At 37.3% G+C, this 72089-nt stretch overlaps 3 protein-coding genes across 8 annotated transcripts; 1 reads left to right on the forward strand and 2 right to left on the reverse strand.

Annotated features, from left to right (window-relative positions):
- The first annotated feature begins 17727 nt into the window (after nt 1–17727).
- On the forward strand, nt 17728–19328 carry LOC121973488 (myb-related protein Zm38-like). Its single transcript, XM_042524905.1, has 3 exons — nt 17728–17973; nt 18093–18222; nt 18294–19328. The coding sequence occupies exons 1-3, from the start codon at nt 17838–17840 to the stop codon at nt 18961–18963; spliced, it is 936 nt and encodes a 311-aa protein (XP_042380839.1). The 5' UTR covers nt 17728–17837; the 3' UTR covers nt 18964–19328.
- Nucleotides 19329–23229: 3901 nt separating this feature from the next.
- LOC121970328 lies at nt 23230–56928 on the reverse strand. Of its 6 annotated transcripts, none has more exons than XM_042520960.1 (21): nt 56381–56928; nt 56208–56310; nt 56052–56128; nt 54970–55080; nt 45263–45367; nt 43522–43600; nt 34906–34994; nt 33429–33588; nt 33217–33352; nt 30539–30650; nt 29233–29370; nt 29026–29126; nt 28166–28279; nt 27298–27518; nt 25965–26023; nt 25708–25893; nt 25499–25622; nt 25293–25348; nt 24764–24909; nt 24531–24695; nt 23230–23999 (listed from the first exon to the last, which is right to left on the reverse strand). In XM_042520960.1, the coding sequence occupies exons 3-21, from the start codon at nt 56077–56079 to the stop codon at nt 23703–23705; spliced, it is 2427 nt and encodes an 808-aa protein (XP_042376894.1). In that variant the 5' UTR covers nt 56080–56128; nt 56208–56310; nt 56381–56928; the 3' UTR covers nt 23230–23702. The 6 variants fall into 6 exon arrangements, with proteins under 6 accessions (XP_042376894.1, XP_042376896.1, XP_042376893.1 ...); XM_042520962.1 differs by having other exon boundaries at nt 30539–30632; nt 54970–55083; XM_042520959.1 differs by having other exon boundaries at nt 54970–55083.
- A 5064-nt stretch (nt 56929–61992) lies between these two features.
- Nucleotides 61993–62544, reverse strand: LOC121972547 (leucine-rich repeat extensin-like protein 3). Its single transcript, XM_042524203.1, has one exon. It carries the CDS (start codon nt 62542–62544, stop codon nt 61993–61995), a length of 552 nt encoding a protein of 183 aa, XP_042380137.1.
- Between the last annotated feature and the right edge of the window lie 9545 nt (nt 62545–72089).

Consider the following 72089-nt stretch of genomic DNA (forward strand, 5'->3'; position numbering starts at 1 on the left):
CTCGAGATAGGTTTTCTAGGAGCTATATAAAGGCCCCTAGAGCTAGGAAATTAATGAATCAACTTTGTATTAAGTTCCTAACAACTTCTGACCATTCTTAGTGTGTAAAAAAAGGCTTCTCCACCTACAGTGAATGAGACATTCTAGTGGAGCTGTTTGACTACCTTGGCTTAACAACCCCCTGGGTTGTAACCAAGTTAAATTTCCTGTCTCTCTTTTGTTACTGCTATTTTATATTTTATTGTTGCTATTATTTTTTGAGTTGAAAAGTCTTGAGGAAGGTATTCTTTATTTACAGGCAATTCACCCCTCCCCTCTTGCCGGCCCTATTGCACCAACAAACACAAATGCTAACACAAATCAATTTACTTGGTTTGGAGCCTTCGTCGACTTCTACTCCAAGGCCTGCACTCGTCGAGTGCTTTCGTTGGGCAATCACCAATAGTTCGTAAAATCATATTACAAATGTAAGTACACCTTTTAGAGAGAAAATACCGACAACAATATAAAAAAAAACTTGAGTCGTTGGTTATCAGAGAAGATTCGCAGATCGCAGAAGCACAATGCAGTAGAGCAGTCATTGGAAGATGTTGTTGTATTTTGCTCCAGGGTGAGACCTTCTTATATAGAATGCTCCGGGCACTCGGATCCCTTCTAGGCGCCCGGACAGTGATGTAGGTCGGCCAATCATCGCGCTCCTCATTGCGACAAGATAAGTCTTTTGCCTTCCGGGCGCCCGGACCACCTTTCTCCAGAAAGTCCTTCTCCTGCAAGAAAGAGTTAGTCTGAGGTAAAATAACATCTAAACTACCCCATAAAATAGAAGTTAGCACAATTATAGTAAAAGAGTAGTAATTATATTCCATCTCACCAAAACCAGAATCTAGTCATGATCTCAACTTAGATTCCCGAAATGGTTCTAAGTTGAATCAACACCTACTATTCCCTCTAACGGGGAACACGTCCTCACCAAGTCACTCCCCTCTAGTGACTTACCTTAATTTACCTGCCAGACGTCCGGTCAGCCTGTTGATCCGTCTGAACTTCGTGTTAGCTATCAGGTCAGCCCGTCAACTTAGCTGGACTTCATGCCAGACATCCGGTCAACCCGTCGACCAGTTTGGATTTCATGTCAGCTAGCAGGTTAGCCTGTCGACCTAGTTTGACTTCGTGTCAGCTATCTGGTCATCCCGTCGACCTAGCTAGGCTTCGTGCCAACTATCCGGTCGGCCCGTCGACCTAGCTAGGCTTCTCCTGCACACTTCATGAAAGTGTTAGATCACATTGAAACTAACTTAACCTTATTTTGTCATTTATCAAAACCTGAGTTAAACCGTCAATGCTAAATGCACCAACAAGTTAAAGCTTAGTTGTCCAAAATATTTTCTATAAAATACATGGGAGAAATAACTTACATCCTCGAGATGAAAATCTATAGAGATAGATCGAAAAGGTTGCTGAGTCTTTTACATTCAACATATATAGACAGGGTGCTAAAACGGTTTAGCATGTCTGAATCCAAGAAAGGTTTCATACCTATGAGGCATGTAATTCATCTTTTGAAGTATATGTGCCCACGCACAGAAGATGAGAGGATTTGCATTAATAAGATATCTTATGCGTCTGCAATAGGATCTATCATGTATGCTATGTTATGTACTAGGCCCGATGTATTGTATGCTCTGAGTGTTATGAGCAGATACCAATCAGATCCAAGACTGGATCATTAGGCGGCTGTCAAGATGATCCTTAAGTATTTAAGAAGAACTAAGGATATGTTCTTAGTTTATGGAGATGGTGATATGATCATACGCGAATATAGGGATGTCAATTTCCAAACGAACAAGGATGATTCCAAGTCCCAATTTGAATTTGTATTCATATTAAAGGGAGATCATTAATAGAAAATAAATACAACTCGAGAAAATTCCCACTGAAAGGAACCTAGTGGATCCTTTGTCAAAGACTCTACCACAAAGCAGGTTTGAGAGTCACGTTCATGCTTACAGTTTAGGACAGTGTGGCGATTGACATTAGGTCAAGTGGGAGTGCTAGATTTTGAGAGATATCCTAAGGCAATCACCTTATGATTTTTAATAAATATAGATTCACTATTTGAGCACATATTATATGTTTAATTGTCTTAAACTCATTTACTGAATATCCGCAATACAATTCTTAGTATGAGAGAAATTGTGATTGGATCACAACTAATAATTATCTCTACATGTGCAATTATGAACGTATTAGAATTTTCCTAGTCATCAAATTGATACATTTGGACATCATCAATTCTGTAAGACTAGTACAGGTTATACTCCTTAGTTCATCAAGCAGTTATTTTCTTTTTGGATAGAGACATTAGGATGTCGAGAATTAAACATGGATATTAGTTATGGTAACTAGTTCATTGGAGTGACTCGCTGTAAGAATTTATATGGTTATCTATATATATGGATATATTTGTGAACCTCTTTTCTGCAGCTCAAGTGCAAGTTTCCTTCAACTTGAGGTATACAAGTTATCTTGGTCATGGAGACTTATACTTTGGCATCTTAAGCAAGCACCTCATTGAGGTGTAGACTTGAGATGATTGGGTATAAATCAAAATACCTGAAGATGTTTGAATAGCCCATAGAGTATTAACCACTCCTTACAAGGAGACATATACCCTATGGCCACTCGTTCGAATTATTACTTAAAGTGGCCAAAGCATCACATGTTAAGAGTGCGAGACTCTTAGACACATGTACGAGTAATTTGAATCAGTAGAATGAGGAAGTATTATTTGGGCTAGGTGTGACATAGTCAGTCTAGTAGGGGCAGACATATAGACCATGTCCTAAACCAAGTGGGTATAAAACAAGTGAAAGAAACAAGGCACGACTCACTGTAGTTGCTGAAGGGTTTCGAATTAGTTCTAAGATCAACTATGATTTTTCGACTAATTAGGGATCATGATGTACTACTAGGTGTCATCATGATCGTTTTATAATTAAGTAGTTAATTATGGACGGCCAAGATAAACTAGAAACCTATTGGGTCACATGCACTAATGAGTATCTAAAAGATGTAAAACAAGTTAAAGAATAAGATTCTTAGATCAAAAGATAAATGTTTGGTTGGACCATATATAAGATAAATATGAAAATATTTATCATAATGGAAGCACGGATTGGCTACCTCTCTTATGGTAAAGTTAAACCATTTTTTAGTTTAATCATGAATTAGTCATGAACCAACTTGGTTTAGTTATGAATCAAACCAAGGGGTTAATGGGCTAATTTTTGGTTAAGAGATAATGGGTTGGATTTGGATTTTCTAATCCAACTCATTAAAGAGGATTATATATAGATGTAATTGGGAGAGAATTAGATACAAGTTTCATTATTTGATTGATTAACTTTTGGAAACTCAATCCTCCTCTCCCTCTCCTCTCTCTCCTACCACCAATAAGAGGGTGCTCCCTCTTGTTGTCGTGACCACCACAAGGGAGAAAAACTCTCCCTTGTGTGCTCCTCTTCTTCTTCCTCTTGATCCCTCTTCTTCACACATGGCTAGTAACTTTCGAAGAAGAGGCTTGTACTCAAGGAGTTGTCTTGAGGAGCTCGGCGTGGATACGAATAGAGGTAAGGTTCAACAATGTCGCTACGGTTGATGCCCTTCTCATTACAAGTCATCCGTAAGATATACTTAACGTAAATTTACTTCTTGTAAACTTTTAATTATGCAATCATGTTTGGCATGTTGTATCCTTGTATGCGTGTGGTTTATGTGTATGTTTACGAAGGCACCCACATCAGGCATATCCCAACAAACCCAACTCTAGCCTTCTCCTCGAGCAGATTTCCTCCCTGACTTCTCGTCCCTCGGAAGCACCACACACATCTTTCTCATCCACCAATGTACTTTTCTGTAGTTTCTCGTCTCTCAAATGCATTGAGCACCAAGCACATCGACTTGCTTCCTGTGTTATCCTTCTTGTACGCTGTGTCTTCAGCTCGACTTCTTGTGTTCTTATATCCCTGCACACTTAGACACAAGATATCAAATAATGAAGAGTCTAACTTTACTTGGTTGATCATATAAAAATCAATCTGGGGTATTTACAATCTTTTCTTTTTTTTAATGTGCATCAACCCAAGTTAAATTAGGGTAAAACAAACAATAAAATAAGTAATTATGCAATTAAATACAATAAATTAGAAATTATAACAAGTAAAGAATAAAATCTTAAAATCTATACCTCCCCCTAAATTTAATCTCTAATTCTCTCCCGTTGATCATAGCAAAAAAAAAATAGGGAAAATAGGGAAAAAATAGTTAGAAAAATAGTAAAACTTTTCCTATGGGTGTACGATAGAATTATTAGTTAAATTCCTTTTTATGAAAATTAAATTCAAAAAGAAATAATTTTTACTCAATTAATCAAAAATTTTGAAAACAAAATAATTTAAAAATTCGGTTCTCATTCTTACATCCGGATAGTTAGTTGATTTCTGAGAGAGTCCCGTCTTGCTAGCTTAGCCTCCGATGTCCAATCATGCAACTCTAGGAATTTCTCCCAGAGTTCCTTGGTGGTGTTAGGTTCAGTGAGGCCGGTAAGAGAGGGTGAATTGCCTGCACAAAAGTAACAAACAAACCTTTCTCGATCTTTTGAAATAATAATATACTTGTATAAATAGAATTAATAAACCAAAAAAAAGAGGCTACCAATTTTTTACTTGGTTATAACCGGGAAGGTTGTTAATCCAAGACTCTGAAGCACTGCTCAAATTCTCCTTTCGTCGTAGGTGAAGAAGCCTCTTACAAGCGTTGAAAGTACATAAAGTAGTAGAACACTTAAAAAAACTTGTATACATGTTATTCTAGACTACTGGGATCAGGGTTATATTTATAACCCTGTTCGGGGTGCCTGGAAGGGTTCCAGGCGCTAGAGGGGGATAAGATTTTATCCTCGTCATGATAGCTCGTGCCACGTAGAGTTTGGATAAGTTTTCAACTCCGGGCGCCCAGAGGGGTTCCGGATGCCCAAACTAGGTCCGGGCGCCCAGAACCAAAAAATCAGCCTCTGTTGACTTTTTGGTCCGGGTCTTCTGGTCCAGTTCTGCTCACTTAGGTCCAGGTCTTTCGCTCCTACTCCACTTACTTGGGTGATCTAGACCATCTGGAATAGGGCTCATCCGAATCTAACTTCCGACTTTCGAGCAATCTTCCGCTTTGGCTTCTCATCCCTCAGAAACACTACACGCCTCCTTCTCGTCGCCCGCGTACTCTTCCGTAGTACCTCATCCCTCAAATGCACCGAGCCTGTCAGCTCTCTTCCGTGTCGTCCTTCTCATTAGCTGCGTCTTTCGCTCGACTTCATGTGCTTCTAAGTTCCTGCACACTTAGACACAGGGGTTAAATACCAACAGGACATAACCTGACTTAGTTGATCACATCAAAACTACCTTGGAGTACTAACAATCTCCTCCTTTTTGATGAAAGCAAACCAAAGTTAAGTTAGGGTAAACCTCAAAAATAACAGTTATAATTTTTACAAAAAAAAAATTACAAATAGAAAAAAATTAAAATATGTACTGACTACCCCCCCTAGACTTAATCTTTACTATTCCCCCTTTTGATCACATTAAAAATATGGTACTTTTAAAAATGACTTTGGAAAAGGTAAATATAGAGTCTAAGGGGAAAAAATGAAAGGTTAAACTTCAAAAACTCTGGTTTTATTAACAAATTTAAAAAAAAATACTTTAAATGTTAAAAAGATTTAACAAGGGTAAAAATTTGAATTTTAGGAAAAAAAATCATACAAAACAAACTTGTATTTTGATAACTAATTCATAGAAAATTTTCTAACAGAAATTTTGATAAGCAATTTAAAGCAATAGTTAAATGCTTCATAGTAAGTCAATTAAATATTCAATTCAGTAATTGACTTCCAGGCTGTGGCGAGGCACTAGGTCTTCTTGGTTATTAGAGCATCAATCACTTTTAGACAAAGTCTCTTAAAGAATTTAAATATTTAATTTTCTTTTTGAAAGTCCTAGGTCAACAGGTCATGCATCAAAAGATAATTTTAATTTAAACATGATTTCGAAACCCAAAACAGATTCCTTCCTACCGGATTTATCAAAAACTTTCTATGAACATACTTCTGTGATATTTTTCTAATTTGGCTCTTATGATATTTAAGATATCAATTTAGGTTTCTATAATTTTTCCATGTATTTTGATTATCATATGCAAAGCTTCTTGATTTTTTAATTTGGTCCTTCAATTTTTCATTTTTCATCTTTTAATTTATTATACATTTCTAGGGGCATGTTTTTGCTAGGATTGCTCTTAATTCCAAAACTTCCTTTTTTAAATTAATATTTTTCATTTTTAGTTTACATAGGGATCTTGTCATGGATTTAATACCTAAATATAATTGGTTAGGGGTAGTAAACATACCTCACTAACCAGATCTGTTCTGAAGTTTGTTTCTTCCTCCTCGTTGCTACTTTCTTCTGAGGAACCTCCCCCTTCCTCTATGCTCTCCTCCTGGTGGCTTGCCATCAGTGCAAGTCTAGCGTACTCCTCCATATCTGACTTTGATGACAACTCGTCCCACGTTCATTTCAGGGTTTTGTGATTTGTTGTGGTTGGTCCCTTCTTGTTTTCCTTCTTCAGCTTTGGATAGTCATCCTTAATATGCCCCTCTTCATTGCAGTTATAGCATCTTACCTTTTTTTCTCTTCTTTTCTTTGCCTGCACTTGATTAAACTTATTAGTTTTAAAAATTTTCTTGAATTTCCTTACCATATATGTCATTTCATCATCATCGAAGGAGTTGTCAGCGTCTGATTCATCCTTCTTGCCTTTTAGAGCAATGTTATTTGATTTCTCTATTTCCTGAGAATCTATACAGTGAGACTCGTGAAGTTCAAAAGTTAAAAATTAGCTTTCAAGAGTACATACCTCAAGGTCCTTAAAGATGTAGTAAGAATCTACTAAGGCTACCCATTCTTGAGTTCTCAGAAAGGAGTTAAGTGCGTACCTTAAGGAGTCACAATTTGTTACCTTTTCTCTGAGGTTGTTGAGCTGGGTGATCATGTCTTTGATTCTTGTGTGGAGTTGGGCTACCTTCTGTCCCTTATTTATCTGGAGGTTCATCAGTTGGCTTCAGAGGATGTCTTGTTTAGCCAGTTTGAATTCCGAGGTACCTTCATGAAGCTCCAAGAATTTCTTCCAGAGATATTTGGCGGAGTCGTAGCTTTTGATCCGGCTGACTTCCTGGGGTGGAAGAATGCTGAGTAGATGGAACTCTGCTTTTTCATTAGCCATGAAGTCGGCTTGCTCCTTCTTTGTCCATGTATATTCTTCTTTCTCGGCTCCGTGTTAATTTGTAGGTGTTATAAAATCATATTTTATACTTAAGAGAATTTCAAAGTCAGTTTTGAAGAATACCTCCATGTGCTTCTTCCAAGTTGCGAAGTCTCCCTCAAATTCCAGTGGATAGATGCTGGATCTGGCCATTTATTTTACTTCGGATAGCAGTTAGTCCTTTTGAAGCAGGCCTGGCTCTTATACTAATTATTAGGATCGGTGCGGCCAACAAGAGGAGGTGAATTTCCTGCACAATAATAACAAACAAACCTTTCTCGATCTTTTGAAATAATAATATACTTGTATAAATAGAATTAATAAACCAAAAAAAGAGGCTACTGATTTTTTACTTGGTTACAACCGGGAAGGTTGTTAATCCAAGACTCTGAAGCACTACTTAAATTCTCCTTTCGTCATAGGCGGAGAAGTCTCTTACATGCTTTGGAAGCACACAAAGTAGTAGAACACTTAAAGACACTCGTATACAAGTTATTCTAGACTATTAGGATCAGGGATACATTTATAGCCCTGTTCGGGGTGCCTGAAAGGGTTCTAGGTGCCTAGAGGGGATAAGATTTTATCCCCATTGTGACTGCTCGTGCCACATAGAGTTTGGCTAAGTTTTTAACTTCGGGTGCTTAGAACCAAAAAGTCAGCCTCTGTTGACTTTTTGGTCCGGGTCTTCTGGTCTGGTTCCCCTCGCTTGGGCCTGGGTCTTCTGGTCTGGTTCCACTCACTTGGGTCCAGGTCTTCTGCTCCGGCTCCTCTCGCTTGGGTGATCTCAGCCATCCGGAATAGGGGTCACTCGAACCCAACTTCCGGCCTTCGAGCAACCTTCTGCTCCGGCTTCTCATCCCTCAGAAACTCTGCGTGCCTTCTTCTCGTCCGCCCGCATACTCTTCTGCAACACCTCGTTCCTCAGACGCACTGAGCCCGTCTGCTCTCTTCCGTATCATCCTTCTCACTAGTTGTGTCTTTCGCTCGACTTTCTGTGCTCCTAAGTTCCTGCACACTTAAACACAGGGGTTAAATACCAATAGGACCTAACCTGACTTGGTTGATCACATCAAAACTATCTTGGAGTACTAAAAATCTCTCCCTTTTGATGTAAGTAAACTCAAGTTAAGTTAGGGTAAACTTCAAAAATAACAGTTATAATTTTTGAAAGAAAAAAATTTACAAGTAAAAAAAATTTAAAAATATGTACTAACTACCCTCCCCCTAGACTTAATCTTCACTACTCTCTCTTTTGATCACATTAAAAATGGGGTACTTTTAAAAATAACTTTGGAAAAGGTAAATATAGAGTCTAAGGGGAAAAAATGAAAGGTTAAACTTCAAAAACTCTGGTTTTATTAACAAGTTTTAAAAAAAAATTTAAATGTTAAAAAGATTTAACAAGGGTAAAAATTTGAATTTTAGGAAAAAAAATCATACAAAACAAACTTGTATTTTGATAACTAATTCATAGAAAATTTTCTAACAGAAATTTTGATAAGCAATTTAAAGCATTAGTTAAATGCTTCATAGTAAGTCAATTAAACATTCAATTCAGTAATTGACTTCCAGGCTATGGCGAGGCACTAGGTCTTCTTGGTTATTAGAGCATCAACCACTTTTAGACAAAGTCTCTTAAAGAATTTAAATATTAATTTTCTTTATGAAAGTCCTAGGTCAACAGGTCATGCATCAAAAGATAATTTTAATTTAAGCATAATTTTGGAACCCAAAACAGATTTCTTCCTACCGGATTTATCAAAAACTTTCTATGAACATACTTCTGTGATATTTTTATAATTTGGCTCTTATGATATTTAAGATATCAATTTAGGTTTCTATAATTTTTCCATGTATTTTGATTATCGTATGCAAAGCTTCTTGATTTTTTAATTTGGTCCTTCAATTTTTCATTTTTCATCTTTTAATTTATTATACATTTCTAGGGGGGCATGTTTTTGCTAGGATTGCTCTTAATTCCAAAACTTCCTTTTTTAAATTAATATTTTCCATTTTTAGTTTACATAGGGATCTCGTCATGAATTTAATACCTAAATATAATTGGTTATGGGGTAGTAAACATACCTCACTTACCAGATCTATTCTGAAATTTATTTCTTTCTCCTCGCTGCTACTTTCCTCTCAGGAGTCTCCCCCTTCATTTATGCTCTCCTCCTGGTGGCTTGTCATCAGTGCAAGTCCAACGTACTCCTCCAGATCTGACTTTGATGACGACTCGTCCCACGTTGCTTTCAGGGTTTTGTGCTTTGTTGTGGTTGGTCCCTTCTTGTTTTCCTTCTTCATCTTTGGGCAGTCATCCTTAATGTGTCCCTCTTTATTACAATTATAGCATCTTACCTTCCTTACTCTTCTTTTCTTTATTTGCACTTGATTAAACTTATTAGTTTTAAGAATTTCCTTACCATCCGTTTACCACATTCTCCAAGATATACACTGACGTTCTCCACTTCTTCCAAGTGAAACAGTCTTATGCATGGAGTTGTTATACCATCTCACACATCTTTAATGGCCACATGGGATAAGGGATGGCCCATCTCGATAGGGTTAGAGAAGCCAAAAAAACTAAGTCGAAGAGGTCTAGGAGGTTGAGCACAGCAAACCGGTCTGGAGAGCTTCGAGGAACCTATTCTAGTTGTGTCGAACTGTGGGAGTCAGAGGTACTGAACTGTGGAGCTCGAGTGACTAAGATATGAGAGTCAAGTAACAAAGTCGAAGGAGTTGGGTGACCAAACTATAGAAGTCGGGTAACAGAGCAAAGGAAGTCAAGTAACTAAGTTGTGCGAGTTAGGTAACGGAGTTGAGAGAGTCAGGTGACTTAGCTGTAAGAGTCGGGTAACGGAATCGAGAGTTGGGTGACCGAGTTATTGAAGTCAGTTTGTGTCAAACTATGAGAGGCGGGTGGTAGAGCTGAGTCAGGTGACGGAGCCAAAGGAGTCGGGTGACTGAGCTAAGGGAGTCGGGTGAAGGTGTGTCACCTTGATCGAGGTTGACTTTCTGTTTCCCTTAATATACATCTCCGCTTGACTTTTGACCAAGGGCTTGACTTCTACCTTGACTCGTGGAAACCTTTAATATCCGCTGTATCACTATGTAAACCAACACTTGCCTAAAGATGGAGATTTTTAGAATCAACGATCACTCGAAGGTGGATTTTCTCATGGTATTAATTATGTTGGATGATCCTGTCCAAATAAAGGAAGCTGGAAAGCTAGGAATGGGGTGGCCACTGACAGAAAGAAGACTTCGATGATCCTGCAAAACAAAACCAAGACCAGGGAAGAGGTCCCTGGCATTGGCCCTCCGACGCTCAAGTTATATCAAGGGAAGAGAGTAAGAAAATAGAGAATCGTAGAACTCAGAAATATTTTTCTTACCTGTTCCTCATACATGTGAACCCTTTTTATACCTTCTGGATGGTCTTTCGTCTTTCCTTATTTAATGGTGTCGTTTAATGACAAACTGAAGGCATCTTTGTCTTGTCTTCTATACATTTATTAATAGATATCGTGTTCCCCTTTGCTTTTTCTTCCCCTTATTAATGTCTTTCCCTCCTGCGCAGTGTTATTCCTTGCGTTGGTCGAACAATCCGTTTATAAGTACAATGACAACTCCGTACCCAGAGCTGATCAGACACCCCGATCGGCCCGTATTACAAGCATGTTCGGCACAGGCTCCTGGGTCATTCGGAGGGTCGATTAATTAAAGAATCGACTGCCAACCGTTTGGCTGACTGGACCGTAATTCCATCGATCGGCCGAGGCACCCACACTGATTGTACTTTGCTTACCCTTATGCGTTGACCTCTTTGACTTTCCTTTACTGTGGTAATTGACTTGCGTCAGGTTAGACTCTTCTTATCACCGCATCATTGGATGAGGAAACAAATTAAGAAACTTTCTCATATAGATGTCGAAGGCACACTTCGACAGGTTTAGGTACATTCAGATTCTCTAATTTATGTATAATATGGTCTCGAGCTGATTTGGTCTTTCCTTCTTATTTCTCTCAAATTGTACCTTGAATAGGTTGTCATGGAATTTTAAGACTAAGCAATACACTTCATAACAATCATATCCATGAGTATTATTGAGAATAGTATGTTCTCTATTTTTATATTGACCTTTGTAGTATATAAGTGAAAAAAAATGACTTTGAAATTACAGTATTACCATGCAAATTACCATTTTTACTGCAATATGTACATTATACATTTATGATATCTGATATTATGGTCTAAACTTGTATAGAGATATTAATTTCTTTTAGTTTCTACCATGTTGTGGTGTATTCTCAAAATAAAACAATAAAATTTAATAGATTTTTAATCGACCACTAGCTACAAAGATTCCATTTATTGTAATTAATTCTAGGAGCATGTCATCCATGAGAATGCTATTCCAATATATTGCCAGATTCTCTAGAATTTTAAATGAAGGCACTGAATAAAAATACAACATAATGTTGGACCAAACTCTTCCATATCATTTAATATGTTGAGTTAAGCTTTGGGTTTACCAATTTACCACGAGCATATCGCTTTCACAACAAATGGTTTGGTACACCAAACATTTTTTATACTTTGGCTAGATGTTGATTGAACAATGTGAAGAACCTCAATGATTGCATGAGTTGGTAATCCATATTATCACAATAATTTGGTTGGTAGACCTACTATTATGATAGGCATGCACATATGATACACACAAAAAGAATAATATGTAAAACTTAGGGTGATCGATCCGATCTCATAAAATTTTTCCACCGACTAATAGAGTAAATCGAGAAACGCAAGCAGCCTAGAAGTCCAGCATCCTTTGGTTGTACATTCCATTTGAAGGAAAATTTTCTACAAATACGTCATAGCTGAGAATTGAACTGCGGATACCTGGATGACAATATAGATATCCTACCGCAACACCATAACCCCGGAGATGACATATTAACTAGCTAATTATACATATTGAAATTGTAATTATAGTCGAATTTCTTCCTTTCTTCTACTTTTACTTTTATTGTCTTACACTTGTTTTATCATTTGAAATTTTTTTCAGATTATTATCAGTGTATCATAGACAGTATTAATACTGTATGTAAACAATGAGTCCACTGTACACAAACAATCTAAAGTAGGATACAAATTGTTTTGGCAATGATATTAACTTCCATTGGTGAGGTTAAATCCAATTATATTAAAGAATTTCCTTTTCAATTTAGTTGAATTTTCACGTGATTATGCAGGGGGAAAAAACAAAATAAAATACTTCTGAAGCTTTAACTACTCTCAGAGGCCTTAACCACTCCCAACAAGCTCATCTTCTCCTCTCTTACTGTTTCATCTTTTGTAAGAAAAGTGGCAAGTAGGGATTATTCATATATTTTTTTTTCTGTATAATTACCTAACTCATTCTGGTAGATACTTGTGTGTGTGTGTGTGTCAATAAACAATGGCCATTGCAGTTCCCATGCACATTTCTGTCCTATTAAGTCCAGTGATGAATCTGATCAAAACTTTGAAGACCTATTTACTAGTCTTCATCAAACAGTTTGGGGCAATAAATAATGTTTGAGCTAGGATTGTTTCTGATGCCACTTCTGTTGTGTATAGTGTTGAAATGCCTCATTAGCTCCATCATGTTTTGAAGCTTTTTCTTGGCATGGTGGCAATTAAAAGTTTCTTCACAAAGTGTTTCCCTATACTTCTCAAGAAAGGTGGAATTTCCTTTGTTCTTGCTAATTGATATATCAAATGTAATAATATTAACCATCTTGAATAATTTTCTCATATATCATCTCATTGTCTTATCAATACGATAGTTGAGTATAATATACATTTAAGTGGTTGCATACATTTATTTAGAATAGTACGGTCGTTTTCGAGTAGAACATTGAATTGGTTTCGAATTCAAATAGTAAAATAAAGATGAGCATTTGATCCATTGTTGGCTCTGATACTGTACCAAACTTTCAATAGACACGAGTGTCTTCTTTTAATAATTTTTTCTCTAATCATGTTTCTATTGTTCCTAAGTGTTGTTTAGTTGGCATATATTATAACATGAAGAGCTAAACCTTAAAAATGACTTGAGTAGCAATCACTTAAATTAAAAGTCATAGAATCATAATCCCTCTAGAATTAAGGTATCTACTTTCAAGTAACATGGTGTTTGCTAGATTCCCAAAAACAATGTACGTTAGTGCAAACCTTAAAAAAATATATTCCGTATTTATTTTGTCTACCATTTGATTTGAGTCATGTGTATTTGTCGGTTGTTCCTCAAAAGTAGTTGTATTTTAGTTCAAGCATTAGGCAACAAGACAAATAGAAGTAACTTCTCGAGAAGATAAATTTGCAAATGGAAAATAACAATTTATAACTTATCAAAAAAATTAAATATAGATAACATACATAAAGAGCATGACTATATACACACAAAAATAACCTAGTTTAGTATATTCTTCCCTAAACATCTTTTGCTGTACATGCTATATGTCCCAAACTTAATAGCTTCTCGTGTATATTCCTAATTGATCATGCTTCTTCGATACATATATGGTCTTAAACAAACTTCTCGTGTATGATTTTGTTGATCGACTAGGTGATTGGATTCAAATTACATTGACTTTTGTGGATCTAATATATATATACTCTTTTTTTTTCTCTATGTGTACCACTCTTCAAACTACACATGCATCCCTAAGAATGGGATCAGTTAAATAAACATGCATGTGTCGAAGTCTTTAAAGAAATACTTTATAGGAAAAGAATGAGTCTTAATGCTCTTGAGGCATTGCTCAAAGGTAATTGAATGAAGATAACTAAACAGTAATTAAACTGTGAAGACATCAAAGAAAACTACAAGCTAAGTGGATAAAAAGAAAAACACCTTCAATAACGAACAAAAGTAAATTGTAGTTTACCTTTCAATGCATGGTCCAATTTGATACTAAAGAAGTGATGGTCCAAAAAGACAGTGAAAGAAGTCTTATAAAACACATAAAGCTTGCAAGATATACACAATGCATGCATGGTATACACTGACACATTAGATATACAGTAGTTTAACAGTACTGTAACTCGATCGAGAGGAGACGTAATAATTGTCCAAGCCTAATTTATGTGGATAGGCAAGTATACTGGTTATGTCAGAAACCGCATCTAAGCAATTGTCCTTGCTAGCACTGCATTTACATTACATATTCACAGGCACTGAAATAAATGGCAGATAAGAAATTATCTCACTAGATGCGGCGTATATTGGTGGCTCACGTGGAATCAGAAAATTAATCTTCCGATTACCAGGACAGTGAAAGTCTAAGATAAATCTATCCGAGCCAATTGTCAATTGAGACATCTGAGATCATCATCCGATCGGATAATCTCAATCCCGCTAGGCTCTACTTCTTTATATCATCTTAATCAGATCTTCCGACTCTCGAGGTTCAACACCTTCAGCTTTGTATAAGATGGACAGACTTATAACCAAGCTTTAGCCCATGATCAGAAATTAAGCCCTCTTTTACCAACCTATTATCCAACTATTTAGGTCTGGCTCAAAAAGCCCAATGGGCCTTTCGACTCACAAGTCTATTCCATAATTAATGTTGCGCGTGGAATTCTGAGAAACACATGAAACACTATCTTTGTATAGATACAATATATGTGTAGTGCATGCACGATGGGACTACATAATATAGTGATAGGACATTTTTTTATCCTGATATGATATTTTATTAATGTGAGAATTATAAAGATATTATAAAGGTCTTGCCCCCGTAGGCATAGGTAAGTTTTTTACTTCGCACACATCTCATATTCTTATCCATCTTTTACATTTTTTTCCTCCATTTCACAGCGTTACAGTGGTTGTGCCAGGAACCCACTATCCTGTTTACGAACGCTTCTTCCTCCTCTACTCCTTGACTGTGCAAGTTTTCTCTTTCAAGGTTTTCTTCCGATCAACTTTGAAATCATCTCACTGGTAGTTTAGCTTTCACCGATTTCAAACGGAATCATCACTTGTGATGTGGCGATATAGGAGGCCCACTTGGCACAGGGTCAACTGTCAAGGTAGAGGCCAAAGTCAAGGTGGTTAATGCCAGAGTATCAAAGGGTCAAACGAAGGACAATTACAACAGTCGGTCAGGACAGTCAGTGTCTGACCTGCGGGAGACATGTCCGAGCGGACCACCTATCCAGTTCGGGATAATACGATAAAACAGCAGACGCTCAGTATGGAGCAACAGGACACTAAAGGAGACCGGAAGGCTTGTCTGATCGAAAGAGACCAGAGTCACTACAACCAGTTACCGCAAGGAAGAGTGGCTGATGACAACAGAGCGAAGGGGTCCCGATCGAGCCACTACAATGTATGAGTAGTGCATGGGTGATAGGACTGCACAATACAGTGATAGGACATTTCTTTTATCCTGATACGATATTTCATTAATGTAGGAATTACAAAGATATTATAAAGGTCTTCCCCCACAGGCATAGGTAGGTTTTTTACTTCACACAGATCTCATATTCTTGTCTATCTTTCACATTTTTTCCTCCACTTCACAACGTCAGAGTGGATATGCCAGGGACCCCCTATCCTGTTTACGAACACTTCTTCCTCCTCTGCTCCTTGACTATGCAAGTTTTCTCCTTCAAGGTTTTCTTTCGATCAACTTTGAAATCATCTTACTAATAGTTTAGCTTTCACCGATTTTAAAAGGAATCATCACTTGTGATGCGGTGATATAGGAGGCCCACTTGGCACAGGGTCAACTGTCAAGGTAGAGGTCAAAGTCAAGGTGATCGATGCTAGAGTATCAAAAGGACAAACGAAGGTCAATTACAATGGTCGGTCAGGATAGTCAGTGCCTGACTAGTGGGAGACATGTCCAAGCGGACCACCTGTCCAGCTTGGGATAATACAGTACGACAGTAGACGCTCAGTATGGAGCAACAGGACACTAAAGGAGACCAGAGAGCTTACCTGATCGAAAGGGACAAGTCACTACAACCAGTTACCGCAAGGAAGAGCGGCTGATGTCGACAGAGTGGAGGGGCCCTCACTGAGCGACTACCCCACTCGGCCAAGCAACAGGACCACTGTCATATCTCTCGACATCGCTTTGGGAGCTAGTAGCGTTAACACGATGCATGATCGACAAGAGAATCATACAGCAGAAGCTTTTACTATCTTGTCAGGGATATGCATGTCTTGTTAAGGTATGATGTCAGAGGTACTTTCCTGACAAGTCCATTCATAGGACTTATTGGAGAACGTGCACATGTCTTGAGAAGCGTGCACGTCGCCCATGCACCAGGGCTCTATATAAAGGGAGGTCCATCATCGACGGAGGTACGCGTTATTTATTGTTTGCGCTAGGGTTACTGTTGCTCCACTTTTTTCCACTATTTCGATAACTAACTTTAGTGTCAGAGGGTCAACGTCGGGGACTCCTTCCCTTGCTCGATACTAATGTTACTTATTTTGTAGAGTAGAGCGAAATCTACAATCAGTCAGTAAAAACACCACATCTCTAATTTTTCACCTTTTCATTTTTGAACAAGATGAATTTGTTATACATCTATCGACGATCTAATGCTAACTATAGATAGTTATTGGAGAACGTGTCCATACCTTGAGAAGCGTGCATATCACCCCATGCACCAGGGCTCTATATAAAGGAGGTCCATCATCGACGGAGGTACGCGTTATTCACTGTTGGCGCTAGGATTACTGTTGCTCCACTTTCTTCCACTATTTCGATAACTGACTTGAGCGTTGAAAGATCAACGTCAGAGATCCTTTCTCTACCTCGACACTAACATTATTTATTTTGTAGAATGGAGTGAGATCTACAATCGATCAGTCAAATCACTACATCCCTAATTTTTCACCATTTCATTTTTGGACAGGATGAATTTGTTATACATCTATGGACGATCTAATGCTAATTACAAACAGTTAGAAAAAAAACCATCATTCACAAATCTAAATCCTTTTAACAACCCATTTAATGCCTTCATAGAAATACACATGCAATGTATAACAGCATTTACTGTGTAACTTGAGAGGGGAAGTCTCAATAATAATTATAAGTGATGGGACAAAGCTACCTAATTCACAAAGAGCCGTAAGTATACGGATCCATGGATGTCAGAGTCTGTTTCACTCACATGCATGGATCATTTATATATCAGGGAAATTGTAAAGGTAATTAATTTACAGGGTACGTAGGAAAAACAAAAGTAAATCAGATCAGACATGTGCCACGGATCATTTCTACTGCAGGTGATGCTGATGGTGCCGAGCTAGCATTATAAATAATACATGTTACTTCACTATATTCTTGTTCCTTCACCCCCTGTATATATATATATATATATATATATATAGTTATAACTATATATACGTGATCTACTACTCTTCTCTGGGTTACACTTACAACAAGGAATGGGGAGGGCACCCTGCTGTGACAAAGCCAGTGTGAAGAAGGGCCACTGGTCTCCTGAGGAAGACAAGCAGCTGAAGGAGTACATCGAGAAGCATGGCACTGGTGGTAACTGGATTGCTCTCCCTCATAAAGCTGGTAATTAATGAGATTATCAGATCATGCAGATTAATTACAGTCGATAGTGTGGTTCTTCTTGTCGATGATTGATTGAATGAATGAATGAATGAATGAATGATTGATTGGTTGAAGTGCAGGTCTGAATAGGTGCGGGAAGAGTTGCAGACTGAGGTGGCTCAACTATTTGAGGCCCAACATCAAGCATGGATGCTTCTCTGACGACGAAGACAGGATCATCACCAACCTCTACGCCAGCATCGGCAGCAGGTTGGCGCCAAGTGAACTCTTTTGGCTGCATTCTCAGATTTCTTAATTAGGGGACAATTGTGGCGGTGCAGGTGGTCCATCATAGCCAGCCACCTCCCCGGCAGGACTGACAACGACATCAAGAACTACTGGAACACCAAGCTTAAGAAGAAGTTCTCGGGGATCCTTTCGCCGCCGAGGAGGATTAAGCAGCAGCATCATCACGATCGAATTCAGCTGCAGCTTCATCAGCAACAGTTTACTGACTACGCCGCCGCCTGCAGCTTTCCCTACGCCGGTGCCGCATTGGATGCTGCTGCTGCTTCTCCTAACGACTCCTTGATTTTGTCGTTGCAAGGCCTCGATGCCGCCTTGCCCTTCTCTGCGTTGCTCGGTGGCGGCGGCGGCGGCGGGTCGCATCTGCAGCAGGCAGCGGAGCAGCAGCAGCAGTCTTGCAATTTCATCAAGTTGGGAGGCAACGCCGGAGGCATCGGCTACATCGGTAACGCTGCGTACGCCGATGCCTACCTGCACGAGGCGGAGCACGGCGCTCTGGGCTTCGAGAACTACCTCCACGGCAGCACCGCCGGCGGCGGCTTGGAGCCCGTCGACCTCTCCGGCAGCCGCGACAGCGCCGACGAGCTGGGTTTCAACTTGGAGGAATACGAAATGGCTCCGATGATCGCGGCGGCGGCGGCCGGCTCCGGCAACCTCTACCTCGACGAGACGATGCTGGCCGGATCCTCCATGTGCTTCTACTGATCAAGACATTAAGATCTCCGTCCTAATTCACGAGGCCGGCGTGCATGAGACGACCAGGATAGGGAAGAAAATTGTCTACGTGAGCTGGACATCGCGCAGAGTGGGCCCCTCCTCCTGTTTCCTTTTCCGTCGCGTTCATATCGATTCTGACGAAGTGTTTGGTGGGGGGAGCCGTTTTAGGGCCTTGTGGGTGATCATTCGCCGGAAACGATCAATCAGTGCTGACATCACTTCTGGCCATGAATATCGTGACTGCGACCTCCTCCAATTTATTCTCTACTCTCTTTATGATCATAAATGGCTAGCACGTCAGTTTCATGAACTATTTATTATCTATCATGTCCTTTAAAGAATCCAATTTTTTCCTTGTGTTTTTTTTTTCTTTCTCTGTTTTCTTTTAAACAGCAGAAGATCCAGAGATATGATTGTCGTTTTCAGATTCGCCACGCAGGAAGGGCGCAGCACGTGCGCACAGGAAATCGGTCGTCTAGAATAATCCGACAAGATATAAAACAAAGGATTTAGCCCCGAAAGATCCGATTAGGAAGAACGATCGATGATCTGATGATCTGATCAACCATGGCGACCTCTGACATGAAATTCCATGCTATCTCTTTCTGACAGTTTTTTTATTAGGAATTTCGTGGCCCAGGAACCGGTAGAGAGCATTCCTTCCTTCCTTCCTTCCTTCCCCTCGAAAATCCAAATAGTTAGGTTGACAGATTGGTTAATGAAATGATAAAATATTGGCACGTGCCATGAGACACAAATTAAAATTAGGGAAAGATCACATATGAAAAAAAAAATTAAAATAACGTCTCCAATCCATCAAATGCTAGCTTTTTTTTTATAAATATTAAAGTCTAAGAAGATATTCATATTGTTATCCAATTATTCATAATTCTATCCCAATTATAATATATTTGTAGTAATTTTTTTTTTAAATGGGGCACACAATTTAAGAACATCTTCAATGCAAGATTTATGAGATGTTTGTAAAATCAAAAAAGCTGAATAAAAAGCCTTGAACCATTGTAGAGGTGAGATTTGAGGTTTGTAATTTAAGAGCGGTAGTAAAAATATAAATCTGTTCTTTTGTATCAAATTTGATGTAATATGCATGAAGTCATGCAACTCATACGATGAATTGGATCATAAGAAAGTTCATTTAAAGCTTTAACCATTGAAGATATTTCAATGAGCTTTCATATTGTTGATGTGATATATTGGGATCCTGAAAAAAACTCATTTAGAGCTTTAACCATTGGAGATGCCCTAAGGATGCTAGGCTTTTGAGTTGTCCATTATACGTGTTTTCCGATTTACCCTAATGGCAAATGGAAAATTCTATAGAATCGAACCGATCACCTCAGTAATAGTCAATGGGACTAACTGAATTTATTATTTTTATAAATATTAAAAAAATTTATTTTTATAAATAATAAAAATATTTTTATTTTCAATATTAATGTAACTGTTATAACTGAAAATTTTAATTCTTTTATTTTAATCAAAAATTACTATATACTGCCTACGTTAAAAAATTCTCTGCATTTTGCTCATTATTTAAATTTCATCAAAATTATTTTAAAATAGTTCTAAATAATTATTTAATTTATTATAATAATGTTATATTAACGGTTACATATTTAATAATTATCAAATAGTTATTATACATTATAGTAGTTAGTACAATAATCCACACAATCTTTAGATATCTTAAAAAAAAATTAAAAAAAATATATCTTACCATTATACCATTCTCCCAGGCCGTTTCCACATGCCCATTTAATTTGTATTCCCATGGGTTCCCACGTGTCAATATTTTATCTTTTCATTAACCAATATTTTAAACATGTGTTATCCTTTCAAGGAGAACTTTGTTTATAGGACACTTGGTGAAAACAATTTTCTGAACTTTTAAAAATAATCTTCTGCAACTTTTGATAAGACTTTGTGTTTAACTCATTGTAATAATTAAGAAGTTGCACAAACATTTAGGTACTCCATAGTTAAATTTGGTGAACAACTCTTTTACGTGCTTTGCATGAGGGATGAAATTGCTTCTCTTGACAAATCAAGAGTATCCTAGGCAAGGTGAGAAGGCTTAAGTGGAAAATCTTAATAGATTGAGAGAACGGGATGTTAAACAAAAGAAAAGTCCAAACATATGAAAGGGACCAAATGTTTGGCAAAAAAAATTCTAGGAGAGAATCCTAGATAATGAAAAATTTGAAAGGAATAAATTCTAAATAAATGAGAAGTCTTGGAAAAGTGAATTTCAATCAAATAATAAATCTAGATAAGTTAAGTAGACCAAGTACCAAGCAAACTCAGTAGGTTAGATAGACCAGATACTAGATATAGCATAATTTATATTTTGGTTGCGGAATAAATATGTCACGTTAGCAAATCGAGAAAATTATATTAAAAGAGGACAAAAATAGATCTAACAATCACTCAGGCTCTAAAATTCATTAAGGAGATTCCAAGATGAGTGTTTCATATTCAAAATCTCTAGAGACGACCAATATTCCAGTAATTGCTTGTTCATTTATTTTAATAATTATTACTTGTGTTTTATTGTTTTGTTTGAAAACATATGCGGTAAGAGATTTTTCCACCTTCGAAAATATCTTAAAAAGAAAAAGAACTAATGGCTCGTGATGGAGATATAGTCATAGAGTAGGAATCCTAAAGGATTACCGAACTACATAAATTCTATGTGTTTTTTTATTTATATTGATTATTTTACTGTGTACTAATTTTAACAGAAAAGAAAAAAAAATCAAGGAGGACGAAGACAAGTTTATTATTTAAGTTGGGATACTTCTGTCATGAAAAGCATTAATATTATTTAAGTTTAGGAAACTAGTCCTGATGTCAGAGAAGCCCTGTTCTGAACACCACTACTGTGGCAATAACCTTCACAAGCTTCAACCAACTCCACAGCAGGCACCTTCTGACCTGAAGCAGAATCGAGACAGGAAGGCTTTGGTCATCCACTTAATAATTCCCTCATCTTCCTGCACAAACAGGGAAAATGAGAACAAGAAAGATCTTTAGGTTTGGAAGATTGCAGGAGGAGATGGCCAAGGAACCACCAAACCTTTACATATTGCAGGCTGCAGCAGCATCTGTGCCTTCCTCCAATAACCGCTGCTTCAACCTGCTTCTCGTAGAGGACAAAAGACCTAATAATTCAGCTCTCTGCACAAACACTTTGATGAACGAACCTTCTATGAACTAAGCATTTGTTTGTTTGTTGAACAATCTTTACTTAACCTGAACAAGCTTCTTTTGCCATCAGGGATTACTTACTGCTCCAACAACTACAGCTACTGGTGTTGCAATTTAAGACAACCTTTATGCAGTAAAATGACTCATCCTTGAAAATGTTTTTTTTCACACTAACATGTTAAATACTTGGCTTTTGTTTTCTTGTTCCCTTAAAAAAATTATGATTAGGTAACATTAAATCTGGATGACTAATTCGATTTCACGAAAGTTTGGGAAAACACTGGCAGCGAACAACTCAAAAACTCAACAAAACACCCCTACAAATACAAAAGTCCGAACATTATCAGAGATTGAACCCAAGTTTCCCACGTGACAGGCGGGGATAGTCACCCCAATACTACAACGACATTGTTGTTCTCTTGTTCCCTAGAAACCTATGGAATATGACATCAAATTTTGTCCAGATAGATAATTCATAATCACCAAGCGACTCCTTTTGAATGATAAATGGCCTACTTAACTTGGGTCGGTGGTTAGAATATTGCTTTCATGTGATGATAGTCGTTGATTCAAATCCAATAGTCGATGAAATGGTATCCAATAAGTTAACCACGAGTACTCACTTCTTCGTACGAATCATCACTTCAGAAAATCGCTAGAGTTATTAATTGGCAATTAAACATGATGTAGACTCTTTGCCAAACAATAGCATATGCTAGTCAGGCATCTATATAAACGACGAAAGAAGGCCATTACCTAGATCAAATAGACTCGAGTTTGAATCATTTGGAATCATTACTAAAATCACTACTAGATCTTTTTGTAACTAGAAGAAATATTGTGGCAACAAGCAGCGACATTAAATTAACCTTTTACCTCAATTTCTCCGAGAGAGAAACAGCGACTATTAGGATCAACGTCATAGGTCGAGTATATATATCACACTCATTATGAGCTATGGCCTCTCCCGATAAGTAAGAAAGCCACCTTAAAATGGCATAGAGCAAAATAGGAGATTGACCATGATTTGCTGAGAGAAGGAAGCTCAAGTAACTTTCAAAGAACATTCATCGAACGTCTCAAGTGCAATTGAGATAGACCACCTCAAACCAACACATCAAACAGTTCCTTCTACTCTTTCCCTCTCCCTGAATTCAAAACTCTGAATTGCATGAATTCCTTGATTTGTGAAGAACAATTTAAAAACAAAAAACAAATTCTAGCAATTATTAGGATGTACAGAGTTAACTGTTGAAATTATGTTATTGTTTCTCATGATGGCGGAACATCCTCTACCCTTCATTATCAAAAATAATTAATAGTTATCGCCCCTGCTGTCTCTACGACGATATTGAAATGTACAGAGGAAATCAAATAAATGGGTCTGTTGGCTCCTGCTTGGCAGGATTCTCTTGCTCACATCTGATTGGGGGCAAAAAGAATTTGGAATACTATTAGAACAAAAGTGGACCTACTCGATAAATGGAACTGTGGAGCTACTAGTCCAAAGATATGTCAACATTTATCAAGGAATCTGTGCAGATGGTCTCTTTGTTGGTTACAGCAGTTGGGTGGTCGGCGCACTGCAGCTTTAGTCTAATGTGCACAGGCTTCATAAAGATCAAATCTTCTACATCTTTAAAGGTTTCCAAAAGCAATCTGGTTGATGCGTCGGCTTCCAGTTTGCTCATTTTCTGTTTATTGCACTCCAGAATTCTCATTGCTAGTGAACTTCGATCCTCAATGTTTTCTTGTGTTTTCTTCAATTTCAGATAGAGAACAGTAGAGACCACCACCTAAACCAAGAACAATTAGCATCACATTGTTTCACGTTGCTATTGTCAACTGTGGGATAAAAACGTTGCCAACTTCTCATCAAAGTAAGCACAAACCAAAGTGTTCGATCATATATAAACCTGAGGATCGACATCAATCATCTCTTGTGGACTACTTGTTCTCTAAAGTACTATTTTTCTACAAAGATATATTTAGACATATTCAAATAATCACACACCAAATTCAAAACCAGTCGACATAACTTTGTTTGGAACTACAAGATTCAATAGAATCTGAATATTATTTCTAGGACGGTACCAGATTCTTATCTTTAGTAAACCAATAGAAATATATTGTATAACCCGAAATTTTAGGATCAGAAAAGCCTCTTGAGAACCAAGCAAGAAAAAACACGACAAATTGTGTCCCACAAAAAGCACAAGTAATCAACTGAATATACCATATTTCTTTATCGAAGTTCTGAAAGGATGAAATTCGTTTTGCTGAGAAAATAAAATTGACAAGGAATTTATCATGAGAGTAGTTGATACCTCAGCAGTTCCAGGACTTATGCCGATTGAACAATTAAAATGAACCCTGTCATCTTGGAATTGCCTTTCCACATGTTCACCTTCATCAAGAGAAGAGGTTTCATCCTCCACTTGTGAGAAAGCAAGGTTATCCAATTCATCAAACCACTGTTGAGCAATCCCATCCTGCAACCAGCACAACTTGACTTTAACCACTGGAACAAGGGAAACTAGAAGTGCACTTCGTATGTTACCTTCCCTGCCCCAGTTTTTTGTTCTTCAACTGCAGAAAATTCAGAGGCAGAACCTCTAACATGGATCCATAAACAACTTTTCTCCACAGGTGCTACTAGTTCGCTATCTTGGGGTATATTTACATCAAACAGTATGTCACACCTTCCTATATTGGATCAGACAATCGAATCATTAGCTTAAAAATCTAGCTATATCCTCCATGCCTTTAAACTTCAGAAATTACATGCTAAAAATAGCATCTTTTGACCAAGAACGCCAGGCCAGCACAATAATTTCCCTCTAAGGTGCTTAATCATTTCGAACTAGCAGGGCATATCGAAATGATTGACAATAAAAAGAAAGATGCTACTTCCATGCATATTTTGGATATGAAAAGGGAGTATTTATGGATTAATCAATGAAAAAAATGCCACGTTCTAACATTTTGCATAGATGTGAATAAAGCAACACAATTCCACCCATGCTGATTCAAAACTAAACTGATGCACCTAGAAAACTGAAAAACACTGATAAAGGGTGATGGATCACCTGGAAGGACATTGAAATGCTGAATATGTTCGCTCAAAATCGTCTCTTTATTTTCACTGGCATATGGCAAACATTTCAACACATTATATAAATTAAAATATGACACTTTAAATTTATTATTTAGAATTATATAGAAAACAATCACTTTCTTGGTAGTTGATAAAAAGTTTGAAAACTAGGTTGAGGATTTAATTGAATCATCTTACCGCTTAATAACTCTCTCAAGAGGGCAAACCATCCAATATGGCAATCCAAGTACTCCTAAGTTTGAAAGCTGTAGATAAGAAATGACTCTGGACTCACGGTGATACCTAAAAATTCTTTGACTATCTTCAAAGAAGTAAAACATGAAATTGAACTAGTTAACAGCTCTGTAGTGAAAATCATAAACACCACACTAATAACAATAGTCAACCTGCATTGCAGAAGATGATATCATCTTGGAACATTGCTACTGATGAAAGCCAACCAGAAAAACACATCCTTTCATCAGAAAGGCAATGATGGAATGTCTTTGGTGGCAAATTCTCTGAAATTTCCTTCAATAGTGTTGCTTTCTCCATTATCATGTCCCCACATATCTCCATGACGTTTGATACACCTTTTAGTAGTTAGTGAACTTTAGACTTAACCGGTATACACTGTAGATATCTGAAGCTTAAAAAAACATACCTTTCACTATCTTTTTAATTTCTCCAGATTCCCTGCTCACGACCCACAAGGTTTCAAAACTGCAAAAAAAATATATTAAAAATGATTATGAAAATTAATGATGCAGTGTAAGCATTTGCAAGAAACACATGTAAGCAGCACTAATTAAATTGCCAACCAACTCAATCAGTACGAGGGCAAATATAGAAAGGCAGCCCCCATAAAATCATTCATTTACCTGTACTTATAAAAGAGTAATTTGAATTGTTGCTAAGACCTTAAGTAATATCATCCTTCCATAAGATAGTTTACATCTAGCACAAAATAAGTAACCAAATGCAGGCAAGATTTTAGTGTCTGGACTCTACCAATAAAATATACAATAACGTTCCTATCAAAAAGCTTCAAGCATTAATGCTCAAATATGATAATCTTCTTTAGGAGACAATTATTTGATAGCATGACAAATAAGAAAGATGAAGTGTCAGGTCATCAAGGCCTTCGATGATTAATTTCTACAAGAGGTTGAATTCATTTTTCAGTAATAGCACCATCAGATATTAACTGAATTAAACAATGAAAACAAGCATGGATTGGGTGAGACAATTGAAGTATCATAACTAATTGCTTGCCTGAGAACATATTCAGACAAGCATATATGCAATGCTTGTAGCTAACATGATGAATTGAACAATCACAAATTTATGTGGTTCATCCCAATAGACAGTTTTCTAAAACACGCCATACTGAATCTGAGAGTTATCAGACAAAAACTAGGAATAGATCCAGTCAAGCACTAGATGGCTAATGGTAGAACAGAGTGCCAAACAATCTTATGTGTGATTTTTTAACATCTAAATATATTTGATAGATAATAATATACAAATGCCCAATAACTTGAGAAGCCTGAACACCAACTCCCAAATTAATGATTGTAGGCTCATCCAACTTATGAACTCCCTTTACTAGCTCAAAACCTTTAATGAGGGACAAAACTAGCATGTCACAATCTCCCTCACTTAATGTAATCATCAAGGTCTGAAGTGCCTAATTAACAGAGTCAAGGATTAAACTAGCACATAATCCTTGTAGATGTCCAATGGAAGCTCAATCATCACAGGCAATATCCAAAGAGGTCACCTTATCAAGCCTACTACTAGACAAGCTCCAATACTGCATGTAACAACCCCTCCAAAATGGGAAAACCAATTATTTAACTTGATAAGCCTAAGCCATTGCCCATAGATAAAAAAAAAATACTAAACTCGAGTTTCTGTTAAATAGAATCAGGTAATTAGAGAGAATAGAAATTTAATGATTTTTTAAAAAATAAGTATTAAATGTTCTGCCTCACCTGCGATCAATAGTTAAAAGATCATTCTCCCTCATGTTCAATAAATGCCATGGTAATTTAATCAAATCCAAATCCAGCTGCCCAGCTTCTGATACAACTTTGGTTCCCAGCCCAAGTTTATCAAGGAGCCAGCTCCAAACCCCACTGCTTTTTTGAACAGAAGCAGGGTAAATGGTCTCCACCACTCTGTTCTCCATATCAGCTCTTCTTATCGCATGGTTCTAGGAAAGGAAGAAACACATTGAGAGATAAGAAAGAAAATGATGAATTGTAAATACAGAAGAAAAAATATTGGAAGTCTGGTTGAACATTAATTGCAATGTATTATACAAATTTAAAAAAAAAATAATAGAGAGAAATCCTGAAAGGAACAGTGAGCAAATATGTGAAGACGGTGAATGCAACATGAATCATGATGATAGCAAACTTTTGTTCAGATAAACAAGATAAAAAAACAAATGAAACTCGAAAAAAGTACATCAACAATTAAAAACAACACTCAATACTAGTCAGTAAACAGATTAGTTAAACAGAAATAAACAGACATTTACTTAGTAGACAAGTACAATGTTACAGCTATAAATCAATTATGCTACAACAGAGATTCTACTTCCAGCAAAAAACCAAGCTAGTTTAAGTAATTTGACCTCATATACCAGTATGCTAAATTGGTCAACCAGATTAAAGAAACAACAAATTTTCCATTAGCTGCTAGCGTCATTTATGTTCAAAAAACAACTATTTGCAGAGCCATTTATGAACTAGAGAAGCCTGCTATGAATAACATTACATACATTGAAGTTAGAATCATCACAATGTCCGGAAAAACAAAGCAGTGATCTAGTAACTATTAAATTGAATTTCATACCTCAGAGTCCACAAAGAAAAGGCAATTTTCATTGGGGCAATAGAATGATCCAGCAGGTCGAAACAATTTAGCAGATTCAAATTTACCATCCTCGAAACCTGGGGAAGAACCAATCTGAAAATGAATGAAATCACTAACTAATGTACAAAATGAATGGAATCAATATACATATTTAATAGCTCAGATTATCATATTTTAATTGTATATGAAATATAATTAAAGAGATGATGTTCTCCTATATTTAGGAAAAAGGCTTGCAACTGCTTCTATAATTTTGGAAAAGGCACAAAAGATTCACAAAATAAACCATCGTGAACTCCAATCATTATTTCCAAATCATTTAATATTCAATTGACATCAAAATAGAGTGAGGTTTCAATGCAGTATTGTCCTCAGCAGGGTTTGAAATCTTATACTATGTCGGGTGAATCAGTCAAAGCTTAACATTCACATAAATTTCCAAAAATCGGCATTACTCAACACCAAGATAATGTTTCCTGAGTCATTGTGTCACACCTGATACTCCTTGGCATGCTGAAATTGACATAATGTTTCTTTTATAGTTTATCTCAATACAAAATAATGCCAAAATCATAGCATTACAGATAGAAAGAAAAAGATGGTTGTCTTATTTATTTATTATTTTTCTTCATTTCTTTCCTTCTTCCACCTCCAATTTACCACCGATACCATACATCGAAACATTAGCATGATAGACACAGTATCATTTTAGTCAGAGACCGAAACACCAACATGGCCTCAAGATTTCAAACTTTGGTCGTCCAATTACAATTTGAGCAGATAATCCAGAAAGATATAGCAAAAATGAATGCATCAGAAACAAGCAGAGTGACACTTACACAATCTAAAATCCTCCCCTTACTATCGCTAACAATGATCCTATGATGATTACTGTCAGATACAAACATACGGTTTCCATCTTCATCTATGGAAATTGAACCTGGAAAGTAGAAAAATCAGAGTACTCAGATGAAGACATAATAATAAAACAATGGGCAATGGTTAACAAAACACATGAATAGGTACATAAATAGGAAAATAGGAACCTGGGTAATGGAGAAGCAAGATCCTGAACGGAGAAAAATAAGGTTCCTTTATCATGTTGTCATAGCTTGTTTTATCCATAATACTCCGTTGAACTGGAGGGTTATTTTCATCCTTGTGGACACTGTATTCCTCAATTGCTGCATGTATGAAAAAGGTAAAATAAGAAATTAAAAATAGTGAGAAATATATACATGAGAGATAAATTACGCTAATCTGAACAGATGACCTAAAATGTTTTCATCTAACCATGATTCCTAATAACAAATTACATATGAATTATTAGTATGTAGAAAATTGGAAGAAAAAAGAAATCAATTTGATCCTCTAGACTTGTAATGTCCATTAAAGCCAGACAAATAAAAAAGTCTGGTATTCCAAAAGTTGCAAAGCTGTGGCATCCAAATCTACAATTTTAGTCTGAGTGAAAGTGCTGTATTATATAAGTCAAAGCTTCTCTGAGTTCTGAGAACAACTCCATTTCACCATGCTAAACAATGTACGGGTAAGATGGTGTTTTAAAATAAACTTCTTTACAGTTACAAGGTACATAATTAGATGCCAAGCCCTTAGGAAATGACATAATTAAAAGAAACATCATTTGTTTTATTATATTAGTCAGATCATCAGGTAAAATAGGTACGCCATTGTTCCCTTAAAAAATCTAATAATTTTCAAAATACAAACCATTGTTCCCTTAAAAAACTATCCTAACAAATAAAAGACATTCCAACATTTACATTCATTGGAATAATTGTTCTAAATATGCTTAAGCATTACCTAACATGGGCATACAAACCCACCAACACCAAATTGAAAGCAGAAGACATAAAGCCAGCATTGAAATCGCAGCACCACTTTTGTTCACAAGTCAGGACCAAAACACTCTCATTTTGGCCAATCACCAAAACTTGTTACCAGAATGACACTTTAACTTGGTGTTGGCACTCACAAAGTATAACCATGTACATTATGCCTAATTTTTAGCCATTCACTTCTTCACAAAGAAACTTCAGTAAATCTTTCCTAGAAAATAAGTAGTTGACATTCAAACTGGTGTAATCATAGGTCCCTCTTTATATGTTAGATAAGAACACCTTGTAACACAAATCATTGAACAAACTATAATAAGACACTTCTGTAAACTTCACAGTGGTTGAAGATTGCCTCCCATGCTAAAAAGTGTTAATAGTGAATGCTTGCATTCCTGCAGAGATCCCAAGTATCTAAAAATTTAGGTTTTCATTCATTAATCACAATAAGTTGAATTCCTAAAACTTACAAAATGAAAAAGATGTCCAAAATTACCTTTAGATATTACAGCAATCTCATTGTGCCCACTTAAATGAACCACATGATCAATTGAGCCTTGACATAGCAAGAATCCCACATGGTCTGACATCTGAACAATTTTAGGAAACTGAGAGTAAATAATAAGAAATTATTAGTAAACTGTCAGTAATGCAATTTATTGAGTACAGATTGACAATGCAAACTTCATAGTATTGCTGTTTAAATTTATATGGTTCTGTGATTTTCCTTAATATTAGAGAAGATGCATTTTGAATACACATTATTTGCATTAAATTGTTGAATAGTATATCATCCTGCTAGCAACATTGACAGATATATAAAGATCATTCATTCATGAAAAATAATAAAGGGAAGAATGGAACCACCCTAAAGAAAATAAAACACAAAATAAAATGAGATCAGACTAGAGAGAGAGAGGCCCTGAATCACATGGCACATTACTCAAACACTCGGGAGTTACAATGAAACCAAAACAATCTGCCATTTTCTACAAGAGTTCCTTTTAGCTTCTTTGGTATACAAAGAAGCAAGAAGAGAACAAATTCAAGCCACAAGATTTCATTTACCTTCACAAGGATTAAAGAAATTTTCAAAAAGGAATATGCAAAATATGCATAATTGACCAATACAATATTTTAAAATAATATACTAAACAGATGAGTCAAGTAGGATTCACATTTGGAATCCATAGTTTCTCAAATCATTGATTTCCTAACAAGACAACCAAACAAGATCCACCAAATTTAATGTCATTATCTTTTCTTTCCTTTTCAAATCACCTAGTCTTCTTTCCCAGCAAGTAATTTCAATGTATAAAAAAATTACTTGCAGATCTAATGATGTAAAGTGTCATCTAAGGGTTTGATTCCGAGATGTCCTGTGTTCATGCTTCCTGGGTTTTGACTTACAAGGACTTTGCTTGGCATGCTGTATCCATATGATTTAACAAAAACTATTTCCATCCATGAAGATAGGTCAATCAGACAACCATGTCAAAACCATATATATTTAGTGGGTTTGGTTTGTGGTTTATGACTTAATCGATATTGTTTATCTTGGATGGTTTTTAATACTTCTGTCTACTCATACCAAATTCGTATTAAAAAAGGGGTCATAATTATAATAAGATGGCTTTGTCAATCCATCACAGCAACTACAAGATTCCATATCAAGCCGACAAGAACAACTTTCCTCCATGGCAACTTCATGTTCACAGTCTTTGATATGAAAATTCCAGAAGGTGAAAATGAAGTAATAAGTCTGCAACACTCTACCATAGCCATTTGGAGTGGATCCATATCAAATTTTGGTCAATATTAAATGTGATGTGATTACATTTGCTATACTAAATGCAGCCAGTTTTCCATTCCCCAATTAATTTTGATGCATAAAGACAGCCCAAAGTGTCATCATTAAGCACCCTATGAGACGAGACTTCTAATTGAGTCGACAGTGTTTGCCTTCAACATAGTGCACCATGCAGGCACCTCTATCTATGCACCGTAACAAACGAAAAATTTATTTCATGGAATGATTTATTTAGTCTAATTAAATACACTTGTTTGTGCTACTCAAAGAGTTTTTTCAATTAGATATGATTGTTAAAATCAAAGGACAAAAGATAAAAAAAAACTTGGGTATTAACTTATGCTAGATTTTATTATTTAATTGATCGAGTAAAGATCTTAGGTTGCTTGTTGTGAAGGTAATTTCTTATTTGGGGCACAGATTCTCGAGATTCATCTCCTAGTCTAGATCTTAGTTTTTCAAAGTGTAATAATGTGATTTGGCAAGAGTAGCTTTATTACACAATTTAGCTTCTTCGCAAGGAACAAATATTGAGAATACATAGGCACAAACTTTAAATCTGTAGGCTAACAAAATAAGACTCAAAAAAGTCAAAGCATAAATCGAAGTGATGAGGCAAAACCAAAATATCTTGGATTTATATGAATATTATGGAAGCGAGAGCCGAAAGAGTTTTGGTTTGCCAAATTCAAATCCAGACTGACCATTTTGTAATCATGTCCCAGCACGTTTCCATAAGTGACCTACCATATACTAGATAATACTCATCCAGTGTACACCAGTCAATCCCTATCATTTGAACATTTGATATTTAGATTCATTAACATTACAAGTTTACAATTGAAGTACCAAACAAGAAATAGAGTCAGGCACGAACACCAAACACCATCATCCAAACAAAACTTGAGTGTGACCTTTAGTTTACAACTTTACTAAACAACAAGAAGACAAGTCATCATGCATCGTTACTTATGAATCAGTTAACTAAAGAAGCTACAAGAAGAAATAGGTCTTCTAACACTAATGCTTACAGTAAATCTAGACCAGGATATCAAATTTCATCCTCAAACAGGATTAATACAATTGCAATGAGGAAAATAATCAAAGACTTTATACATAAAAAAAGTGAATTGTGAAAAAAATGGTGGATCATGATAAGTCCCTATTTGTCAAAAAGGGAACAGATTAAAAAGCAATGCATTATTTATGCAAGGGAATCATCCACTAAATGGAATCTGGAGTAGAAGGTAAACACAAACGAACAAAAAGGAAAAAAAAAACAATTTATACCATTACATTAATCACATCTCCCTATACAACTAATGAAGATAGTAAAAACTACTAAACGAAGAATAATGCTTTACCTGAAGAAAATCCTTCTTCAATACTAAGATAGGAAAGGTAATAAACTCCTCCATGACAGCCTTAATGATCCAAGCAGTATCAGAAATTGCATCGAGCAAGCCAGAACATACTATAATAATATTGACATCTGGATGCCTACAGTATGGAAGTCAAAGACCATATTCAACTCCAACTCCAAGGAAGTTAATTATCAGAATAAAAACATGTCTACCTCTGCTGTACCAATTTAGCTAGTTGAAACCCACGAGCATGTTGTCGATTGCCCACGATTTCTAAATCCTTAATAGATAAAATTATCAGCAATAAAAGTATTCCATCTTGATTACTCTTTGTACTTCCACCAATTCCATTCAACCAACAATGATTCGGGCCTGCACAGTATCAGTGTACATTATTAAATTGATTTTTTCAGCTATATAATGATGTTTCACTGAATTATTCACAGCTTAATATGGATAAACCTTTCTACTATGATTCCATCTTGTAACCAAGATAGTGTACTTACTGGCAACAGTCTCATATGTTTTTGTCAATTATAATAAAACATTCTACGAAAAAGATAGAATTGAAATCTTGGCCAAGCAGGGTTACAATCCACCGCTAAATCAAGACAATGCCACCAATGCCATGGCGAGAGGTGTGCCTAAGGATAAGGAGGTGCCTAGAGTCGGGGGAAGAGGAAAAATATGAGTAAGAACCAGTGATGTGCTGAAGAAGAAGGTGGCACCCAGTGTATGAGAAAAAGTTTCAATGTTAAGAGGAAAAGGATGAAGAATTGTGTTTTGATATAGATAAAACTTGGGTATATTTGGAGCTCTGTTGAAAAAACACTCTTGGTCAAATACAACTCATGTTATTAATATTGGAGGGACAGGAATTTCACGCGGATGGCTCCGCAGGGACAAAATAAATTGAATCAGCATAAAGAAGTGTTTTATCATCCTTGTCCTAATATTTTTATCTTAAAACTATGGAGAAAAAATAAACCAGAAGAATAAAATAAATGAACAGCTTCACCAATTCTTGAATTAGTTTAATCTCATAGTAGGTGCCAAGTTCATGACCCAGCATAAGATATATTCATCCAAAAATATAAAAAGGGGATAGACAAGGATAGATCATTCTTCACTATACTTATTAGTGTATTCCAGTACTATCTCTAGATATTGCAAAAGATATTTCACTAAAGTACTAAAAGAGGAAGTGACAAGATCAAGAAATAGAATAGAAAGTTCTGTCTCTCCTTGGTTTGACAAGAGACTAAACCACTAAAATTCCTCTTTCCCCATAGATGGTCGAAACAAAGTCCTCCATTATTTTCCTCGTTTTCAGTCCACCAAAATGAGACAATTCTAACCAAATTAAAATTTCACTTTTTTTCTCATCAAAAAAGAAGAGAAACCACCCTTGCCTTGTGATTTCCTCTCCTTGATTCTCTCTATTCAAAAAGGCTTAATATTTTGTTATTGGATGTGCCAGACTAAGTATCTACCAACTCCAGACTTTTATATCCCAATTGATATGAGCAACTCAAAAGGATTGTAGAAAATAAAAATATTTTGCACAGAAAGATGTATTAAGAACTCAATAAAAAAAAGATATAAGTTTCTTTTCAAAATTCCTGTGGTTTTGGAATAATAAATAAGCTAAAGTTAAATTCAAATACGACCAAAAAATGAGAAGATTACCTTCAGGATTATGTAAAGTGGACTTGACAAAGGTTAATAAATCTGTTTGCAGAAATGAATCATGATGTGCTTCAGATGCCACTGAGAACCTGAAAGGCAAAATTACTTATAGCTTAAAAATATTCTGTACTAGCTAAGTCAAGATGAATAAATTATGATAGATGATAATCAATCAAAAGGGAAATTTTGCCCATGAATATTTTTCATTTTATACATTCACTTTTAGAATGAGTATCAGGTTCACTGAGCAATATCTTCACTTTTTGGTAAATTTTCAGGCAACGATTCCAACTTTTGCAAGGGCAAGGAAAAAAAATAGAAAATTGGGGGACTAAAATGACAAAGTATAACATAATGAATTGGAATCTAAACCATAACCGCCCATAATTCTCCAACTCAAAGATTGATATAAGCTAAATAGATTATTGTTTGGGAAAAAGTCAGAAGAGCGCTCCTATTTATCTAAATTGTCAAAAGGGCGCCCCACTTTGATTTTTTTATCAAAAGGGCACCCCACCCCGCATAAAATGACACAACTATCATCTAGTATTGTTCCAATTATTATCCAGCATATATCTTCCACCTAAATCGTGAACCGGTCAAGCGCGTTGTACTAACTACGAAACCATAGATGCTATACATATTGTAGCAGTTACGGTTTTGTAGTTGCTACAACTACAACAGTTATAGCAGCTACGGTTTCGTAATTATTACAACATGAAAAATAACATTAATAAAGAGTACTTAAATTCTTCGGAGTCTCTAAAAAGGCTATAAATGATTTTTTTTTGCCCTAAAACTGGGTCAGGTTACACTTGGTAACAAATATAAATATCTGAACGAGCTTCAATTTGATACATTGTGCACCTCGTGATTCAACCCGAGTCAAAAGTTAATAAGTTATGATCTCTAAAAGCTTACCTGACATTAATGTTGTAGCAGCTACGGTTTTGCAACTGCTACAAGTGTGCAGCAACTATGAAACCATAATTGCTACAACTGTGTAACAGTTATGGGTTTGTAGCTAATACACAAATGTGTAGCTTTATAGCTACTATAACACGCCCTGGTTCAAGATTTAGGTGGGAAATATAGGTGAGAGATAATAATGGGAATCGTGTAGTGGAGGGCAGTTGAGTTGGGTAATTATACATGGGATGGGGCGCCCTTTTGATAAAAAATTAAAGTGAGACGCCATCTTGATGATTCCAAAAATAAGGGGCGCCCTTATTCTTTTAAAAAAAGTGTTTACTAGAATAGGAAGCAACAAGGGTAATTATGCTCACCCCATGCGCCCCTCACAGCACGTCTTTAAGTTATGTGAAGGGAGGTAAATCACGGGTCAGCTTATAGTCGATGGTCAAGTGGCTAGGGGGTGGGAGGAGTTTTTTCCCGAGGATATACGCCTGTCAGGAATTGATCTCTGCCCCATTGTAGTAAATCTGTCACCCTCTAGTCAATTAGGCACCCTCGTGGGGAAGAATAGGAAGCAATAGAGAACCTAGTTCAAATGACTAAAATAACAGAAGCGTTGAAGTATTTCCATAATTAATCATTTAGTTGAAAATAATTAATACCTCTGTAAATTACATTTCTAGTCAGCCTAACATGATCAACTCGCAACATTAAGAATGAACCACATTTAATTCACTACGAGCTCTGCCTTGTCGACACCATGGTTTCAAGTGTTGATTGGTATTGATCGGCACAAGCAAAGTGTACCAATCCGGCTGTTGATATACACTGATACTGAATATCATTATGTTACTTTTGGCAATTTAGAAACAAGCAAACTACCTAGCTAAATAAAAGAGAGCTATGGGAGTAAACCTCATGAGTTGATCTCAACACACATTGAAGTTTTGTGAAAGCATCCTGAGTATTAAGATGGCATGGTAATAGACCAATCCACAGCGTCAGCAGAACAAAATTTTAAACTGACAGCCAACATTGTAAGTATCCAACATTTCCTAGGAACCCATCTAATACTCCTACTCTAATACTTCCTAAATCTTAACTTATAACTGTTGTGCAAAGAGGGGGCATCCCTCTCAACCTCTAACACATAAGAGGAAGAGAAAAAAAGATCACACGGAGCAACAAGACAAAAACGCTCAAGAAAGAGCAAACACTGGAGAAGAAAAAGAAGATTTACCGTGGTTCGGCAGCGTACCTACTCCAAAAAACGACCGAAACTTTATTAGAATTCTCTCTACTCAAGATAATCACATTCAATTATTCTCATCATTGTACAATAGGTTTACAATGATCTCTATAAATAGTGTATAAACCCCAGACTTGGTAAAATCATAATAGTATTTTGTTATAAAAAATAGTAAAAAAATTCTATTATAAAAACTGTATTATATAAAATCGTACCAAAATTTTATTATGAAAAATCTTAACATATTTTTCTTCCATGGCATCCCTCGCATTGACCTTTATCTAAATATGAATCGCCCATCAACAATCTCCACCTTGGCGAATATTCACCCCTTCGAAGAACACGAATATCTAAACAAAACTCCGTCTAGATCTCTAGGTTTGGACTTCTTTCTTCTAGTATCCAGAGATATGGATCAATTTCAAGTAATGCTTAAACTTCTATGTGGTCACTGGCTTTGTCAACATGTCTGCAGCATTGTCTGCAGTGTGAACCTTCTCAAGTTGAATTTCTCCAGAACAAATCAGCTCTCTGATCTTGTAAAACCTCACATCAATATGCTCGATTCTCGCATGATACACCTAATTTTTTGCCAAATAGATAGCACTCTGATTATCGCATAACAACTTGACTCCGCCTTATTGAACACCCAATTCTTTGACCAACCCTGTAAGTCATAAAGCTTCCTTCGCTGCTTCAGTTGCTGTCATGTACTCCGACTTCATAGTAGACAATGCAATAATAGATTGTATCGTAGATTTCCAACAAATAGGTCCTCCTGTCACAGTGAACATGTATCTTATAGTAGACCTCCTATATAGTCTGCATCTACGTACTCAACAATTGAAGAATCTTCCGGTTGTCTACTGAACATGATGTCATAATCAGTTATATTTCTCAAGTATCCGGAAATCCACTTCACTGCATCCCAATGTGGTTGATCAGGATTTGAGAGAAACTTGTTTACCATACTAATTGCTTGCGCCAAATCTGGTCCTGCGCAAACCATGGCATACATCAGACAACCAACTGTACTGGTATAAGGAACTTTTGACAGCTCTTGCTTGGATCTCGTCATCCATCTATGGACACTATGTACGATAACTTGAAGTGATGCGCCAAGGGTGTGCTCACTAACTTTGCATTCTTCATGTTAAACATATCCAACACATTCTCCACATAGTTACGTTGAGACAACCATAATCTCCCTACAACTCTTATCTCTGTAAATCTTTATCCCAAGAATCTTCTTGGCCTTTCCCAAATCTTTCATATCAAATTCCTTGCTCAGTAGCATCTTCAATTTATCAACCTCTTTCATCTTCTTTGCAACAATGAGTATATCATCTACATATAGTAGTAAGAAAACCAATGATTCATCTTCAAAACTCTTCACAAATATGCAGCAATCATACTCACATCTCCTATATCCGTTTTGAATCATGTATGAATTAAAACGTTTGTACCATTGCCTAGGAGATTGTTTCAATCCATAAAACAATTTATTTAACTTGCAAACCAACCTCTCTTGTCTGGGATGACTAAATCCCTCAGGTTTTGACATAAAAATTTATTCCTCTAAATTTCCATGAAAAAAATGTTGTCTTCACATCCATTTGCTCACAAATCATGATGTGCCACCATAGCCAACACCGCTCTAATTGGCATATGTCTTGGAGAGAATATTTCTTGATAGTCAATCCTCTTTCTCTGTGAATACCCCTTTGCTACCAACCGAGCCTTGAACTTCACTTCTTCTCCCTCTGACATTTTTCTTTTTTCTTGAATATCCACTTGCACCCTATAGCTTTCTTTCCTTCAAGAAATTCTATTAGATCTCACGTTTGGTTCTTATGCAACGGCTTCATCTCCTCTGTCATAGCACTCATCCACTTGTCCTTCTAAGAGCTATGTATCGCCTCCTGAAAAGACGTAGGATCTCCGCTACTAGTAATAAGTGCATACGATACCAAGTCTTCGAATCCTTATTTGGTGGGTGGTTTTACGACTTGTCTCGTTCTGCCACCAGCTATAGTGTGATGATCTGTGTGCTCTGAGCTAGAATCATCGGAGTCATGAGTCTCTAGCCCCACCTGCACAACATCTTTCTCCATGTTGCTTTGTAGTGTTTCCTTTCCTTCTTCCTGAGTACATTGTAGCATAGCCTTCTCGTCAAACACCACATCTCTATTGATCACCACCTTGTTTGCCTTAGGATTCTAAAGCTTATTTCCTTTAACTCCTTCCTGATACTCCAAAAAAATTCACTGCTTTGACTTCACATCCAACTTTGGTCTTTCCTCACTAGATATGTGCATATAAACTGGACATCCAAAAACTCGAAGATTAGAGTAATCTACCTGATTCCCTGTCTATACTTTCTCTGATACTTCGCCTTCTAGTGTTGTCTTTGGTGATCTATTAATGAGATAACATGTCATATTAACTGCTTATGCACAGAAATTCTTTGCTAACCCTGCATTCAACCTGAGACATCTTGCCTTCTCAATGATTGTCATATTCAACATTTCTGTCATCCCGTTCTGCTGAGGTGTTCTATGAACCAAAAAATGGCTTATTATCTCATGTTGCTCACACAATTCCTGAATCTTTGAATCTATATACTCAAGTTTGTCTGACCTAAGGCATTTGATCTTCCTTCCGGTCTGGTTCTCTACTTCAGTTTTTCACAGTTTAAACTTTGCAAAAGTTTCTGACTTGTGACGCATAAAGTATACTCAGACCTTTTATAAATAATCATCAGTAAAACCCACAAAATACAAATGTCCTCCACGTGATGCTACACTAGCTAGTCCCTAGCGATCCGTGTGTACGTAGTCCAAAATCTCCTCCATCTTGTTTGTTGTCGTCTTAAATTGCACTTGGGTATGTTTCCTAAGAACACAGAATTTGCAAAATTCAAGCTTGCACATCTTGACACCCTTCAACAAATCTCTCTTGTGAAGTTCTAGCATCCCACGTTCACCCGTATGCCCTAGTTGCATATGCCATAAGATAGTAGTGTCTGATTCAGACTCCACCAAGGCGACTCCACTGATTTGTAAGTATAACTATTACCATCTAGTGTGCTTAGCGAGATCAAGTTCTTCCTTAGCTCTGGTATATATCTGATATCCCATAGGGTTCTGATCACACCATCAAACATCTTGATTCTGACGTTACCTATACTGATAACTTTGCATGATGCATCGTTTCCCATTAACACTGAACCGAAATTGACTGCCCTAAAGGTATCAAACCACTTCTTGTTTGGAGTAATATGATATGAACATGCAGAGTCTAAAATCCATCTATCCGTCAGGTGCTCTGAACTCGACATAACTGATAACAAATCTCCATCACCGCTCTCTAATTTTTCCTCTTCAACCATGTTTGTAGACTTTACCGAACTACCTTTATTCTCTGCAACATATTTCTTTATCTCTAGACAATCTCTCTTCATATGACCTTTGCCTCCACACTTATAGCACGTGATCACATTCTTCCTTCTCGACTTAAAACGAGTCTTGTTGTTGTTGCCCGATCCATATCGAGATTTGCCCCTACCACGCTCTTGGTTACTATTTACCACAAGTCCTTCTCCTGAAAAACTTCATCGCTTGTTTTCTTCCTTTAATGAAAACCTAGTAACGCATATGTGATCTCCAATTTGAGAGTTTCCTTACCCCACATCAGAATAGTAACCAAATTCTTATACGTAGGAGATGAAGGTGGAGAATTCAACAACATCAGCGTCTTGTCTTCATCTTCAATCTTCACATAAACCCGCTTCAGATCACTCACAATCTAGTTGAATACGTTGATGTGCTGACTCAGATTGGTTCCTTCCGCCATCTTCAGCCTGAATAATTTCTGCTTGTGATACAGCTTGTTTGTCAATGACTTTGACATGTACCGGCTTTCCAACTTTTGCCAAACTGTCATGGGTAACTCCTCGTTCATGACATGGTACATCACATCATCTGTAAAACAAAGCCTGATTGTTGTCTTTCTCCTGAAGTTCTTCCTAATCTGATCTCTCAATATTTTCCGATTTCCTTTCTCCTAGCGCCTTCATCATGCCTTGTTGCACCAACAAGTCTTTCACCCTTCTTTGCCATAATCCAAAGTTCCCGGTTCCATCAAACTTCGCAGAAGTCCTCCCCAACATGTTGTTGAAGAAATCCACCAAAACCTGTAGCTCTGATATTAATTGTTGTGCAAAGAGGGAGCAATACCTCTCAATCTCTAACACGTAAAAAGAGGAAGAGAGAAAGAGATCGCTCGGAGCAACAAGACAGACACTCAAGAAAGAACAAACACGAGGAAGGAGAAGAGTTACCGTGGTTCGACGGCGTGCCTACTCCACAAAACGGCCAAAGTTTTATTAGATTCTCTCTACTCAAGAGAATCACATTCAATGATTCACATCATTATACAATAGGTTTACAATGATCCATATAAATAGTGCATAAACCCCAGACCAGTAAAATCATAACAGAATTTTGTTATGAAAAAATGTAACAGTATTCTATTATGAAAAGCTGTAATAGAATTCTATTAAATAAAATCATAACAAAATTTTATTACAAAAAATCTTAACAAATTTTTCTTCCATGACATCCCTCGCATTAGCCTTCATCTAAATATAAGTCACCCATCAACAAATTGTAAAAATCATTCAAATGAACAGAGTCATTAACTTCGTTAGGCTCAACCAATAGCACAAAAAGATTAAATTGATGGTACTTCACCATGTAAGCTTATAAACTACTTTATTATCCCACAATCTATATAATTAATGTAGGACACAAGCACTCTTGGTAAATAAGAAAAGAAATTTGAAACATACACTATCTATTCATGTAATTTCCTTTTTTAATATTGTTAATGTTGTTAATGTTTATGTGATCGTAAAGTATCTTTAAAACTTAAAAGGATGTTCTACAAAATGACAGTTACATATGTTATATGACGCTGAATTTTAGACTATAACTCGAGCACATACGTAGAAGATAAGGGTTGCAGAGATGAAGATGTTAAGGTGGATGTGTAGGCATGCGAGGATGGACAGAATAAGAAATGAGAGCATTAGAAAGAAAGTCGGAATTATATCTATTGAGCAAAAACTTCGAGAAACACATTATAGATGACGATATAATAGGGGATAGAGCTCAATTGTGTAAAAGAATCCATATAGTCGATCCCACTTAGTGGAATAAGGCTTGGTTGTTATTGGTTGTTGTTGCTTAATGTTGTATTAGGTGCAATGTCAGTGTGATTGGGTTTTGTCTCTTTTGTTGGAAACATAGGGACTGATTTTTTTCCAACATGCTTGTTTGAGACAATTAAGTGATTATCATCTCAACTAAAGTTGTTAGAGTGTATATGTGAAGATAGACCACACCAAAGAATTGTATATAGGATGAGGGAGGAGTTTCCAAGAGAAGTGACAAAGGTCAATTGAGTATACAACAGGAGTAACATAATTATGAAATATATTATTATTGTAAAAAATATATTGTTTGAATCCTAGGTAAGGAGCATAGGTGAAATAATTTATTTGAATGTCAATAAAAAGCGATTTTGTTTGTGTTAATTTTAGCAGTTTGATTATTCATCTACTTTATCTCATCTTAGTTGTATGTCTACAGGAACTTTATATGTTGTTCTATGTTGATTTATCTTGTAAACAAGCAAAAATTTAAAATTTCAGTAATCTGATGATGTAAGAAAAGCTGGGTTTGAATTTAGGAAGTTATATGCCATGTGAACATAATTGATGCCATATTAACCAAATATACTAATCACTTGGTCTTTATTTTAACAATTCCACCTAGATTTAATCAACAAGTGTGTTTAACGCTCTTTACTTGTATTTACACACAAAAGAGATATGCCACAATAGCATATAGTTAAATTAATTGTGAAAGTTACATTACATTAGTTTGCCTTAATCATCCTAGTTAAGCTGAACCAAACATATCCAAAGTCAAACATCCAAATTAATCTATTAGGTAAATTATAAGTTGAGTGCTCAACTCTAGTTAGTGCATATCATTAAATGACATCTCAGTTATAGTCAGTGGCTAAGCAGGTAAACTAAGTATGGTCAAATAAATCTTCAAAATCCCCTCTTTGACTGATCTTAGGGACCAACTAATGTTAGTCATATACCCCCTACTAGTGTGACAGTTCATGTTGCCATATCATTTAAATATTCAATTCGTTTGATATTATTAAGTCAATGTGTTACATACAAGGTAAGACATGAAGGTCTTCATAGTGTATGTGCAAGATGAGAAACAAACATGCACTTCAAAAACGCAAGAGCAAACTAGGTTGTCACAATGTGGTCAGCAAAGACTATATGGAGAGAAAAAAAGCCACAAGCATATAGAAAATTATAATGGGTCAAAAAAAAGTCAAAAGTAGACAACCAATAAAACTACCTGCGAAGATGATTTGCCAATTTGTAGTGTCTATTCCTCAGTTTTGACTGTTGACATGGGGAGACCGCAAATTTAAAGTCTGATGGAACAGAAAAGGAGGTTATAAGAAGGCTGAATTACTTTCCATATTGATTTAGAGAAAACAAAAAAAAAATACATCAAAGAAATGTTTGAGAAAGTTAGCCAAATAAATAAATGGTTCGAGTACATCATAAAAGAGGAATCCAAAGTGATTGGCAATCTGGTTTCCAATAAATTTTAACAGTTAATGTTAACATCCTAGAGAACTTGTGCAACATATTATGCAACAAAATGTCCTGAGAGAGTAATATGTAAGGAGATACAATATGAGAGAAGACACAGAATTCCAGACTAAAAACGAGACAGAGAGAGACTATCATGACAAGTAGACTAAAACAGATCATCCAAACCATTACATCATCTTATGAAATATAACACTGTCAACATCAATCCAAGTTTAGATGGAAAAAAAATAGGGATGTGACAGAATTTGATAAAAGCGTAAAATTATTTAGAGTAGATGGTTGAACAAATCAAGGTTTGTAATACCGACCCAAGTCGGTCGACATATGCAAAATTACAGTTTTGCCCACCAACCAACATCAGCATAGGCAGAGCCGTGAGGTGGAGCAGCCTCACAAAGGCCTCCTCAAGGTCGTGAGGCCACTGTGACCTTGCGACGGCCACACAATGGCCTCCGCATGGTCGCAAGGCTAACACGACCTTGTGGCAGCCATGCAAAGGCCTCCGCGTGGTCGCGAGGCCACCGTAAGGTCGCAACAGCCTCACCTAGTCAACGGCAACCTCAGCTAGTTGCCTAGTTGGCAGCCTGCATTTTGTTTTTTTTTGTTTTTAATTTTAGCTTTCTTTTTATTCTTTCCCCTTTTAAGTTTAGTTCATCTTAGGGTAAATCCTATTTTCATTCAGGTTTTAGGTGTTTAGGGTTTCGACCGTTTTTTTTTTCCTTTTTCCCTTTTTTTATAATTAATTCTTTTTTCCTTCAATAATTTCTTTTCCTTTTTTTGTCTATTTCTTTTTCTCCTACCTTTTTAACGATGAAGATGGAGACGAATTATTAGAAAAATCATATGTAGCAATTATAAAAATATTTTTAATTAATATATTTTTATATTTAAAAATATTTCATAAATTAAAACTCTGGCATGACTCAAAATTTTAAACTTTGAAACAAATATAGTTGAAATTCATACTAATCTTTAAGCATCCCAATTGGAGTAGTCTAAAGTAGAACAATATCATTTCTGAAATACAAAACTTTTTAATTTCCTTAGAATGAAACAATCAGAGCATTCTCATACCTAAGTGGTCCCTATCTAGAGTGTCCTATGATATCTACAGTTTGATGGGAGTTAAAGGAAAAGATTGTATCAATTCTTTTAGCGAACACATCAATGAAGTCAAAGTTTATTTTGAAGATCCTCAACTTCAATCCAAAATGTAGCAGCATGATCTCTCAACTAAAGCATCAGTATTGCCTCTCTCTATATGACTATGTACTTATTGATTTTGCATAACAAATTAGACATTGATCAATTGAATCAATAGAATATAATCCAATTTTATGCCTCCCAATTTTGTTCTTTAATTCCTAGTCACAATGAGATAGTTTAATTGGAAATAAACAAATACAAGAGAAAGATCAAAAGCAAAATGTAGTGACCCATGAAAAGAAAATAATTGCTTGTTAACATAAAATCACCTCGGCAATATTTTCTCGTATGCACTTGTCTTCCATCAAACAAAAAGTTTAGTTTTGAAATGAAGCTTCTATAACGATACATAGTAGCGAGTGTTAACACAATATCTGACCAAGAGACGCAGTTCAACAGATTAATGCAGTCACATAACAAGATTATAGCAACAAGTAGTGAGAAATTACAAAAACTGGACAATGATAGAAGACAAAATCAAACACAATGAACATTTTTTTTTTTTTGCAAAAATGCTCACATAAAACTAGAAGTGAATTATATACGTCCAAGATAAGGTATGTGATATAACCATTTTTTAATAAAGGCCTTGACAGGCAATAACTTAGATTTGATCTTTGGTTCTAGTGAATTAAAAGAAGCTTTCCCGAGTCTCTATTCTAGAAACCCGTCTTAATCTTTTAGAAACCGAACTTGCCCTTCTTAAAGAAGGAACTTCTGCTTCTCAATCATATCTGTAATAGAGATTTTAAAGTGATTATGCATATGATTCATGTTTTTCCTAAGAAGATAATATCTAATTGAAGGTTATCTCCTTGAAATTGACCATACCCTTTTGCTTGGATGTGAATTTGAATATGTTTTACAAAATCACGTATAGACATATTAAAATTGGGGCATAAGTAAGTGATGCCTAAATTAGCATTCATATCAACCTCAATAAGTCCTATGATGGCTTTCTCTGTGTCTGAAAAACGAGTATCATGTAAAACTAATAAAACTTTTCCTCCTAATTTGGCTCGAGTTAAACCTTTTAAGCCAAATACAATAAGTCCAAGATGTATATAGTCATGTTTTCTAAGATAGACTTTTAGCAGCCTCTTAGTCATGAGGCCCAGTTTACTTCACCTCCATCGGGAAGATGAAGAGCTTCTTGTCTATAATGTCGGTAAACAGAAGTAGAGAAGTTTAAAATTCCTTGACGGTAAAGTTTCTTTGGGTTCAAAGCATTTAATTGTTCATTAGAAAAAATTGTCAGATCTTTATCTACATCAATAACTTCTTCTAGTCTAAGAGGTCCTAACGTAGAAGTACTATTTCTTCTGGTTATGGTATCTAACCAGGAGGATGAAGCATTTGCTTCCATGGATCTAACAGATCTGAAAGGTATCTGGAAGGTCCTAAGAAAGGTTCAGTTTTTGTCAGGGTTTGTATGTTAAAAATTTAGAAGTGATTGGTGATGTCTTAGTAAGTACTTTTCCTAAAGATAATTGGCTAAGATCTTTATAAAGTTTAGCAAAAGCTTCTTTTAATTCACTAGAACCAAAGTTGTCAGACCAATGTGTTTCTAATTGGAGAAGTTTTGACTCAATTAAGGTTAAGCGATAATGAAGAGAAGTAAGGAGTGCTAGAATAGTATTGTTCTGTTGTATTTGTATTTGATCTCTTTTTCCAGGAAGATCTATATGACAATATCTGTCTTCTTTTGTACTAGAAAATTGTCTTATGTATTCTACCGCATCTTCATAATGTGTATTTTCATATTTCAATTTGTTCATTTATATTTTAATTCCTCTAGTAAGTGGTTTATTTTATCTAGCTTTTCGTTTATTTGTCTAACGATCAAATATTAGATTGTAGTAGAAGTTGTTGCGTATCTGTTTCTGTAACAGTTTTTAAGTTTCTTGAGTTTTTTAAGTAGTCAAGATTTATTAAGACTTCTGATACTACCTTTTGTTGTTGTAGAGTAGGTGTTCTATCTTATGTGCTAGATCTTGGCAATGAGTTTCCAAAGCAAGACCAAGACTTAGCAGCAGATCAGTTAAGGTGTTTAAATGTGGTTGCTCAGAGTGTAAAAGATGACCAAGTTGTTTGCTTTTAATATAACAAGTGTGTTTGTTATGGTCTAAAGTTACTATGTTTCTGGGTTACAAGGCAAGATCTAAATAATCAAATTGTTTCGAAGAGGTAGGGATTGTACACATACAGGTTTTCCAGTCTTTGGCTCTGATACCAAAATGTTGTTCTTCAATTTTCTTCTTCTTCAAATTTTTTTTTTAAGGTATTTGTAGTTTTTGGCCTTGGGTGGTTGTAGGTTTTCTGATGAAGGGGTTCTAAGCCTTTAGGTGCTTGTGTAGTTTTTCTAGATCGTACCAGTGAGCCTCACCTAGTAGAAAGCCTCTAGAACCGTTGTATAGTCCTTGGTTTCTTACCCCAGCTCTTCAGGTTTTACTCTAGCATTCAAGCTATTTTGCCTTACTTAGCCCGCACAAGTTTTACAGAACCAAAGGACTAAAGTTTCGTCTTCTCTCTTAGCTAGTTATGAATTGAAAGAGTCCGACAAGGACTGAGGACTATTGATCTAAACAAACTAAACAAAACCTTGAGGCTTAGAACGAAAGAGTTACTTAGCCATATATGATAATACACATTGACAAATTGCTATTGCAAACTTAATCTTACAAACAGTACTTACAAAAGGGACTTACAAGGCTTTAGTAGGGCTTACAACTGCCAAGAAAGAGGAGATGAGAAGGGATATTACAAGCTCTTTTGTGATTACAAGCTTTCGATGCCTCTTATATGCAGAGAGGCTCTAGATTTATAGGAGAGAAGAGAAGGGGCTAGAAGAGAGACGTGGCAGATAAGCTCTGAGTCTTCTGGTGTTGTATGAGCTCAGGGCTTACGTTATTAAGTCTGCTGACATCATTGCATCCGTCATGAAGGCAGTAAATGCTTGTTGACATCAGTGCTTCCATCAGGTGTCAGATTTCCATCATATTGATTAAGTTTGCTTCTTCTACTGAGCCCAGAGAAGGTGGTAGCATAGAGGTTGAGGTTATAGAAGTAGTTTTCTGTTTTTCTAACCATGCCAAATTTTTCTTTTGATAAAATTAGCATAAGTTTTGATGTTGAGTAGTATTAAAAAAATGGGAAATGAACTGTCCCGCATGTTTTTGGCCAGTATATTTTTCCTGTTAATGTTTCTCCGGCCAGACTATATTCAATTGGATCTTGGTAGGGATCACATAGACAAGAGCTCCCTTGGAGAGAAGCCCGCCAATGTTTTAACTGTTCAGATAAGGGTTTTGGAGAAAGTCATTCTTTATCTAGATGAGAGGGATAATCTTCAAACAGAAGTAGTTGGATGTTAAGTCCTTGCACATCAAGTTTAATTAAATGCCTGGCTGGTTCAGTTTAAGTGGAGAGTCATTCAGGAGGAGTACCATCAAAAGTAGCTAAGATAAAAGTTTCTTTTTCTTCAAGTAAATGTTGGATAAGTCTTCCAAGTGTGTTTGGCACTAGAGGAATTGAGTCTAATTCGTGTATTCATAATCGATGTAAAAGCCCATAAGTCATAAGTGAGTCTGGAGTAATAAGTCTTCCTCTATAGTTTTTTCTCTGAAACTTCTCCAGATGCATATTGGCTTGTCTGATAGAATATAAAAGTTGACATCTAGAGCCCAAGTCTATAAGTTCAATTTTAGAGCATTGAGGAATCTGTTTTGTACATGGGATCTTATCCGAGTATTCTTCTGTGTAAGTAATCATCATCCCTGGGGTAGGGTTTTGATGAAACCAGTTTAAAGCATCTGAAAGTTCTAAGAAAATTTTATAAGAAGAAGTATCTCCCAGGGTACGTAGATACACAGTGATGTCTTCGGGCAGAGCTTTGAGTGAGAAGAGATTATCTTTCTTCTTCTGGCCCTGAAGTACTTCTAATTACTGATAATGTAGTGGGCGAAGTGGTACAAACAGAAGATCTGTATCTTGTCTTGTAGGGTTTGTATTAGAAGAAGTCGCCATTAAGTAAGTTTTGTCTTCTTGTATTTTGTTATCCAAGTGAAGTGTTGGGCTTATTATAAACTTAGGGCCCAATTTCTCTCTTAGCAAGTCATAAGCTTCATTGAGTGAATAACACCCTTTATAAGGCGGTTTATCTTTTTCTAGAAGTAAGACTTTCACTTCATCCCAAGTAGCATAAAGGCCAGCATAAGGCCTAGAGAAAATAGTATAGCATGAGAATTTCTTCCCGAGTGGTTTTTGAATAGTTGTAAGGAAGTAATTAGAAATAGCATTGATAATAGCTATCTTTTGGTTGGCTATCCCAGGCGAAGTAGGAATATTCCAAATATTGTCGATTAAGCATTGTTGTACGGTATCAAGTTGAACTCGTAGAGAAAAGTCAAAAGTATCTCCTTTACAGGAGAATTGAGGAAGTTCTTGATTGCCAAATTTCATTGTCTCTTGGTAGCCATAAGTACGAACTCTCTTTTGTATATCCATAGCTGCAAAAATGACTGAGTTAATAATCATGATAAAGTATCAGCAAGAGAGTTAGCACTGCCTTTAATATGTTCCCACTAAATTCTAAGTCCTTTATTAAGAATGGCATATGTAAATTTTATCCAGCGTTTAGAGCCTAATCCTTTTCTTACCTCTTTTGTTTGTTGGCTATATTTTACTATAGCCTCACAATCAGTTCTTATCATTATTTCAGACTTATTACAAATAAACAGTAGGAAAGCTTCTAAACAGTAAATTACTGCAAGTAATTTAAAATCTAAAGATGTAAGTCTCCCCTTTTCTTTATATTTTCCTAAGGCATATCTACACAATTATTCTAAAGTTTTGGGGTCATATTTCGATCGTTTACTTAATAAAACTCCTCCCCATCCTATTTCACAGTCATCTGTTTCAATTACTTATGTTTCAATTACTAAGTAATCAGAGTCTAAAGGTAAAGTTAACTGGGGTAATTGTCGGGCCATTACTTTAATTTGTTTTACTAAGTCAACATCTTGTTGGTTGAAATATCTTTGTCCTGTTTGAGACGTTTTATTATACAAAGATCCACTAATTTTTCTAATATCGTTTAAATAGGGTCTTCCATAATTTAGTAATCCTAAGAAAGATCTAAGTATTTTGACGTCTTCCATTTTATCTGGAAAGTCTAAAATTTTGCTGGTAATATGAGCTTGAAGTGTTATCTTACCTTGTCCTATAAGACTGCCTAAGAATTCAATGTAAGGAACGGCTAGTTTCATTTTTCTTCGAGAAACAATTAAACTATGTTTTTCGAACCGGTTAAAAATCATGTGTAAATGTGCATAATGTTCTTCTTTTGTTTTAAAAAAAACAGAATATCATCTATGCATACACAAGTGAAGTCTGTAAGGTCTAAATATGTCATCCATTTTTCTCTGAACTTGAGGGGCTACTTTTAACCCAAAAGGCATTACTAACTATTCAAAATGGCCTTCTAGGCAAGAAAAAGTTGTCCAAGAGATTGAGTCTAGATGCATTTTTACTTGCCAAAATCCTGCTTTCATATCAAATTTAGAGTACCATTTGGATTTTTGGATTTTATTGATTAATTGATCTTTATCTGGTATTTTATACCCGTCTTCATGACAATTATCATTTAGTCTTTTGTAGTTAAACACCATTCTAGATTGTCCTCTTTTCTGCTCAACCCCTTTATTTACTATAAAAGCAGAACTTCTATGTTTAGAATCAGATCTCTGTATAGCTTTTAATGCCAGAAGTTGAGTAAAATATGCATTTTGCATTCTTTTATTTCCCAATTTGAGTATTTTAAGTCTTGTGATTTAATGGCTAAGTCAGGATTAATGATATTTAGTTTACAATAAACTTTATCTTTTTCCCAATATTTTGTGGGATTTTCGCCAAGAATTTCTATTTTTTCTAGTCTAGAAATGGCAGCATCTAATGTGTCTTTCTTACTAAGTAAAGTATTTAAATAAGACGGTTTAAAACAATCCTGATAGTAAGTTTCAGGGGTACAATCACAATCTTCTAGGTCTTCGCTAAAAGCGTCTTCAGGAATCCAAGAGCCAAGTATATCTAGTTTTCCTGTAGAGAAAGCGTAACCTTAGGGACCTTAGGTGTTGATGAGGAAAAACTAGGTTTACAGGGACATGGTGAAGAAGAGGAAGTAGGATTACGGCATTCAGCAGGGGGGTTCCACCACGCGTCCCAGTGCTGACCTCGGATGGATAAGCAGATAAAATAGGAGAGATAATGGAGGTAGAGAGAAAGATAGCATAATCTTTCATAAGTAAAAGAGAAAATTAAGACCAAGGATTAGAGGAATAGATTTATGAGGCATAGGTCGTGTCCATAATTAGGGCAAGGTTAAGGGAGGACTAAAAGCACCACAATTAGTGTAAAACCGAAGATGAACATTCTTAACAAATTTGGTATAGCTTAATTGTTGTCCATCAAATTGGGTGCTTAGAAGAGGAGTATTGGTGGTCTTAATAAGGGTAGGTGGAAGAAAAGAAAAAAACAAAGCTTCATCTATAGTAGAGGTTGTGGCTCCACTATCTAAGAAGGCGTGTAGAGTTAATTCATGTCCTTGGATGTTTAGGGTACATTGGACCCTAATATCGATAGTAAGTCATGTATTACAAATGTTGGGGGTTTGGATAAAAACAAACTCTGGATTAGGTGGTGGTTCAAGAATAAGAGGACTTTTACCTTTATCCAGATAAGGGTCCTGAAGATAAGACGAAGGATTAGGTTCATCTGGTGGATAAGTTCCTTCTTTAAGAAGGGCAAGTTCGGTTTCTAAAAGATTAAGACGGGTTTCTAGAATAGACTCGGGACTCTAATAATGTGTTTCGTGTACTTTTTCGAACAGCTTGTGTTTGTGGAATATTGATTTGAAAGAGAGTATTGAGACATAAATTACAACATTGTTTCTTGCAAAGTTTGCAAGTTCCACGTTGTAATATAAAGGGATAATAACCACAAGCAAAGCAAGGAATATGATCAGACCCTTCTTTTAATTGTCGTACAAGTTCATTAATCTGAACGCAAGTCTGTAAGGTTCTGTGGTATAAAATGATGATACATCAGTGAAAGATTGTGAAAGTCTAGTAAAGTTTCATCAAAGAGAGGGTCAGAAAAAGGATCTTCCTCTGAGTCAGAACTATATGTAGGATCTAAGAAGGAGTTGATTAATGAATAATCCTTTTGTACGGGAGAAGGTATATCTTTGAGATCTAATACAGAGAAAATAGAATAAATAGAAGAAGTACTAGATACATCATCTTGTATGTCTATTAAATCGAAGTTCGTATTGCCTACAAATTCTGCTTCTCTACTGTATAAGTTTTTTCTGTCAAGACAGGCTGAGGAAAGATGTCCTGGTTTGTGGCAGGCAAAACAAGTAATAGTATTGGTATAAGTTTTCTTGGGTTTGAATCTTCTTACATGTTTTTCTTTATTTAAAAAGGGTTTTTGTTCTTTACTTTTTCTAATGTAATAAGTTTTTTTGTTGTAAATTTCGATTTTGGTACAGGTAGCCTTTTATGTTGTTTATAGTGTTTTCTTCTAGATTGTTGTTGTTGTGTACCATATTGTTGTGGTGTGTAAATTTGGCTACAAAAACCATATTGTTGATTTTTAAGTTGTTTTTAGATCTGGATATAAGTATATTTTGCTTTAAGTGTTGTCAAAAGATGTTGAATGCATACTCCAATATTATCATATAACGGAGGTACTTGTAAATCCGTCCAGGATTTATGTATTTCCTTTCCTAATTCCCTTAGTAATTTGCTAAAAAGTCTTTCTCCTAATTCGGGATTAAAATAGTTTCCCGATACTGCTGTAAGGGTTAAAAAGTCATTAAAAAAGGTTTAATATAATTCCAATTAAATAATTGCAATTGTTCTAAGTCGCTCGTGGCTTCTTTTTGTCTAATATCAAAGTCAGTATTGGCATCTCTTGCTGTTAATAATCTGTGTATAGCATAGCAAAAATTAAGTATGTTATTACCTTAGAAGCAATACAAGCTACTTCTTTAGGAAAATGAGTTTTAAAATCTTCCCAAGCCGCTCTGGCTACATCACCTAAGTAATTTTCTCCTACTCTAATCATGGCTTCGGCTGATTTGATATCCATTTCATGCTTAGCTTGGTAGTCTCTTTTGACAGAGACAATCCGTTGTTCTAAATATGTGTTGTATAATTGTGGGTCACATTCTGTGATATTAAGTAGTACAACATCTTTTCCGAAAAAAAGTCATTTATGGTGGTCTCCGTTTCCCTATAGTTCGGACTAAAGGGTTATTATTTGTATAAGGTACTATCCTGGTTCTAGGTGGATGTCTCTGACCATAGTCCATAGTTTCATAGTGCTTTCAGGTAATCTTACGTCATAGGGCTTGAAGTGGCTGACGATTCAGCTGGATTCATAAAATTGGTTGGTCCTAATTGTTTAGGTTGTGTTACAAGCTGTAAGTAGTTGTATTTGTTTTTCTAATTGTGTTTGGACATTAATTGTTTGATGCATTAAATTTACATGAGATATTGATTCTTCTTCTGTTTTTATTTCAGGTGCCATGGAGGATATCCCGAAAACCTGACCGACAGTTGATTATTTCTATCTTTATACATAAGTGAGGTAGTGGGTTTTAAAGTAGAGTCATGGTTTTGTAAGTTAATATTCCATTCTAAACCTGCTAAGGTTTCTGAAGTGTATTCTCTTGGTTGGGGGGGGATTCAATTACCCAACAATGCACAAAGCAAGTCTCCTTTACTATTCAGTGAAAATGAATACCACTAGAAAGGCCTACCAACCATTTCAACAATGATGCCAAGTGGTGGCATGGTTTTAAAAGGTCGCCATGCTTTGCATATGTAGACGAGCAAGCGGAGTTCAAAGACAGTGCGTAAAGATAGTATGGTTTCATATGGTGTCTGTATGTGCAGGTTAAAAAATTTTATTTTGACTTTTTTACAATGTTGATTGATATTATTGTTGTATTTCAAGTTTTCAGCATTGTAATTTGCTCAATTTTTATCAATATAACTATTTTTAATAATGATAGGTATACATTCGAATAGGTCGTGTAAAATGTATACGCCATGTAATGGTCAATCACAAACCATCTATATGTCTTTCAAAACCTTGGACTACATATTCTGATAGAAGCAAGAATATGTATCAAAAACAACAAAAGGTAATAATGACAATAATTGCATTAGTATAGAGAGAATGAAACTTATAATGATTGACTTGGTAACGGAGTGAATTGGTTTAATATGAGTTTCTCTTTTAAACAAAACAATCAAGAACCTTCAATACTAAGAAAAGTGACACTAGTCAATTTCTTCATCAATTGAAAAGTTAAATGGGGGAAAATGTCAGATAGATTGGAAATGCACAAATTATATAAATAAACAAACCATATGTGTGTGTGTGTGGAAAATTAGATGATAGGTCAAATTGGAAAGGGTTTCAGATGGCTTATTCAACTGGTCAAACAGATCGATTGCTGGTTCCAAAAAACATTTTTTATTTTTTATGAAATACCAAATATTCTATTTATATATTTAATGAATCAAGAATGTAGTACTTGATTTACAAGTATTCTAATCCTCTATCAATTTGGTAAGAATATAACTCTTCCATCAATTCATTATAATTGGGATGGACGCAAACTGATGTGTTGGATAATATCAAAATATAATGACCGAGAACAAGTAGAAGAAATTACAAGCTTCTCATACAATTAGTTTTACCTTCAAACAAATTATCATCAAAGAGGGTGAGACATTAACTATTTGGATTTGATGGACTCAAACAAATAGTAAAACAAGTGTGATAATTCCAGTCTAGTGTTCTCAATGGTATAAATTAAAGAATTCTAAATGAAATATACACTGCATAAGAATAGTATAATTAAATAATGAAGAAGATCAATGAATATGTTCACTAAGAGAACCTTTGGATGTGGAGTGCGTAAGTTGTTTCCGCAAGCAGCCTCCTGTAGGCGGCGACGCGTCGTCTAAAGAAATATTTGTTTTTGCTGATGGCCCATGACCCGTGGCATGTGCTACTACAAAGAGAAGATTCCCGTCATTGTAGTGCCAGTACTGGGCAGAGGAGATCGAAGGCGGCAGTCAGCAAGAGGAGAATGGAGTGGGGTTTCATTAGGGAAGGAGGACGTTGGCGAGGCAAGACCGAGACAGGAAACGGCTACAAACATCGATCATAGCAGGAAGAGCGACGGCGAGGGAGAGGCAACAGTTTGCAAGGACTGCATATGGATTAGCTTTTATTTGTCGAGTGAATCGAAAACAAATCAAGTCAACCGATTTGTTAGGAACTAAAAGGACGGAGTCTGAACCGAAAGAAATTGGCACTTTCATGACTTTGAATTGAGATCCTCTCCTGGTCCTTCTCGTTTTTTCGATCTCACGGTTTTTGGGTTGCAACCCGACCAAGCAACTTCCAGTTGCGGGTGAGTCGACCATTGAGGTCCATTGCAGAACAAGAAGGCAAAATTAATTTTACATATTTAATGAAAAAAAAATTTTCCAATAAGTTTTCTAATGTATTTTAAAATTTTATAAAAATAATTAGGCCAAAAGTCCTACAGACCTCCAGATAGCTTAAGTCTTTGTTTGGTGGATTTAAATGTGAATTAATATTGCACATAATTGTCATTAAGAATTAAACTCAATAAAGTGATCTAATGCATCGTTAATTGTAAAGTTTAAGTTATTTAATGTGGATTACATGTGTATAACTTATTAATCTAATTCGTTAACATTGATGGGTGGTAAACTGATTACAAACTCAATAAAGGAATGGTCCCTATATATCATATGGGAATTTTGGGAGCATATTGGACTAAATTCTTAAGCTTCTTGTATTTCTCTCCCTTGATCTGATTGTCATGCCTCGAGGAGTGGCCTATCTTCTGTCAGCCCACTTCACCGTCCAATTAGGCCATGCCCTCCTTCTACTCCGAAACTCACCCAACTCTAAAACAAGTTCATTCATAACTAGTCACAGACTCACCAAAATTTCCGGAACCCCTGTATAGCATCTGCTGGTGTTATTGGTCGGAGTAGGTGGTGGTCGGCAAGGTAACAATGCTGTCCAATTTAGGGAATCGATGTCCAGATCATTAAACAAATAACAGAATACATAAACAGTAGATAAACTAGTGTTTACCTCAGATCCAGCAGCAAAAGTTCTGGAAATGGAAAGGAAACTTGAGCGTGCGTGGTGAACGAAAGGATTGACTAGCCGGAAGCGACAAGACTACTGCCCAACTCTGTTTTAGTTATCCAATTCATCAATACAACACCCAAACGTTTAAAACCATATCTAGGAGGAAAACCTACCTTAAATCTGGCCGCTGGAAACCCTAGGTCAGCGCTGGCGAAGAGATGTCACGCGACTCGGATCCAACGGAGAAAGGAGATTCATATGTGAACCAGTCCCGAACGAATCTCCTCTCCTTAGCCGGCGATCCACAAGGATCGGGAGGAAGGAGGCATCGGAAAGGGGCGTCGGCGGCTGTGGACCCAAATCTAGAGCACAACCAAAAAGACGCGGGTGTTCGACTTCCGATGGGGGAAGATGGGGTGGTGCTCGGGTGGCTGGCGACCGATGTCGGGCCGCAACGGTCACACGAGAGAGAACAATTGGTGAATTTTGGATTCGGGGAGAGGAATCCGCGTCGGCGATGATCCAGGAGAGGCGGCAGTGGAGTGAATCGGGAGAGAAAATGAGGTAAAGGGAAGAAGAAAAAGAAAAGCAGAGGAAGCGAAGCGTTCGCAAGGGTTGGGGAGGCGAAGAGCTGGGGGAAGAGGTGGCGGCGGCGCGAGCTCGATGAAGAGGAAGAAGGGAAGAGGAGGAGTTCGGCGTGGAGGAAGAGAAAATAAAGAGAAATAAACTTAGGTTAAATTCTCAATCAACTTCATCTTTGTATATTCCAAATAGACTTTTCTCAAATCTATAAGTTCATAATAAGGATCTCTACAAATTACGAATCATAGGATGGTCCATTGATGATGATCTTTGATTTGGATGGATTCCATCTTTAAATAGATAGGATCTATTCAAATAAAAGGTCCTCATGTAGTGGATCATCCCCTGGTCCGCAAATTGCGGACCAGAGGATCTGCTTTCTATTCATCCCCTTAAATTTATCATATGAGCTCTGAAAAATTCTTATAAAATTTTTTAAAATTCCTAAAAATTCTATTAAAATTATTTCTCAAATAATCTTATTATTTATTATTATTTTTTGTCGTATTTATATTCTCTTCCACTAATAAAAATTTGATCTCCAAATTTTTATTATTTACCATCAGCAAGTACTAACAATAGATAGATAATATAAATGTTGAATAGAAATTAACTCACATATCTCAAGTAAAAAGATGGGGGTATCGAACTCGGATCGTATCCTCGAGCTCCCACGTAGCCTCCTCATTAGAATGATATTGTCATCTGACTTTAACCAGCCGGATAGTCATGTTCCGCAGCTGACGCTCTTTGTGGTGCAGAATGCATACCGAAACCTCTTCATAGGTAACATCAGGCTGAATGAGAACTGTTATATCTAACAGGATATGTGCTGGGTCAGGTACATATCTCCTCAACATGGACACATGGAACACATCATGAATGTCTGGCAGAGCCAGTGGTAGCGCCAGACGGTAAGTTACTGCTCAAATTCTCCCCAAGATCTGGAAAGGCCCAATGTATCGTAGAGCTAGCTTACCTTGGAGGTCAAATCTCTTCATCCCTTTCGTAGGTGAGACTCTCAAAAATATATGGTCGCTAGTAGAGAACGATCAGCATAACTCTTTTGGCAGCCCTACACCTCTGACATCCTCCGTCTAATAGTACGGATTAACTCTGCCTCCTGCTGAGCTCTTTGAGGTCCTAGCGGCTGGGCCTCCCCAACCTCCTCCCAGAGGGTGGGTCTCCTATAAGGTCTACCATACAACGCTTCAAACGGTGTCATCTGAATAGCTGAATGATAATTGTTGTTGTAGGCGAACTCTACTAATGGCAAGTTATCCTCCTAGCTATCTCAGTAAGTCCTCTAATGTTTGAATGATTTACTCTGACTGTCCATCTGTCTGCGGATAGAATGTTGTACTGAAACGGAGTTGTGTGTCCAAAGCCTGCTGCAGACTCTGCCAAAATCGGGACGTGAACCGTGGGTCTCTATCTGATATAATACTCAAAGGAACACCATGCAATCTAATGATCTCTCGACAATACAACTCTGTCAATCGATCTAGCGAATCAGTCTTCCGAATCGCTAAGAAGTGTGTTGATTTGGTTAATCAGTCAACGACTACCCAAATCAGGTCATGGCCTCGTCGTGTCCTAGGCAATCCCACCACAAAATCTATAGTAATGTGCTCCCATTTCCACTCTAGAATAAGAATCCTCTGAAATAATCTGACAGATCTCTGATACTCAGCCTTCACCTGCTGACAGACTAGACATCTAGCTATAAACTCCGCAATGTCTTTCTTTATGTCGTTCCACCAATAGGAATACCTCAAATCTCGATGCATGCATGTTCTGCCTGGGTGGATCAAAATCAAGAGCGATGAGCCTCCTGAAGTAAGTCCTCCAAGACCGGGAAAGATTGAGGTACACATAATCTGCCTCGGAAATAAATAATGCCCTCATCATTTCGGGTGAACTCGGTCTGCTACCCGAAAGCTATATAGTTGACAATGGACTGTAAGGGTTGATCACCTGCCTGGGCCTCTCGGATCCTCGTCTTGATCGACGACTGAGCAACCATGGTAACTAAAATACCCTGCTCTGTCTGTCCCTGCTCCTCAAGGCCTAACTCGGAGAAACCCTGAATCAAGTCCGTGACCAAAACTCGGTGGCACACTAAAGTCCCTCTAAATTTCCGGCTAAGTGCATCAGCAACCACATTAACTTTCCCTAGGTGGTAGCTAATGGTACAGTCATAATCATAATCCTTTAGGAACTCCATCCATCTCCTCTATCGGAGATTGAGTTCCTTCTGAGTGAAAAGATATTTAAGACTCTTATGATCAGTGAGAATCTCAAATGTAATGTCATACAGATGATGTCGCTAAATCTTCAAAGAAAAGATAATAGCAGTCAACTCCAAATCATGTACTAGGTAGTTCTTCTCATGCTCCTTCAACTGCCAAGAAGCATAGGAGACTACTCTGCCGTGCTGCATCAAAACAGGTCCCAAACCCTGTAGAAAAGTGTCGGTGTAGAGTATGAATCCGTCCTCTCCAGAGGGTAAAACCAGAACTGGTGCCGACACTAATCTCCACTTCAGCTCCTGGAAGCTGGTTTCTCAGGCTTCTTACCACATAAATTTAATGTCTTTCCTGGTTAGGCGTGTCAGCGGCATAGAAATGTGAGAGAAACCCTCAATGAACCATCGGTAATATCCAGCCAATCCCAAGAAACTGCAGATCTCCTGAATCGATTTCGGCTGCTCCCAGCTGGTGACAGCCTCGATCTTCTGAGGGTCTACGGAAATACCTCGGCTAGAAATCACGTGTCCCAAAAAACCGACTGGGGATAGTCAAAATGCACACTTGCTGAAATTCGCATATAGACGATGTCGTTGAAGAGTCTCCAAGACTATGCGAAGATGTTGTGCATGTTCCTCCTCCGAACGCGAGTAGATTAGAATGTCGTCGATGAAAACGATAACAAACTGATCTAAATACTCCAGAAAGACGCAGTTCATTAAATCCATAAATACCATTGGAGCATTGGTAAGCCCAAATGACATTACCAAAAACTCATAATGTCTGTATCTGGTGCGGAATGATGTCTTCTGAACATTAGAATCTTTGACTCTCAGCTGATGATACCTAGATAGCAGATCAATCCTAGAATACACTGATATACCTCTGAGCTGATCGAACAAATTCTTGATCCGTGATAAGGGGTACTTATTTCTGACGATCACTGCATTCAGCTGTCTATAATCGATGCATAATCTCAGAGTACCATCTTTTTTCTTGACAAATAATACTGAAAAACCCCACGGGATACACTAGGGCTAATAAATCCCCTGTCAAATAACTCCTGGAGTTGAACCTTTAGCTCATCCAACTCTTTCGGTATCATACGGTAAGGAACTTTCGATGTCGGCACGGCCCCCGAAATCAGCTCAATAACAAACTCCACTTGCCTTCTGGGAGGCAATCCTGGTAGCTCATCTGGAAATACATCCGAATACTCTCAGACCACTGGAATGTCTGAGAGCTGAGAACTACTACTGTCATCAGCACTAACCAATGACAAAAGAAATCCTTGACAGTCATGCAACAACAGCTTCTGAGCCTGAATCATAGAAATGGTCGATATTTTGCTGTCCCTGATGCTAGTGAAATCCCACGAGGGTTGGTATGGAGGTCGGAATGTGACCACCCTCGCCTGGCAATCAACCGTGGCATGATATGCTAGCAGCCAATCCATGCCAAGGATAATATCGAACTCAACCATTTTCAGTACTAATAAATCTACAATGAGTATATGGTTGCTGAAGTCCAATGGGCATCCTCCTACCTTCTAAGTGACATCCAATGCATCATCGGGCGGTAAGGCGATAGTCAGTCACCACGGTCTAAGGATAGGTAGTCTACCAATCTCCCTCATAAATGCACAAGAAATAAAGGAATGCAAACTACCAGTATCAATTAGCATATCAGCGAAAAATGTATAAAGTAAAATCGTACCATGGAAAATGGATCTGTCAGCCCGCTGCGCATCCTCTCTGATAACCACATGAATACGTCCAGTCTCTGGCGGGGGTGGAGGTGGTAATGCTGCCAAAGGCTGCTGCGCCTGAGTCTGAGCCTGCCACTAAGGCGGTGCCGGATATTGAGCCAGAGATGGATAGGAGGGTTGCGACTGATACTGAACCAGGGGCTGAGGTTGCGACTGGTACTGAACTAGTGGCTGAGGCTGCAGCTGATACTGCATTAGCTGTTGAGGCTACAACTGATACTGCCCTCCATCAGATACTGAGGGCCCGAGACAGGACTCTGTGATACCGTAAAAGCACTAGAGTGCTCTTGTCCATGCATGCCATATGCAGCTATTGCAGGAGGACCTGTCCTCTGCTGGCGATGCAAAGATTGGGCTTTCTACCCCCCTCGCTAAGTCCCTGTCTGACTGTACTATCCTCCCTAAATAGAAACTCCGGAAGCCACATGCTGAGCCTTCATCGAACAATCTCGGCTCATATGCCCAGTCAATTTACAATAATAGTAAATTGGCTATCCCAAGGAGCAAGCTAATGTGATGTGATCTCTAGACTCACATCAAGTGTAGTGCATGTCACTGCAGACTATTTTCGGTTCTACTGAGAAGACTAGAAACATCCTGATGAGATTCGCCCTAACTTCTGAGGCCGGCCAGATGCCCCAGAAGTACCCTGACTTGACTGACTGTGACCACTCTGTTGTTGTCCGAAGGCTGTGGCTGCTAGGTCTGTCCTGAAGTCCGATCTATCTGCTTCCTCTTCTTGTTTGTACTAGTTCTCTGCTGAGCCGACTCAATCATAAGGGCTCTATCTAATGCCTCTATGTATGATGAATTACCAAATCCCACAATATTTACTTGCAAGTGTCCATCAGTCCCTGGATAAACTGAAGCATACGTGATTTGTTCTCAACAACTAACTCTGGACAAAATCTGGCTAACCGATTAAATTCGGCATTATATTCCGTCACCGTGCGATTGTTCTATCGAAAACTCAGAAAATCCTAACTGTGTGTCATCTGATATGACCGTAGAAAGTACTGGCTCTCAAAAGCCTCTCTAAATCTTGCCCAGATGATGTGTTGCTCGCCTATGATCGAGTGCTGCGTATCCCACCAGATATCGGCTTCGTCCCGTAAATGGAAAGCAACCAGCTCTGCCTTCTCCCACTCGGAGCAAGCTATATAGAAGAAAGTCCGCTCCAAAGTCTCTATCCAAGATGAGCCACGCTTGGATTGGTCTCTCCGCGGAATAGCATGAATTGACTTTTCACCGACTCTGCCAAGGCTGGAATCCGAGCTCGTGCCACAATAATATCAGTAGGGTGAGTAGAGCTCGCCACGGGAACTGGCCGAACCACTGGAGCTGGGACTACAAGTGGTACCGCTGGGTAGGCCAGGGAAGGTACCCCTGGTGTTGCTGCATAAGCAGGGGCAGGTGCCGTTGGTGGCACAACAGGTAAACTATAGACAGGAGCGACTGATACTGCTGGTGTGGGTGCCAAGTACGCAGTAGCAGGAATAGGTGGCGGTGGTGCCCGGTACACAGTAGGCACGACTGGAGGAGGTGCTGGATATACCGTATGTGGTACCGCTGGTGGAACAGTGGATGTTGTAAGGGTGGGTCTGACGGGTACGGTCGAGGTAGGTACCTCTGAAGAAGAAATCATCGGAATATGAGAGCCTGACACGCTCGTCGTACCATGAAGAGTCTGTCCCTGACTGACAGACTCGATCCTAGCAGACCTCTCTGGCGACTCCATCGCCAGAGATGCCAATGCCCTCTTGCGTGGCTGTCCTGCACCACATTTCGGCACGAGAACTCGTGTATATCCCTTCAGATCTGTTAGATTATTACCTAGGTATTACTACAGTACCAAAATTATAAAATCAAACCTTTTACCTATTTACCATCTTGAGATGTTCCGTCGCTGCCAAGTCCCCCCAATTATGACCTCGTCAAATAATATCTCGGAATTCTGAAACATAAAAAAATCGATGAAAATCCATACAAATCCGAAAATACCTAGATTAACTCGCAAAACCAGGGTTGTGATACCAAATAAATTGTCACGCCTCGGTGGGAGTCCCTACCATTGAAATTTCGGCAGCATCTCCCTAGTACGGATGACAATCTGAAACTTGTCTACAAAGCTCTCAAGGCTCACACACCTCGGCCAACACGGCCGGAACATATACAATAAAATAATTAAACATCCGCACAGTTTATAATAAATTAGCCTCCGGTTGACTACACAACAATTCACAACCGCACAGTTTATAATAAATTAGCCTCCGACTGACTACACAACAATTCACAACCACACAGTTTAATGTAAATCTACTCCACTACAACAAGTAAAGCACAACCTACAACAGAAAATCATCGCAGCGAAAAACATGGGCAGCATGCCAAAATTTAATATAAAATGTACAAGTATAAAATCTACATCTTAAGTGTGTATATCACAAAACAAGGAAACAAAGAAAGTCCGAAACCAGAAAACCATATCGATACAGAGTGGGGACTAGCGACTAGAACATCTTGACAGCTTCAACCTAAAATAAGAAAATAAAGCAACAGGGTGAGTTCAAGAACTCAGCGGGTATCAAACTGACATGTATAGTAAGGTATAACTAACAATAATAATCATGAAGTACAGTCTCCTAATCAATAACAGGAAATGCGAAAACTAAACAAGCAAAGAAGTTGTACTCACCAGAGCCTCCTATTCTGACATAAAGGTCGTCAGACCAAACCTTATGTCTCCTGTATGCATGTCAATCATATGCAACCACAAAAATACAGTATCCAAAGTGCAGCAATCACAAGCAATAAATGCAATCCATGCTTATGATACAAAATGTCCTGGTTGCCCCTGATGCAGTCAGCCACCTCACACGCGATAGTGAGATCGAGTGGGTAGGGCTATGACAACTGTGCACTCTGCTATCACTACTCTTGAGTGACTGAGTGGACAAGACCCTGTCAGAGTACACCTATCCTTCTACCCCAAACAGAGTGGGGGATCCAAAGCTCTCATCTCCCCATGTCATAGTCAAGAGGAGAGATCCCTGTCCGCTACCATGCTGGAGTCAACACTACCCATGAGCGGACCAGCGGAGCTTGACAGAGCAAAACTGCCACACACCCTTCCTGATAAATCACTAACCCATCAGTGGTTGTGTGTGCAGATCATGTAACTGGTGACGTGCTCAACAACAATGGAGCCGATAATCGCTCAGCATGAAATCATGCAAAATGGTGCATGACACTAAGCATGTAAATACTGAAAAATACCAGTCTTCTCATAATGTGAACCAAAAAGGAAACCAAGTCCATAACAATGATCTAGGTACACATGCCAGAAAATAAACCTAGGTACATATGCTAAGTAATAAACCTAGGTATACAAGCCAAGTATATCTAGTAGCTAGACCTGTATTCGGTAATGCGCTGCATGTCACTACATATGTACACATGACAAGAATCACGAAGACATACACATAAATGCACAACAAATAATAACATAGGCATACTACGGGTATCAAGTAGTGGCATACCAAGCAGATATAAACATAACTATTACTACTAGTTATAACCTACTAAGCATATCAGAATGACAATATCAAAAAGATAAGTCAAAGGTACTCACCTCAAAAAGAAGATCGTGATCAGAAATTTTATGTCAAGACGCCCGTCTCAAATTAACGTCCTGCATATAGTATGCACAGTATAGCCAAGTTTCATTATAAACAAAATAGCTAAACAAAATCCTAATCTGATTAGGAAGCTAGGGTTCAATTCCATTTGATAATCTTATCCTTCCTTCATAGTTAATATCCTTAAACTAATCAACTAGAGATGTCAACTAATAAATGAATCTCTAACCCATAATTAAATAGATTAAGCAATCCTAACCATTTCACCTTCCAATTAGGGTTTGCTTCAAACATAATCAATTCGAAACTCACTCAACTCTAAAACTAGTTCATTCATAACTAGTCACAGACTCACCAAAATTTTTGGAACCCCTATATAGCATCTGCTGGTGTTATTGATCAGAGTAGGTGGTGGTTGACAAGGTGACAATGCTATCCAATTTAGGAAATTGATGTCTAGATCATTAATCCGATAACAGAATACATAAACAGTAGATAAACTGGTGTTTACCTCAAATCCAACACCAAAAGTTATGGAAATGGAAAGGCAACTTGAGCGTGTGTGATGAACGAAAAGATTGACTGGCCGGAAGCGACAAGACTACCGCCTAACTCTATTTTGGTTATCCAATTCATCAATACAACACCCAAACATCTAAAACCTGATCTAGGAGGAAAACTTAACTCAAATCTGGTCATCGGAAACCCTAGGTTAGGGCTGGTGAAGAGAGCTCACGCGACTCAGATCCAACGGAGAAAGGGGATTCGTTGGTGAACCAGTCTCGACCGAATCTCCTCTCCTCAGGTGGTGATCCATAAGGATCGGAAGGGAGGAGGCATCGGAAAGGGGTGTCAGCGGCTGTGGACCCAAATCTAGGGCATGACCAAAAAGACATTATTTCTAAATTTTTATTTTTTAATTTATCATTATTAGTTTTTAACTTACACTTTGATTTTTTCCATTGATTTAATGCCGAAGTATAGTTGATCAGGTGGTAAGAGGTATACCTCATTTATCATGTCAGATCTGAAACTTGATTCTCCCCCTGCTTCACTGTATTCATTTGAAGTTGCTCCTCCTTCATCGATGCTGGCTTCTGAGGTGCTTTGTTCTTTGTGGCTAGCCATCAGTGCTAGACCAGCGTATGCTTCTATTTCTGACTCAGATGATGAGCTTTCGTCCCAAGTGTCCTTGAGATTTTTGTGCTTGTTTTGCTTGGGTTGGGTCTCTTGTCTTTTTCCTTTTTGAGTTCCGAGCAGTCCTCCTTTATATGTCATTCTTTTTGAAATTAGTAGCATCGAATCTTTCTTCTATTTTTTAGATTTTTTCTGTTCTGTATTTCTTTAAATTTGTTAGATCTAAAAAATTTGCTAAATAAAAATTTTCCTAAATTTCTTCTATATGGGTTTTATTTTTTATTCAAGCTTCTTGTTCTCCTTCCAGATTTGAGTCTGATTCAGGTTCATCCTTCCTTATGGCTTTTAGTTCCAAATTCTGGTTTGGCTCCTTTGTTGTGTTTGTATATCTGATTTCATGTAATTCTACAATTTGAAAAGAATTCCTCTAGGGTACTTAGCTCCAAATCCTTTAAGATGTAGTAGGCGTCGATTATCGAGGTCCATTCTGGAGTCCTGGGAAAATCATTGAGTGCGTAGCGTACCAAGTCCCGGTTGGTTATCGTTTTACCGATGTTGGTCAGTCCGGTGATCAGCTCCTTAATTTTCACGTGTAATTCGACTACCTTCTCACCTTTTTCCAGATGGATGTTCGTTAGCTTGTTCTAAAGAATGCCCCATCGAATGAATTTTGCTTTGGATGTTCCTTCGTAGAGTTCCAGGAACTTCTCCTAGAGATCTTTTGTCGATGTGTAGCTTCCGATACGATTTACTTCTTGAGGCAGTAATACACTTAAAAGGTGATATTCCACTCTGTTGTTGGCTATGAAATCGCTTTGCTCCTTTTTCATCCAGAGACACTCTTCTTTCTCTATACCTTGTTCAACTTTTGGAACTACAAAATCATATTTAATTATTAAAAGAATTTCAATGTCAATTTTTAGGAATACCTCCATTCGGCGTTTCTAGTGTGTGAACTTCCTCTCAAACTTTGGTGGAATAAGGCTTGGTCCGACCATTGATTTTGCTTCGATCGACAGTTAGTTTTTCTAAAGCATCCTTGCTCTAATAACAAATATAGGTCCCTTGGTGGTCGGTTGGAGGGGGGTGAATAGCCTGAAATAAAAAATAAAACCTTTCTTGTATTTTCAAGATAAATTAAGAAACACTTGAATAAAAAGAACTTAATTAAAGAAAAAAGAGGCAGATCGTTTACTTGATTACAACCTAGGTGGTTATTAATCCAAGGTAAGTAAAACTCGCTAAAAAATCTTCTTTAGGTGGAGAAGCCTCTTACAGCAGTTGAAGCACTCAATTACAAAGCTAAACAGAAAGAGAATTGATTACAAGTATTATTTTTTTAGCTTTAGAATCAGAGCTATATTTATAACCCTGATCAGGGTGTCTGAAAGGGTTCCAGGCGACTAGACATAGATAGAATTTTTTCCTTGTTGCAACAGATTGCACCATGTCACGATTTGATAGAATTTCTGGTTCGGGCGCCCGGACCCAAAAAGTCAATATCTTATTGACTTTTTGGTCCCGGTCTTCCTCTTCAGTTTCTCTCGTTTGGGTCTGGGTCTTCGGCTCCAGTTTCGCTCGCTTGGATGATTTTAGCCATCTGGAATAGGGATCACCCGAACCCATCTTCTGGCCTTCTTGAGCAACCTTTCGCTCTAGCTTCTCATCCCTCGGAAACGTCGCACACTTCCTTCTCGTCTGCCAACGTATTCTTCCGCAGCACCTTGTCCCTCAGATGCACAGAGTCCGTCGACTCTCTCCTATGCCTTCCTTCTCGCTAGTTGTGTCTTTCACTCGACTTCCTGTGCTCCTAAGTTCCTACATACTTTGACACAAGGGTTAAGACACAAGGATTAAAACACAACCCTTGTGTCTCAAATTAATTGGTTGATCATATCAAAACTTCCACAGTGTACTTACAAAGGTAACCAAAGGGAGACTTACTTTTGAACAGTTTATTTAACATTAAAATGTAGGTTAATGAGATTGCAAGTCAACTCCATGCTAGAATAAAGAATATCATGAATAGTCTTCACTTGATCAGGCATCAACTTGAAAATCGTGATGTGATAAGGTACGTTGTCAACTCTGTTAGATTGAGACTCACATGAGAGTGGGTGAATCATGTGATTTTGAAAATCTTTTCTTTTTCTAATTTAAAAACAAAGTATGTAAGTGCAGCGAAAATAAGAACAAAAAAGAAAAAGGGCAAGAATGCAAGTGGTTTTACTTGGTTCAGAGCCTTCGGCGACTCCTACTCTAAGACTCGGGTCCCGTAGACCTATAGACGGATAATCCACTAAAAACCTCTTCTAGAACTACAAAAGAAGGGATATAATACAAAAGAATCAAAAGAGTATAACAAACTATACTTTCCGTTTGTAGAAATTAAGTACAGAACTTTAATTTTTGTTATCAAATACTTTGGTAGACAGTCGGCTCGAGCTTGATGTTTGGATAGCTTCTCGGTGAGAGTTGGGTATAGAAGAATCGTAATAGGATAGTAGCAGGAAGCTAGAGTAGTCGAAAACTAATCGGATGTGTAGAAGCTCGTATAGAAATTATTGATTAAAGCTTGGTCGAGACATCCTTATAAAGAGTGTGGAAGGTGTCTTCCATAGCCTTGAAGGCACCTTCCATAGGCAAAATCTTATCCCAAAATCATTGCTCCTTATCTGTGACGAGCTCTAAATTTTATCCTTTGGAAGGAGCTTTCCATAGCACCTAAAAATATTTTCATGAACAGTACTGAAGACACCTTCCAATGCTTGAAGGTGCCTAGGGTACTCTTCAACTGAGGCCTTTTTACTTCTTTTGTCCTGCAAGTTAGGTTAGTCCAACATGACGATATCTAACCTACAAAATAACATTAGCACAACAAAAATATGATTAATATATGACTTAAACTCTATCCTCCAGACCATGCCTTCCTTCTCTTTGGGTAAAGTGGCACGACCGTGTGAGATTGCACAGCCATGCCTTCCTTCTACTCGGGTAGAGTGGCACGGTCGTGCGAATCCGCACGACCATGCCTTCCTTCTCTTCGGGTAGAGTGACACGGCCGTGTGAGATCGCACAACCATGCCTTCCTTCTACTCGGGTAGAGTGGCACGACCATGAGAATCCGCACGACCATGAGAATCCGCACGACCATGCCTTCCTTCTGCTCTGGCTACAGCGCATAATCGTGCAGAGTTGACATGACCGTGTGTCAAGGTCGTGTGGACTTATAGATCATTTTAGCACATCTTAACGTGGTATTCTTAAGTTGAGATCTTCATCAAATTGTATATCTTGAAGTTATCTACATTTTGATATCTGGAACAACTCATAACTCCAACCGAGCACAAAATTATGGCCATTTTGGTTTTAGTATGCAGTGTAGAAATTTCACATGGCCCGGACACGTTGGAAGCTCTAGACTCCACTTAAGCTTCATTTTTGCTCCAAATCACGTTCTGTCAACAAGAAAACACACAAAGAACAGATCTCCGAACAAAAAAGTATTTATGCTGAATATATGCTAAGAGAGGTGAACATGCATAGAATATACATGAATAAAGTAAGTGAATGTGCGTCAAAACATGTATAAATGATCATAAGATCTACGCACATCACCTATGTTATTATTTGTTGTGCATTTATGTGTATGTCCTCTTGATTCTTGCCATGTGTACATATGTAGTGACATACAACACATTACCGAATACAGGTCTAGCTACTAGATATACTTGGCTTGTGTACTTAGCTTTATTACTTGGCATGTGTACCTAGATCATTGTTACGGACTTGGTTTCCTTTTTGGTTCACATTATGAGGAGGCTGATATTTTTCAAGATTTACATGCTTAGTATCATGCACTATTTTGCATGATTGCATGCTGAGCGATTGTCGACTCTATTGTTGTTGAGAACATCACCAGTTACAAGATCTGCACACACAACCACTCATAAGTTAGTGGTTTATCAGGCAGGGTGTGTGACAGTTTTGCTCTGTTAGGCTCCGCTGGTCCGCTCATGGGTAGTGTTGACTGTAGTGTGATAGTGGGTAGGGATCCCTCCTCTTGACTATGACACAAGGAGATGAGAGCTTTGGCTCCCCCACTCTATTTGGGGTAGGAGGATAGGTGTACTCTGACAGCATCCTATCCACTAGGTCACTCAAGAGTAGTGATAGAAGAGTGCATAGTTGGCATAACCCTACCTACTCGATCTCACTATCACGTATGAGGTGGCTGACTGGTATCAGGGGTGACCAAGGCATTTTGCATCATAGGCATGGATTACATTTATTGCTTGTGATTGCTGCACTTTAAATGCTGTATTTTTTGATTTCATATGATTGACATGCATACAAGAGACATGAGGTTTGGTTTGACAACCTTTATGTCAAAATAGGAGGCAAGTAGACAAGTTTTAGATTGTCACCCGTACAGGGGAGATGCTGTCAAAATTTCACCGGTAGAGACTCTCCCGGGGCGTGACAAAGAATCTTAGCAAAATCATGCTTAATAGAGGAGCTTGATAAATTAAAAATTGAAAATTCTAATTTAAAGGAACAAATAGGAAAATAAAAAAAGAATCTGCATGCTCATATTCTAGATATTATCAAGGACTAAATTGGTATTTTAGATACCATAAGGGCCAAATTAGAAAGTTATTATCAAAATATGTTCCTAAAAGATACTTGATCAATCTAGTAGGAAGAAACTTGTGGTTGTTGTTCTAATATCCAAGAAGGTCTAGTGCCTCGCCACAACCTGGAAGTCAATTATTGAAATAAATATTTAATTGACTAACTGTTAAATAGTTAACTGTTATAAATTTTTTTGAATTTTCCCAATCTAAAAATATTTGTTAATTACTCAAAAAGGTAGTTTTTAAATTTTTGCTTAAGTTAACTCCTTTGCACAAAATTTTATATCTGCTTTCTATATGTCTATTCAACCCCTATTAAAATTTTTAAAAATTTTCATTACTTAAATATATTTTTCAAATTATTTTTTCAAAATTCGTTTATACCTTATTAAAGTCTGAATTTTGTCAAAATTGAAACTTTCATGATTTCCTAGATAATCGTTATAATAGGACCCCATTTTTTACCCAATTTTTTAAAAAAGTACCCCTTAGACTTTGTTTTGGACTTATTTCCAAGTCATTTTATAATACCCCATTTTTTGTGTGATCAAAGGGGGAGAGTTAGAAGTTAAGTTTAAGAGAGAGGTATATTTTTTAAAATATTGCATATCTACTGTTTATCTATTTATCTACTATTTCAAAACTTATAATTTCATTTAATGTCTTTAATTTAATATCTATTTTCTCCTAACTTAACTTGGGTTGTTCACATCAAAATGAGAGAGATTGTAAGTATCCCATGAATGTTTTTGTTAGATCGTAGAGTTCGCTAGGGGGGGGGGGTGAATAGCGATTGTTAAGGATTCAAAAATTGATTCGAGTATGTAGCTAAAATAAGAAAAATAAAGACAATGTTAACACAACCAATTTTACTTAGTTCGGAGTCTTCGTCGACTCCTACTCCATGCCTCACACTCGTTGAGTGCTTTCATTGGCCAATCACTAATAATTCACAAAAATGATTACAAAATGAGTACAGGAATCATTAAAAAAATACCAACAACAGAAATAGAAGATTAAATCGCAGGTTATCGGAGAGGCCTTGCAACGTTACAGGAGCAATGCGCAATCGAGCAGTCACAGCAGAAGTTGTTATGAAGCTCTGGTGGAAGGCTTCTTTTATAGGAGTGCCCCGGGCGCCCGAATCCCTTCTAGGTGCCTGAACCGTGACATCGTCCAAGCAATCGACGCGCTCCAAGATGTCGAGATAAAATTTACCTTCTGGGCGCCTGGACCTTTTTTCCTAGCAGGCTGCTTTCCTGCAAGACAAAGTTAGTCTAAGGCAAATAAAACTTACACTACCTTGTAAAATAAAGTGTTAACACAATTATAGTCAAACAAAGTAGCAATTAGATTCTGTCTCACCGAGACTAGAATCTAGTCATGATCTTAACTTAGATTCTCGAAATGGTTCTAAGTTGGATCGATGCCTAAGTTCCCTAACTGGGAACGCGTCTGTAGGTCCAGGTAGGCCGACTGGAGAGGGTTAAGTTGCCTGAAAAATAACTAAAGACCTTTCTCGAGTTTTAAATCAGATTAGTAGCAATAGCATAAAAATAAACAATAAAAGAACTGAAAGAAGAGACTCGAAATTTTACTTAGCTACAACCGAGGTGGTTGTTAATCCAAGACAATGACAACACTAGAAAAACTCCTTCGTGTAGGTGGAGAAGACTCTTATAATCTTTGAATGCTCAAACTATTGCTAGGAAATGAATACTTCACTTGATGTTCTATTTCCTAGCTTCAAGGGCCTTTTTATAGCTCTTGGAAACTCTATCCATAGCTCGAGGGCGCCTCCTAAGGGTAAGGGAGGCGCCTCCAGTGAGGCGTAGTGGATAAAACTTTATCCGCTATGAACAGTCACTTTG

The sequence above is a fragment of the Zingiber officinale genome, chromosome 4A (assembly GCF_018446385.1).
Source record: "Zingiber officinale cultivar Zhangliang chromosome 4A, Zo_v1.1, whole genome shotgun sequence".
NCBI classification, from domain to species: domain Eukaryota; kingdom Viridiplantae; phylum Streptophyta; class Magnoliopsida; order Zingiberales; family Zingiberaceae; genus Zingiber; species Zingiber officinale.

What these genes read in the sequence shown, in the direction of transcription:
- LOC121973488 (XM_042524905.1), top strand. Translation starts at nt 17,838, where the DNA reads ATGGGGAGGGCACCCTGCTGTGACAAAGCCAGTGTGAAGAAGGGCCAC. An exon ending in TGCTCTCCCTCATAAAGCTG is followed by an intron (nt 17,974 to 18,092) that starts GTAATTAATGAG and finishes GTTGAAGTGCAG; the next exon opens with GTCTGAATAGGTGCGGGAAG. An exon ending in TACGCCAGCATCGGCAGCAG is followed by an intron (nt 18,223 to 18,293) that starts GTTGGCGCCAAG and finishes GTGGCGGTGCAG; the next exon opens with GTGGTCCATCATAGCCAGCC.
- LOC121972547 (XM_042524203.1), bottom strand. Translation starts at nt 62,544, where the DNA reads ATGGAGTCGCCAGAGAGGTCTGCTAGGATCGAGTCTGTCAGTCAGGGA.
- LOC121970328 (XM_042520959.1), bottom strand. Translation starts at nt 56,079, where the DNA reads ATGCTATACAGGGGTTCCGGAAATTTTG. An exon ending in CAGGGGTTCCGGAAATTTTG is followed by an intron (nt 55,084 to 56,051) that starts GTGAGTCTGTGA and finishes TTCTCTTTGTAG; the next exon opens with TAGCACATGCCACGGGTCAT. An exon ending in TACGAGAAAATATTGCCGAG is followed by an intron (nt 43,601 to 45,262) that starts GTGATTTTATGT and finishes CTGTTCCATCAG; the next exon opens with ACTTTAAATTTGCGGTCTCC.